The sequence below is a fragment of the Anastrepha ludens genome, chromosome 4 (genome assembly GCF_028408465.1).
Source record: "Anastrepha ludens isolate Willacy chromosome 4, idAnaLude1.1, whole genome shotgun sequence".
NCBI lineage: Eukaryota > Metazoa > Arthropoda > Insecta > Diptera > Tephritidae > Anastrepha > Anastrepha ludens.
In genome coordinates this window covers 114,388,427-114,449,374 of record NC_071500.1, presented here as the reverse complement: position 1 = coordinate 114,449,374, position 60,948 = coordinate 114,388,427, and the positions used below count along the sequence as shown (strand labels likewise).

Here is a 60,948-nt window from a genome sequence, read left to right as displayed (position 1 = left end):
TAAAAATATGGTTCATATAACAACAAGAACTTTATAACGCAAAGTTTCAAACTTTGTAAAAAATAATATATACTAAAATTCGACAAATCTTGATCAAAATTTTAAACTTTTTACTCAGAATATTTGGATAAAATCTGGGTACACAGTTTTACAGCTCATTAAATTTTAGTATAACAAAGTGTAAGGTAGCTCAAAAATCGCATTGATTTTTGACAATTTTTTCTGCTGACGGTGTTCAGTGTTTTCTCCTATATAAAAAATGTGGAGTACGCGTTAAATGGAGAAAATGCACTAGACCGCAACCTGAAAAAATTCTCAAAAATCAGTGTGATTTTTGACCTATGTACTTGCATTTTACTATACCAACATTTTAATGAGCTATAAAATGACATACTTCAAACATTTTGTGCAGAAAGTTTGAAGTTTCGATGAAAATTAGTCGAATTCTGATCAATTTTGTACAAAGTGTAAAACTTTGCTTTATTACGTTCTTGTTGTAGTTAGTATGAATTGTGAACTTTTTATAAAAGAATAATTGAAATTAAAAAGTAAATTAATAAATAATGGGACTTATCAATAAGTGGTGTATACTTTCTGTTGACGCTGACTGTACATCGTGTTTTTGCTGGAAACTGAACATGGTTGGTTGGTCCAGACTCAATTAGCACAAAAGGTACCATTTTGGTACACCACTAGTAGAACCACTGCCGTTATTTAGTCAAAACATCTTTATATGACTATAAATCCGCCAATGTCATTTATTTTCTTTCTTGTAATTTCTATCAAGTAGTTCACTGAGAATCCCCCCATCATTGTACGTCGTAGGGCACCCAGACTTGGTCACTCAGAGTGGGCACATTCCAAAACCAAACTAAATGTCGAGAAAATCGATTTTAAAGATTCCAATTTTCTATATCTCGCTTAGTAAAAATTAACGCAATTTTCTTCCAACATACGGTTCATAGATACCGCTATGATTTTTAAAAACACGTCCGAAAGCAGTTGGCATACAAAAATTTCAAATTTAGCTTCAATTGTTTTTAACAAAGAAAAGTTGTAAAGGAATAACAAAAACAAACAATATAATTTTGTTTTACTAAAGTTTTTTGTTATTTTCTTAACAACCATTTCAGTCTTACAGTTTCAGATATAAACGAAATAATAATAAAATCTAATGTATGATAAAATATGCGTGCAACAGACTTTGCTAAAACATAGAGAAAGGAATTTACTATCCAACTTATAACATACAATGGACACCATGTTTTGTTTTATAAAATTTTGAATATATCTTTATTTTTTTCTATAAATTGTTTACTGGCGTTTTATTGCATTTTAAATTCTAACAAAATAAAATTATTTTTTTATGGCAACATATTCGACATTTTTACTCGCTCTTTCAATCAACGTTTACATGTACATACAGTTATAATTAGGTTCTAAAATTAGTATTTACAAAAATATCCTTCTCAGTTTATGTGTATGTATATCTGACAAACTTATTCAATAAATCTTTTACAAAAATGTTTTTGCACAATTTTCGCTTAGAAAATAAAGGCATACGATATATAAATGTCAATCCGATAGTAAACAGTTATCATAATAGTTATATGTGTAAAAATAGTATACATGTATGTGTGCAGGTAATATTGCCAGTTTATATAAAAAACAGAATCGCACACATAAAATATCCCATTGAGACAGCCTTGCGGCGCCACCATAGGTGCTTAAGTCGAGTGTAAAAATAAATCACAAATAAAAAGATTTCGAAAACATATTTTTTGTCACGAAGTACTACAGTCTTCTCACACACTAACTGCTTCGCAAAGCAATTAAAAATAAAAAAAAAACGAGTCATAAAAAATTAAATGGATGTGGCTTGGCATTGCAAGACATGTTGGATTGGGAAGAAATTAATTTCGGTTTAATTTGGCGCAAATACATAATTGCCATCTACATAATTTATTGCATACAAAATGAGTTTTTTCAAATTAAAAATTACTCTCTCGCCAATCCAAACAATTCAAACAAAAAACATGTTTTCAACTGTTGTCTCTACGAAACATGAAAACAAAATATAAAAACTAGTATTAAAAAATTGTATGCATAAAATAGTCAAAAGACTTACAAATTAAAACCCACAAAAAATCATTTAAAAATCACACAAACTCCACGGACTTATCTCCCAACATTTGCAGCTTAAAACTAGTTTATAAATCTAGAGTAAGTTCTTCTTTTTAATTTTTTAATTACAGTAAAATATAATATATAAAAAGTTATAAACATTTTCCATTATGAATTTAGTTATATATATATTTACGTAGATATTTTGTATGTTCTATGTGCGTTGTTTTTGATTTAAGAATCTTCTCACATTTTTAGTTGCATAGTTTTTTGCTTTATAGTTTCAAGTAGTTCCTGTAAGATTGTACTAACTTCCTTCACTCTAATCCAACGCTAAACTCTGCTGTGGCCCCACCTTTCACTTTTACTTTGTCTGTTCACGTAGCATAAAGAACACAGTCTTTTCAACGGCTTTAGCATATGTATGTATATATGAGCATGTGTGTGTGTATGTATGTATGCACGCATATGTGCAGAGTTTGCGTTCGAGTTCTAAATAGTCTCATAGTGTTTACATTTTACCGCACTCTTATTGTATTTATTACTTTCTGATTTTCTGCTTGATTTCCAACTTCTAGGCAAGTAAAAATTTTAGTCGTAGCAAACGGTCTGAAGGTGGTTCGACCTGATCGGCTGCTGATTTTGGTAACACGCTTTCAAAGTATGAATTCTACTTACGTGAGCCGCATGCGTCATAGGCCGCTTTTTGATGCGCTAACATGCATTTAGACGCCTTTGATAAGCTTCCACTGCAGTGGATTTTTGTTTGTTTTAGTATTTGTGTAGGAAGTCTATGTTTTACGTAATCGACTGTCTTTGAGAAATCAGCAGTTGGTTTCTGAAACACAGTGCTAATATACGATTTCCAAATTATGCTGAATTTCAGCGCATAAACATCTGATGTTGCTTTAATTGGCATATATGTACACTTTCATTCCTTTCATGCCTCGCGGAGAGGCGCGTCTAGAAGTGCGCACTGCCGCTTTGAGCGTTTACTGGTTGGCCATGAATTGAAACCTGCTCAAATTCATTTAAGTTACGTATTATCGCTGGCCAACTAGTGTGTTTCGCTAGCACCAAAGCGAAGCTTATTCGTGCTTTCTAATATAAATTCTAAAATATGTGTAAAACGCTTAGCTTTCGGCGACATTCGCCTCCTTCAATTGGTTAACTGTCTCTTCGGAGATTTCTCCATGCTCTACTCAGCTTATCGGTCATCTATTTTCTTCAGTATTCATTCCCCATCTATCGCTTGTATGTATTGTATACTCAGTCAACGAGATAATATCACTGCTCATTCTAAAAGCTAAATGTCTCTAATATCAATGCCTACAAGATTTAAACGTTTGCAGGGGCCACCAAATCAGTTTTCTAAGTTAAAGCTTTTGCAAAGTGTTCTCATATATGTAGGTTTCTTCGCTCTTCACTTCGCAGTTTTCATAAATATTATATGTGCTGGCTAAATTCTGGCGGCCCAAAGCTGCGATTTTCCTATTTAAGAACCATTATTTTTTCGTCCGGCTTTTTCTACCACTTTTTGGTTGTTTGATAGATGTTGTTTTTGTTTCCTATTTAACAAATTGTTCTTAAATGATTGGTGTATTGGGTTTTTAGCCTGATATGCATAGCACTGGGTACCATAAATAAAATGTTGCTTTCTTGGCATACTTCTGCGTCAGCATACCTTAATAATGGTCTTGTCCTTCTGGGGTTTCTTTCATTTGTTAGAGTTTTCAATTTTTTTGTTATTGTTTTCTGTTCTTTTGTTCTTGTTGTAATTGTTCGATACGACTGATTTACTTGTTCTATATTGGCATTTTGTAATATTCTTGCTTGTAGGGTTGATTGCGCGCCGACGCGCAACCCAGGCCGCTAACGCGTTTGGGTTCGCGTCCTATTAACATATTTCTTCACCAATATTTCTCCTCGACCCGTTTTTGTTGCCTGTTGAATTTGAGGAAATTTTCCTTGTTTAGCTTCACTGTTCATTCAAGTTTTCTCACCAACAGCTTTACTGTCTTGTAAGTAATGACATTTACCAGTAGGGTCCCGACTCCTGACTCCAATTGTTTTGGGCTTGATTTCCTTTGGAATTGGCCAAAGCTTCTGAAAGTGCTGATGTCACATGACCACGGCAAGTGTTGCGAGAGGTATTCTTGTCATAGGGCGAGAGAGCATTGTAGTAGAAGGGTGAACGCTTCGTTATGGTATAGTTCTTGCCCTGAGAGTATATATATAAAATAGGGACAGAGAGAGAGAGAGAGAGAGGAATAAGTGAGTATTATTGTTATTGGCGTTTAACGGTTAAGCGTGATTTACCTCTCTATTGTCCCAGTATTCCTGACATTTGGCACGATAGCAAATACAGAATTCTAAGCGTTTCGAGGATGGTGGCAATGTGATTTTGAAGGAGAACGTATCGAATACGACGTGAGCAAAGGTTGCCGGTCCATATGCCTGTAAGAAAAATGTTAAAGCCAACGGTTATCGTACTTTAGCCAGCAGCTCGTTTTGTACTAACCCGTGCAAATGTGCAGAATATGTCCTGTTGACTCTTCCAGTCATCCCATGTGACGCGCACGATCACTTCTTTCTCAAAAGAAATATTTTTCACTTTTACTGTTCCCACCACAATGGATTCCTCATCCTTGACAATCACATTTTCAAGTGAGACAAAGTCACGGTCGATCTTCTGCCTGTAATGGAAAAATGCAGATTGGTATGTTTATCGGAAAATCATAGCAATTCTATAATTTTTCATACTAATTAAATTTAGATTTCTATCGTGTTTCAGTCACATGCTTCAGTGATTTTTCAAACTCACCTGAATGATAAATAATCTGAAGCTGGTTGCTTGAAGTCGACGGTCCATTGATCGGCCGGATGTGGACTAACTAGGCCCTGTGTAATTTGTTCCAAGAATTTCGTGCTCCACAATGGGGGCACATTCGACGGTTCTGACATGACGCGCACCTCGGTTAGCGGTTGACCCTCATCGTCCGCGAAGATAACTCGCTTGCGGCAGCGGCTATAAAGAGAGAGATAGAGAGAGAGAGAACGGGTTTTATTGAAGTAAAGAACAAAAGGAAAATAAATTTCCAGTTAATTTAATTTTTGTTTGCACAATAGTCATGCCTTAATTATTATAAGTATAATTTGTGGCAGTCAAAAAAGTGGCTATATCGGAAAGTCAACGACTACAAAATTCTTCTTCTTCTTGCATATATTTGATTTTGTAAGCGCTAGAACAACGTAAAAGTAAAAACATGCCAATAAAAAAAGGCTCGATCACCGTCAGCAAATCATCCGATCAAAACATCAGACAATCATTTTTTGTAAAAAAATCGGTTAAATCACAACACGCTATTAAAATGAAACAATGAACCCAAGCTGGTGGCCGTATTGCTGCCAAAAAATAGTTCAGCCAAAATTGCATTGCGCGATTTGATGTCGCCAAAGAATCAAGAATTCTTATCAACCTCAGCATTTGAATTGCTATAGTCTCATAGACCTATATATGAGCATATGTATGTATATGTATAATAGGTATACATATGTGCAAGAGTACACAGGTGAAGGTGTTTTTAAGGTTTTCTATAATTATTGGTTTTCGTGTTAAATGTTATTTTTACTTTGCCTTCACAGCTGGCCTATTTGAAAATTAGTTGTGATGGTTGTTTTCTTGCTTCCATTGATAAATGAACATAGTTACATATTTATAAAGGGTCTTTCAAAAGTGACGGCCGAGATGTCAGTAGTGAATAATGTGAAACTGAAAGAATCTAAATTTTTACATGTTTTATTTTAGACAACATCTAGGCGGCTTTTAAAAGACCCTCTACACACTTGTCATTTGTAACACAAAGTACGTTAACCAAGAAAATAAATATGCACATTCGTATGTACGTAAGGTGTGAAGCAATATTGCTGAGGGGTGGGGTAGCCACGACTGACCCAAAAATTTGCTTTTGGAAGTGAGTATTTCTCATACATTTATCCCATAAAATGTAATCATTAAACAACTTTATCGCTCTGATTTCGGCGAATTCGGTGGAGTTTTTATTCTTTATTAGAGTTGGAAAAAAATGGAAAAAGCGTTATTTAATTATAATTTCCGGAAAACTTTTGAGTATGCAGTTTTGTAGTCCATTGAATTTTGATACAATAAAGCGCAAGTTTCAAGCGGGTAAAAAATTCGCATTGATTTTTGAGATGTTTTTTCGGCGGTGTTCTTCTCTATTCAACGCATGCTCGACATTTTTTTATATGGAGAAAAACAGCGAACACAGTCAACAAAAAAAAAAAATGTTAAAAATAAAAGCGGTTCTTTGATTTGAAAATACCTCCAAAAATCGAGTTTTGAATAAATAAAATTGAAAAATTGAAATTTTAAGAAATGTTTACCAATATATTAGAAGAGTTTAAACTTAAAAAGTTTGCATACAATTTTTTTAAATTTTTATATTTTTCTTCGCCTGCGTATCCATGCTAGAACTGCGCAATTATATACAAACGTCGTTTTAAATTTCATCAAATTAGATTTTATCAACGAAATCTAAATGAGATTTTCGGAGTTACTTTGAAATCAGCATCGCTAATGTAAATATTAATATTTCCTTTGAAAGATGTTGGTGAAAGTCTTAGAATGTAATAAATTTTATAATTGATGAAAAGACAGTACCGATTTTTTGTGTGTACACTACAAATTTTATACAACTGCTTGTATAATGCTATTTATCGGTGATCATTTCCTCTAAAATCTCAATTACAACCTCATCTAAGAAAATAATATTTAAAATAAAAGTTATTATTTTGTTTTTATGTGCCTTTCTGTGGTCACATATGCCGTTAATATGAAGCAATAAGTTTCAAACATCAACACCCAGCAATTAGAACCAATTACGGGAGAAGACAACCAAAACTTTTGCACTTCATTTCTCGACTCTCGACGCGCATGCATATACACATACATGCGTACATGTGTGTATGTACGTTCAATAAATACAGTGGCATCGAACAATTATGTGATCGCCAACATTCGAAATCGAATTGGCAAATGAAAAAGAAGAGCAATCGCATTGCATTTAAAATATTTTTAAAAAGTCTGATTACTGAACGATTAAGCTCAAACTCGAAAACACAACAGTTTAATACAACGGCTATTATTTGATATTAATATGCATGTATGCATATGTATGTATGTAAATCGGATATCAGGTTGAAATCGTTTAAGGGGTTAGGGGTAGTCAGAATTTTCAAAAAATCGATTTTTTTTTTGCATTTTCTTAAAGTATAATATTTTAAAAATATTGTGTAAAAATTTGAAGTGAATCCGACAAATACTTTTCAAGTTATTCAACAATTAACAAAGGGCGCTCGGCCGCTCCGGAGCCGATAGCAAAACTTTAAATGCGTTTTTCTCAAAACTATGTTTTTCAAACTGGTGAACACTGTTACTTTAAAAACCGCTACGTAGATTTCAATAAAATTTATACAGCTTTTGAAAAACATAAAAAACTTGTGCCTGATCGAAGGATTTTTTTTTTTTTCAAAAATTTCGATTTTTTTTTAACAATTAACTGTTGGTTTTTTCCCGAAAATCTGAAAAATATTTCCTGAGGCCGCCATTTTGTTCATTTGGAAAAAAAAAAAGCTTCGATCCGGCTCGAGATTATCTATCAATAAAAATAATTTTTCTCATCCGATTGGTTTTAGATGAATCTGCAAGGACTTGTGATGTTCACCGCAAGGGACTTCTGGAGAAACGGGCTTCACACAAACAGCGATAACTTTTGCAATTATAAATTTTTTTTTTTGAAATTTTGGTGAAGTCAAGTTAAAATATGATGTTTTTATGCTATGTTTTTATTTTTGTTAAATAAATTAATTAAGTAGCAAAAAAAAATTCGTGAAAATCATCATTTTTTCGGGCCTCTGACTACCCCTAACCCCTTAAGCTGTTGTACGTTGTCGAAAATAAAATTGAACTGGTTTTGATTGTAGCTAGTGACACAGTGGCGCTTAATTTTCGCTTATAACATACATACATATATACCAGCATGTGGTTCCTTGGACGGTTGGTTAGCAGAATTTTATTGACTGGTGTTGTTTGAATTGCCCTATGATAATTCAAGTTCTTATCGGTCATAAATATTGAGTTAGCCGACATATCAAAACTATCGAGATAGCAAAATAATCGCTAGACATAAACAACTGGCGTAGGGAGAGCTCTCTTTGTGCGCAACTATCATTCGGTTGGTCACAGGTTCGATGCTTATTCTGTAAATGAAACTTCAAAATAGCGGCAATGGCAAGTCTCCGCGAGCATTTCAGCCAAAAATAGCTTCTCCTCAAAACATATGACTAACGGAATCGGTAGGCTCATCCATTTGTAGGACAACATTACTATACATGTCTCAAAAAGGGGGAGAAGGCCAATAGCTCGATAAAAGATGTATGCGAAATTATATGTGCATGTGTGTGAATACGCACACACACTATGGTGAGTGATAATGTTTGACTGCGCAAAGTTGGACATTTCTTTGAGCTCGATTCGTGGCTGAACGCGCCTACACACCGCTTGGAAGCTGATGGCTGTTAGAGCAGAAAGTTTGCACCTGCTTCCAGCTTCATTTTGACTCTGTAGTGTTTATCTTTTATGCACCCGTATGTATGCTTGCCTGGGAAAGTGTTTATTCACATTTATTGATACAACAGGATTTCGATTTCACTTTTATCCGGGTTTGACATATTTTTGAAAGGCGGTGGGTGTATTTAGTTACATATTTGCATTCGACATGGTGCATTTGATATCTTTCTGTGTGTTAACAGCTCTACTGGTAGCAAGCATTTCATGGCACTCAAAGATACTGCAGATACATTTATTTATAACAATCCTAAACAGATATAAATTTATATCAATTTGTATAACATATTCGGGCACGTTCTGCAATCAATTTCCAAGTGAATTTCAGTGCAATTGCCATATATTAACTCCTTTTTTTAACAGAAACCACATATATAAAACGCAAATTACATAATTTAAACTCAAATACTTTCATTAAGCCACTCTTCGCCTTTCTATGTTTATTTATAGCTTTTCATTGGCAATGAGGTCAGTGGCTTGTGCGAAGACCAAACGCCTATCAGTGATTGACCTGAATTCTCGTTTTCCTTTATTTATTAGGTCGATCAGTCGCACGATCAGTTTCGCTCCCCTCCAACTCATTTATACCGATTACTGCACTGTAAACCCAAAAGGGATCCGGTCAATATGTCCGCGCCAGTCAGTCGATCGGTCAGCCAGCCAGCCTACTGCAAGCAAGTCATCAATCGCTGCATGCGTGCATTAATGCGAATTATATTCGATGTGAGAAATAAATAAACTGGAAGCAATCGAGAAAGTCGAGAAGAAACAGAATTCACACTAACAGATGTGCAGCTGCGTTACTCGCAACGACAAGTGTAAACGATCGATCGGTCGGCCGATTGTTGGCAGAGGCTGAGCAGGCGGTAGGTGGCGCTCTCTGCAAATTATTACAAGCACTTGTGTACTACACAGACACATACATATACATGAAGACAAGTATTCGAGTTGGAATGTCAACTGATGTTGGGCTCTTGGGCTATGGGCTCTGGGCTGTGGACAGCGTCGCTCAAGCGGAAAGGAAATGTATTGATTTTTATTTATAAACGTGCATTGTGCAGCGTATGTATGTGTGTGTATGTGTGTATGCACTTTTAGTTTGAGAGCTTGTCTGCCTGCTTTTTCTTGCTTTATTGTCGCGGTTGCGCTGCATTGCAACGCTTTTCTACCACGTTGGCGTCTTTTTTCCTTCAAAGATCATGCGGCCAACGCATGATAAACGCTTGATCAGCAGTTGCTGGTGGGTGCCCGTATGTAGGTGCATATGGTATGTATGAAGTTGTCTGGCTTGTGGTGTTGGCGCAAGCAGTTGGCGATAGCAGCAGAAGAACAACGTAAAATGGTTCGAGGCAACTCCTTTTAGCATTAAATTATTCAATTCACACGCAACAGGTTTACACTTCTTGTTTGACTTGATTGTAAAAATTAGCGGTGTCTTCCCTATCGGCGACCAAAGCGGTCAACGAATCGCAGATAGTTGCCCACGCGCGAAGCATACGGCGGCATTGATAAGCTTTACCGGCGTTTGCTTATTAAATTTCTTTAGAAATTTGGGTTGCATGTTTATACTCTTTCTCTGATTGGTTTTTATTCTTTTTTTATTCCTCTGGCTTTAAATTGTAATTGAGCTTCTGCGGGCTCAATTAGCTGCGATCATAACAACGGTCGAATTTTGCCTACCCATAACAGCGCCTGCGTGAAGGTACTTGTTTATTACAACCTGTAAGGCAGTCACTTCGGGTTTTACGCAAAAAGCGTTGCAGCGGTAATATGCAAGTCATGCGTATGTGCGCCTCACGTCGAAGCCGGTTTGGCTGTTCCGTGTGCTGCATGCTTTTTAGGGATTTTTGCGGACTTCGTTTTTGTTTTTCTGCAGCGCCCAACTACTTATTTTGCTGTTTCGAAATATGCACCTCATTTATTAAACGCTTGTAAAAATACTTTTAGTTGGTTTTGACTTCATGTGACGTCAGCAAAATATATGGCGTTGCATTTGGGTTGTTCAGCAAGCCTGACTTTTCGTCGTTAAACATATTTTTAAGACAACTTTTTACGTTTACTGTTATGCATTGAAGCAAAGACAATAACAACTATTTGGTAATTGAAAAATTACAATGCAGCACTACGCTGAAACTGGTCATTTTAATTGGATATTTAGAAATTGTAATTTCTCCCTAACAAAAGCGCATTAAAACCATCTAATAACGGAGTTTGTGTGCAATATCGGAAAATATTCAAAAAAAGTAAAATTGAATAAATTAATAGTGAAGAGCTGTCAAATTTTTTAAAAAATTACCATGAAGCAATAATAGTAAAGTTCAGGAAGCGCCAAAATTGCAGACGTTTATAAAATTTTAATAAAAAATATTTACAAGTAACGGGTGATTTGTTAAGAGCTTGGTAACACAGAACAGAAATATTGTAGGAATGATTTTTTTTATAATATGGTAGATAATTTCATGGGACTTATTTTTTGAATATGTTATTCGGCATATACCGTCAAGTTATGCCGTCTCATTGGAGCCAAATGTCGTCGATGTATAGCTGATTAATTTTTGGAACTAGACGACGACCCTGGCAGCCAGTGCTTTAGATTTGAGTGTAGTAAGAATTATTTCTCTTTAAATAAATAAATAAATAATTTTGGAAACCAAGATTCAGGCAGCATGGCTCGGCAGCGCTCGCCATTCAACGTAACAGCCGCTCGGTCAAATTCGCGAACAGATTTATTTTTTATTTTTATTTTTGTCCAAGTAAATTTCCACAATTTACCGTTAAACGATTCATGGTTACTTGCCAAACCTTACCGAACAGAAATGTCGACAAACTGCTCAGCTGTCAAATCATAGTTATCGACATAGATAGTTCTCATTCCCACGACAGTCGGTTCTACGTTTCCGGAATGACCCGGAACAGAACAGAAATATTGGCCAAGGACTTGTTACTCTATTGCCTGTACATACATGGGGAATTGTTATACTGTTACAACAACAACAAAAACCTACCCATAGTTCTCATGCAGCTAAAAAAACACCCGATACATACAACGTTAAGTGCAATCACCCAACGAAGCTGGATAGAGAAAAAGAAAACAATTGCACGGGGTTAAGAAAAAACTTATAAGGATTTAAATGAAATATTTTGTAGGCAAATAAATTTACAATTAGAGACTTTCGGGTGCAATTTTTCCGAATGTAAGCAAAATCAGTAAAATTGATTTGGCGAAAGTATGAAAATTGCACGACAATAGTCAAACGACGACACTTCAATCAACTGAATGTACACCCAATGCGCTCGCAACAAGATTATCAAATAGTCAATGGCAATGGCAAATGCCCACTTGAAATACTTTCTGTGCATTTTACGGCTAATAGACTAGCACAGAAATAATGCATTAACAACCATGGGAAATGGGAATCAACCATGAATTTTATAGGTGGAGTTTTTCCAAAAGCCTAAAGCACTTGCAGCACATGAATTTTATTTATAAATATTTACATATGCATACATATACGTATTGCAGGAAACGTTTATTGACGCACATGATTGGTGCACTCAATAATTTTCAATGACACAACCAGCAACAAAGCACTGATTCAGTTTGTAAAATATGGCAGAAAACCAAATATCTGCCCACTTTCGGTCACATGTTTTTCCGTATTTATTATTAGGCATTAGCGAGCTTTTTAATTACTCATTAAGGCTGTTGCATGCCACAAAGTGCGATGATGTTTTCGAATTAAATAATTTTATAGGTTTCTTAAGATTCTTGAAGACTGACACAGTTTTGGCGTTAAATAATGGACAATTTATGAGGCTCTTCGATTTTTTTGTTTTTAATTTTTCGAGCTTTTACAGAATGCTTCAGATACAAGTACATTTTTAGTGGGCTCAGACAAAACAGCCTAAGGGGAAAAATACGCTTTCGAAAAAATGCATTCAATGCATCTGTTTATGATAAGAAATCAAATGTTTCATAGTATAAATAAATTTTTAAAAACCATTGTTAGCGATTACGATTACAGAACTTAGTGCCCCAGATACCGTTTGTTTGAGAGGTGTGTCACACCGCAAAATATCGTTCAAGTTTATGTATCCAATTTGAGAAAATTTTCTCAACACCCGACAGAAATGACACTTAGAGAGACAATAATGTATGTACCTACATACATATATTTTGATCAACCTGTGTTCAGTTCCATCCACATTACCATATATTTATCTAGTTTATTTCCTTACCGTGAGCCAGTGAAAAGAAAATTTTAAGATTAATTTTCACTTTTCTAAACAAAAATGGAATCTGTTACTGACGGTAGTGATTTTTTTTAATAAATTTTAATGTATTAATGTATATATATATGTATATAGCACAGGCATAGCATACTCTAACTAGGACACTTGGTTACTCCCTCCACCACTTCCTCACTTGAAGCTCCTTCACTCTTCATTGTTGAACAAAAATAAATATAATTTATTCAAGATTTTCAAATGAAATATTTTGATTTGGTTTCAAAAATAACTCAACAACATTCGTAGAAAGCGATGAGTGGGCGCTTCAAAATGTGCTAAAGAGCGGAGGCACAACAAAATTTGAGTTAATGGTAAAACAAGGAATAAAAAATAAATAAAGCGTAGATATTTGAACAAGCATATTTTTAAAATAAACAATTGATTTTATTTATACTCGTATGCATGTATGTTGCTGCTAAAATGAAAATATTCAAAATTTAAAATGTAAATAATTAAATTTCAATATCTGTCGGCAAAAAGCACTTTATAAAGTATAAAGTTGCCCGTGAAAAATCATCATTTTATTGATATAAAAGTAAGACGCTTCAAGTTATGTAGTTTACTTCGCCAAAATCCCGCAAAAATGATCATCATAGAAAATTGAGTCGTTTGCATGAATACTCCACGCACGTATATTAAAATTTACATTATTCCCACTCTTCTAATTCCTAGAGTCTGGTTGCCTGCCTGCATATTCCTTCCTCTTAAAAGTCTTTATTTTTATGCTACAGTGTATCGAAATGAAAACTTTTCGCCTGGCTAATACTAGCGGCAACGCAACTGTTTAATGCGTGCTGCGTATTTTAATTTAATTTTAGTTTGCTAATTTATTTTCATGAAGCGTCGCACCAGTATTGCGGTGTATTTTTGGGTGACACGCAGTCGTCGATGCCAGACGCTTGGCGGGCGCACGAACGCTTCACGTGATTCACCCATGATTACTTGTCAGAGAGGAGAGGCAATGTAATGTGAGCATATTTATATACGTACGTGTGTGTGTGCACAAAGTGATCTTCATAGTTTTTTCTTATATTGCTGCTTTTTGTCTTAATTTGTATTACAAGTACAACTGAGTGTTTGTTGTTAAATAATGTTGTTGTTATTTTGTTTTGTTACATGAAGTAGAATGCTTTCCCGTGTTTTTTCTGTGTCCTCTGCGAGTATAAGTTTATATATGTATAAGCATTTAACCGGCACACAAAGCGCTTTAAAATTTACTTTTCTTATTTAGATATCATACATACATACATGTACTATATATAAGTATGAATTCTCGTACAAGTAGGCACACATACATTTGTAGTGCTAGCATAAAATTGGCGTCTAACCTTAAGCTGTAACGGTAGTGTGTCCCTCGCTGCTAAAGAAATGGCGAGATACTTTCAGATCTACTAAAAACTTATAGCTAATTAAGTTTTTTCAAATAAGTGGCAATAAAATTTAGTTTTATTAGCTATAAACTTTTATATGTAATTTTAGTTGAAAGCAGTGGCTTTTGTTAGAAACAAGCATTTTGGGCCCTACCGTAGTGTCACTGTAAATTAGAAAGCATGCAAATACATTTCATTTTATATCTCCGAGCTACAATATGCCGTCACAGATGTGATTACAATTAGTCTTGTCAAGTCTTTAAATCTTAACAAAAGCGAATTTGCGAGAAGTGTTGAACGAGTTGTAAAGAATTTTCACATCAGCGGCTCCGTTTGGGTGAGCTACAGCGCATACATTGAGAGTAGCCTGAAGAGAATTATGGGTAATCTATGCATATGGTTTGTAGACTCTAAGGGCCGTTGATATTTTGCTTGTCGCATATCGCGTAGTTGGTTGGGAAGCTCCGGCTACTGTTGGTAGGACGCAGTTTAGATTTAAAAGCGTAACTGAATTTTCAAATCATTTAGTCTGCTGAGAAGTATTGGCGGTTGTATAAGCCAGTAATTCATAGCGCAGTTCGGTCAAATATATGCGCACAAAATATAATTAATTGGGGGGCAGCTACAATGCAAAAAAAAAAAACCTATTTCGACTAAAAATACGAAAAAGTAGTTTTTTTTTATATTTTGAAAATGAAAATTAATTAGAGGCACAAAAATCATTCATGGCAAATAAATTTGGCACGTACTGACGCAAATTGAGTTTTATGCCAAAACAGAAATTCGCCGAAATCAATTTATCTTTATCCATGGCAAATGCAAAAGCAATCCATTAATTAATAAAATGGTATTAATAGCCATCTAGTTGTTTGGTATGATAGCCACATTTTATAGCGCACTATATTCGCATGTAATTTGTGATGCCTTTCATAGACTTCGACTGAGTTGTAATCAGTGATAATCACAGTGAATTCAAGTTATCAGCGAGTCACTTAGAATCAAAATTGATTAAGCTGATAACGGCATTACGAAGCTATAACCAGCTTAACAGCAACAAAAGCATGCAACTGTGATTAAAGAGCAAGCAAAATTTCCGTCAATCACACACACATACATATGTAATGCGCTGTTTTGACTATATAGGAACCTTTTCTGACATTTCAACAACAGGCGCGGAAGGTAAGGGCGTCGGCAAACGTGCACAAATATTGCAGTGCTGAGCGCTTAGACAGGAGGCCAAAGTTTATGCAATCAGCATAAATTATTGTTTGTTTGCATGCATTTTATAATTAAATGAATGCTTTTTTTGGCACTTGTTGACTATTCGAAATACTTTGTTTCAGTATTTAATGCTAAATGCGAATTTTATTCACTTTTTGTGGCGCACTCTTATTATATATTTCTATTTTTTTTATAGACATACGCATTGCGGCTTATTTTCAGAGTTGCTAATCTTAGCAATTAACCGCCTTAAATGTATTTGATCCGGTGTTAATGCACGCGATCATTAACAAATCATGTCATTGATATAAAAGTGACCGCAACTTTGAATGAATTCGATAATGAGGGTGTGCACATACATACTAACTAGAGGTGGAGAACTATCGATAGGGGGCGCCATCGATATTCGACGATAGTTAATTTTGAACCATCGATAGTGTCGATAGCGCCATCGATAGTATAGCCCGACAAACAAATTTATTTTAAATGAATACAAGAAAATTATAGTTTATTTTAACCAAAAGTTACGGTTCAAAAATAAAAGAAAGTTAACATTTTTTTCTTTGAGTCGGGTTCGCCTCTCTGAAATAATTTAGCCCGCCTTGCTGAAAGTTCTTTCGGATTCTACGGACGTAGCGGGAATGCAAAGATATTTGCAAAACAGCCTTTCAATAGAGGGAAATACAGTTTGATTCACCTGGAAAAAAAGTAATATATTTAATTATATAGAACTTATAATTCGTTGAGCGGCAATTGCCCTCTCCAGATATTGCCTTTTAGTCAGGATTGCATCCACTCGTGAGTTTCCAACTTTGTTCATCGATCGCTCACCCAAAAAATCAAACAAAGAGTCTTGGGAACTTGTATCCGGTGCGACGGGCAGATTAATTAGGGACTCTTTGACGGGGTATTTTGCTAGTTCATTTTCAAAAAATGTTGCTGCTAGTTCAGCGTTTGAGCTGTGTTGAAATCCATTTTTTTTAAAGCGTGGATCCAATAGCGTAGCCATCATGCAGACTGTCCTTTGCTCGTATATGGAAAGGCGTTTCTTTATTAACTCCATTAATATTTTTGTCATAGTTTTTCCTTGCAAAGTTTGTAGCAGAGGTGAAACACTATCCATTTTGCGGAAAAGTCCATATGCCATGGGTATAATTAGCGATATGGTTACATACTTTCCACCAGAAATTTTCTCACTTGCTTGCTGAAAGAAAGCCAATACCTTTTCAATATCTTTTAGCGCAAGTATTTCCTCAGCAGTAAATGGCTGCGGTGCATTTGTCGTTGATAATAAGACTTTGGCAATGGCATCGTTCGTTTCTAAAATACGCTCAATCATGAAATAGAAACTATTCCATCTAGTGGGTGTTTGTTGCAACAAAGTATACGCCGAGACTTCTTGAGCTAATTTAAATTTTTCATTCGCTATAGTGCTTTTTTTAAAGAATCGAACAATTGATTTACACTTAGTAAATAAATCTTGAAGTACTACGTCATCAACTTTTAAAGCATCTTGCACCGCCAGATGAATAGTGTGCGCAAAGCATGGCAAATTACTAATTTGCAATATTTCACATGCTTTAAGCATGGAGCTGGCATTATCTGTTACAATGCATACCGTTTTATTGAGGATGTTCCAATCAATAAATATTTCTCGCAATGTATCTGCAATGTTTTGCGAACAGTGATTAGTTGTGCTTAACAGTTTTTTCGTAGCCAATGATGCTGTTTTTAATTCGTGATTATAAACAAAATGACCCGTCACAGTCAAAAAACTAGCATTGGCACTTGATGTCCACAAGTCACATGTAATAGCTATATCCGAAACATTTTGAAGTATTACTGATAACTTGGCAGAGGTTTCCTTGAAATAATTAAACATAAGCACATCTCGTAAGTGTGTCTTGCTCGGTAGTTTGTATCTAGGATCCAATACCTGAGTGTATTGTACAAACCCTTCATTTTCTACAATATTGTAGGGCTGCACATCTTTGGCAACCATCTCAGTTAAGGCTTTGTCAATGTCCGTCTTTCGCTTAGAATTCGAATCGTACAAGAGGGCTCTTTTGAAGTAGGACTCTACAGAGTTCATACTCGATCTGCAACTGCTGCTTGTAGACGCAGTGTCGTTCCTTTCAGCACCTACAGCTCGTGTGCTAGAGTCTGTTTTTTTAATTTCCAAGCCTGAATGAAACCTTTTCAAGTGGTCGTGCAGGTTTGACGTATTGCCGCTTGTCTTGTATTCTTTGCCGCAGTCAAGACATTTTGCAAATTTTTGTCGTCGGACCTCTTGAAATACTTCCAGACATAGGAAATTTTCCTTTTTTTTTGTAATACTCTGTCTATCTGGTTCAGAGTCATTGCTATTGCACTCGCAGTTTTGCTTGTCGATAGTTGAGGGGGACACTCGACGTTTACCTTAAATTCCACACATTGTCGATCAAAATACTTATGTATAATATATTAAACATACCTATTTTTAAAAAGCGCTCCATATCTATCTATTTTTTCTTCTTGGAAATTGCTGATACAGAGCAAGCGCGAACAATTTTTTTTGGCGATGTGAGACGCCTGCTATCGATGGCACCATCGATAGTGGATGGCCCACTATCGCAAGTGTCTGCTGCTATCGATTGTGGCTCGATAGCGCCCAACCATCGATAGTTTTCCACCTCTAATACTAACACACTTATGCATGCATGTAGGCCAATAAAAGCAAAATTATACAACATTTAGCGAAATATATCCATTGCTGCAAGCAGTATTTGTGTATGTATGTATGTATGCGCACATGTGTTGACGTTAATAATAATTCCTTGCATATTTGCAAATATTTGTTTGTTTGTTTTTATTTGAACTCGGGGGTTATCTAAATGCCGTGAGCGCTTGATTGATAGCAACGTTAGATACGTAGACATGTGTGTACATACGTTCATATATACATATATAATGCTATGCAGCAGCTTTTATTAAGGCATTTTACTAAGCTGGCTAAATGCAAATTTACATAGCATTTAAAGAATTTTTTAATCAGCCTGAATTCTAAACAAAGCCGCTGAGTAGCCGTAATTTTCTATGGCTGAGCAGCCATAATTCTTTGCATACTGGGACATATTTCGAGTGAGTCGCTATTTATTTAAAAACGCTACAGAATGAAGATCTTAACTATCACCAACCATGGCGTATAAGCTGTGCCTTTGTTCTTTGATTATCTTTATAAATTCCATTAGCGCTGGAGGTCTCTGCTTATTAGTGATAATAATACTGTACAGCCAGCAACTCAAAAGCTGCTATAAGGCTTTCAGTTTCGCTGCAGTTCTTAGCCATATGTCCTACAGACCTGCGTGTGCAATAAGGCTTAAGTGGCAAAGCAATTTTCAGAGCCTGCTTGGCTTATCATGAATAGTCTATACCCGCTTGAGGCTGTCTACTAAATCAGTACTTCATACAACAATATTTTATTATTATTATTATTTAACACATGCATATTGTACACATGTAAATATGGCGTGTTTTTTAGCTGCATACGAACTATCGATATCGATAACTTGGTTTGATGGCAAACTATGTTGACATTTCTGTTCAGTAAGGTTTGGCAAGTGATCATCAATCGTTTAACACCAGAACAACGCTTCTAAATTGTGGAAATTTACTTTGAAATATTAAATAAGTCTGTTCGCTAAGTTCATAGAGCACTGGCCGCACCAACGGCCCTTATTTCTTTTGAAATGAGGAAAGGAGCCATCGAGCCATGCTGACTGAATTTTTGGACAACAATAGATTTATTGCGATATTCAAGTCACCATTGACGCCATACGGCTAAATTTGTTGGTAAAAGTAGTTAAAAATTGGTCTCATCGAATGCACACCATGAACTCGTAGACGCGGCGAATATATGCCGGACATGATATTCAAAAAATAAGTCCCATGCAATTATCTACCCATAAAAAAAAGAAAATCATTGCAAAAATATTTATGTTCTGTATAATCATTTCAAGTTCTCAAGCTTTTAAAAAACACCCGATACATATGTATGTATGCATATTAATATGTATGCCCCTAGTAATTTTAAGTTCTAACAGATTTCAAGAATTTTTATAGCACAAATTTTATAAAAGTCGACATATACACGACAGACAACATTGGGTAGGAAGGTTGCATGAAAATTAATGTCTATAAATAGCCACAACACATCCGCTACAATGACCAAAATGTACAATAATACAAAAATAACAAATTCAGGCATTTTCATGTGCATATTTTCAGAAAGGCGTTTTGACTCATCATACACAATTCAAGTGAAAGAGAAATCATTGAAAATTATGAGCTGAGAAAATGCCATTTGAGTGAGTGAAAGCAGCCTGTTCGTATCGCAGCAATCGCGCCACCCCTGACATATTTTCATATCAATATTATATATAGTATATATGAAGCGCCATGTTCTTCCTCATATTTTTCAGTAGGTTTTTTTTGGTGGCTGACAGCTGCTAATGGCACCACAAACGATTTTGTTCAATGAAGTCTATACGCACTGATTAAATATTTAATGCCAACTTTTAAATTCTTAAGTAAATAATTAAAACGAGAGCCAACTTTTACTATGAAAGATTGCTTTGCTTTGACTTAAAACATATCATTGCGAAAAATATCAAAGCAAAAAGATGCAGAGTAGGCGGGTTCGTATAAATCTAATACCTATAATGTCGCGATTTTAATAATTTTTCAGTTTGCGGGAAACGCCATAACGTGATCAGTCTCAACGTTGGGATTTACGTCAAACTATGAACCGCACGTTAGGCAAACATTTGGGTTTACATTTATACATTTATTGTGGTGAGCGTCATCACCGACACCCAAACGCTTATACATCAATATTTAAGCGCCTATTGTGTAAAAATAGCGAAAATGATTTATATAGTCGTGCGCATATTGAAGGCACATTTGTCTGTTTGTCTATTTGTCGAATGGAACAGCGCCAAGTCGGTGTCACATTTCCGCTATTGCAAATCTGTCGACTCGGCGACTGGCAAATCTAAATAAACCAGGCTGCACTAGTAAACCACTGCGAATGCACATACAAGCGTCCAAATGGCACGAACAAACTAAATCAGCGCCGTTAAATGGAATGTAATGCATACGCTTGCTTGTGGCCCAACGTGGCGTATGAGTAACCGTCTAAAACAAAAAAAAAATAGATTCATACTGCAACTCTCAATTCGCTATCATCTCACATCTCACAAAAGACAAAATAGAAATAGAAACAAACACAAAATCCTAAATAGTAGGCAATATTTATTGGTCCACTCACCTTTGTTCGCTGCATTTACAGCTCACACACTCCGTTTCCGTGCCCGCCGCGTCACTGTTGCGACTGTCGTTGCTATTGTTCGCCATTGCTGAACGGTGCAGACAGAATTTGCGACTGAGGCAAGACTTCGGCTGCATTTGGATGACTGGTGCGGAGAGTGTGCGCGGTAAACCGCAATGGGCACGCCCCTCTTGGCCGTTGAGACAGCCAGCGGTGACGGTGATAGGCACCCGCTGCATTTGCTGTTGCTGTTGCTGGTGCTGCTGGTGCAGTTGATGGCTGGCGAAAACAGCGGCCGCACTATTGGCCATGGCCTTCGATGCGAGTGTGATCACTTGGGGGCGACAATAGCGCGACGCTCGGTTTGTTTCGTCATTGTAACTGGAAATAAGAGAAGTGAAACGTTGAAGGGGAAATTAGTTGAGATTTATGAATGCGCCCTATATTTAAAGAAAGATAAATATTTAAAGAACAACAAATATCAATAAGAATATATATATACATATATTCTCCACTGTTTCCAAATTTTCTACGACTGCAGTTGTTAATAAACTGCACTTTGTTTATACCGAAAAATTTTACTAAAAGGATTTATGATTGCCATAATAAGTAAACGCGCTGTACGAATATCAGTAAACTTTTGATGTGTAGTTTTATAAATTATGACCCTCGTGAAACTAAAAAGAAAAATTTTTAATTCAATTTTTCAGCTAATATAAAACAATGTTTTTTAAAATCCTCGTGTATTTTGCTTCGCAGATGGAAAATATATAGTGGAAGCGGACAATTTTTGAACAGTGCGCAGATAACTGCATATTCCTTTACATGTTTTCAGAATAATGAATTCCAAAAGTTGCTTCCTCAATAAAACTCAAAAACAATTCGGACCTTAATGCACTCACAAAAATTATTGCGCGAATATTTTCTTAAAATGTTTTTTTTTTTTTGAAATTCAGATACAAATGTCTACATTGTAAGAAAATTTTGCAAGTCATAAAAGTTTTACGCATTTGGCACAAATTAGCTAAAAAGCGCGGCACGAACTGGGCAACTGTCACCAAATTTCCGACAGCTCCATCGAACCATGTGGCATGCCATAATAAAAAAAATTTTGAAACGAAAGCAAAAGCTATGGAAGAAAAATAGAAAAAAGCAAGCTGCTGCAAAACACTGCTTCTTAAACAAGAATTTCCAAAAACAAAAAGCTAAAATTCTGACTTTTTTATGCACGCACATTTTCCTTCATACGTAGCAGCATCATAAATTTGCAGCGCGTGTTGTCATTAACCGACATAACCCCCGCATTACTGTCTCCACACAATTAATAGCACACAACTAAATATAATTGCATACATTTTGAAGATAAAAAACACACAAAAAATGAAAGCAACAAAAATTAATTTAGGAATGAAAGTAAGTTCGAAGAGCGAAGGAGTAGCAGAACAATAACAAATATTCGGAGGCACGTAGCCAAGAGAAAAAAATGCACTGGCTAGGAATGACGTATTTATGTCTGAAAATTAACTGTATATCAGCAGTGGGAGCTGGGCGAAAGAATGTTTATTGGTGCGCTCATAAATGAAGCAACGAAAAATATAAAAGTGAAAAAAAGTGATACGGCGAATAACTAATGAATAGTTGTTGTTTGGCAGAATTGTTTGAAGAGACGCCGAATCGGCACCAAATAACTACAATACTACGTAGTTTTAGGCTTTTTTTATTTGACGTAAATAAACGAATTAGTGGACGAAAACGCGCGGAAAAATTTTTCGATTCCATGACGTTTTGGCACTATCAGCAGCAGCTAGCATGGAAAAATTTGCTAAAAAAGGCTATTTTTTCAATGAAATTGACCTTACGTGATACAAAAAATCAAGTCCCAGCAGTTTTTTCTAATCGCTTACTACCAATGGTGCAAACATACATACATATGTATGTGTGTATATAAAAAAATGTTTCCAAAAAGTAAAAAAGTATCAGAATTTTTCAAATAACCACCCAGTTTGTTTTCAAATTTCATAATACGTCTGGTAAATCAGAACACTCTGTATATGTATGTATTTAAAACAATGTTATATATATATGTGCATACATGTACATATATATACTATTTTTGTATATTTTGTGCAAGGTCGGCCTGAGAATAATTAATATTATGCTGTTTTTTTTTTTGCTACAATGAGTAACGACTTTCATTATTCAGATGGGCGGGTATACACTTTTTTTGTTTTTGCAATAAAAGAGATATCATTTTTGAGCGCGGTGGCACCTCATTTAAAAGAAATTTGTGTAGAAAATTTCACTTGTTTATTTTCAATTTTTGGTGTATCTTTGCTGTTAGCGCACCTCTGTTGTGAAATTATTTCTACAGGTCCTTTTTGAAAGACACTATGGAATCTATGTACATTATGAATTGACAAGTGGCCATCGATTTGTGGTCAAATTTTGTCGATTCTAAGATGAGAATTAAAAATAAATAATTGGTTATTGACTCATTCAACCGTATGTTGCCTAGCAGATCATCAGTGTTTGACCACAACTTTGCTTTAACTTTATATTTTTTATTAGAAGAGATAAGTTTGTTTTGGTTGCGCCTTGAATTGCTGTTGATGACGAAAATTACCGCTGATGTGCTAATTTTGATTTTTGTCTGTTGAAACTTGAGGGGTGAGTCGCTCATCTAACTCAACTTGTACATCCATTTTTGAAGTACGTAAAATAATGTCAAGTGGCAGCAATGACACAAACAATTATCACATCACAAATGAAAGAAAAAAACAAAACTTTTGTTTTCAAAATGTGGAAATTGCTTTTGTGTAAACAATTTTCTTTAAATTTTTATGTATATTTTAACACCCAAACCAATACACTTAGATGCGGCTAATTACTTACAATTTCTCTTTTCTTGAAATAAGTTGACATACATACATCTACTGGCAATTGTAAGTTTGTATGCTTAATAATAAAAAATAAATATTCCATGAATCTTTACAAAATATTTTCTAAACAAACCAAGCAATTGCATTCATTTCTTTTAATATTCGATTGAAATAATTCTTTACTTGATTATAACGGGTGGCTGATGAAAGCCGCTACCAAAAAAAAATTGAATAACTTTTTTTCTTTTTAAGTTATCTGTTCCATTTTTGTTTTAATTTGCAGATTGATCTTCAAAATTTATTAAAATGGGTAACTGGGACACGCAAACAAGAATTTGGATAGTCCGCCGCTATCACGCACTGGAGTCCGTAGTTTTGGTACAGAGAGAGTACAGGCGGATGTTTGGCGGCGATCCCCCGAGCAGATGGACCATAATGAGACTGGTGAATAATTTTGCTGAGCAAGGAACAGTCGCAAGAAGGCCTTATCATCGAAACCCACCAGTTCGGACGGAGGAAACGATCGCTGCTGTAGCTGCAGCTATACAAAGCAATCCAAGGGTTTCAACAAGAAGCTTATCTGCTCAACTTGGTGTCAGCCGACAGTCTTTGCAAACAATAATGCACAAAGATTTTGACTTATTTCCCTACAAAATTCAAATGGTTAACAAACTGAATGCAGCAGACTTGCTGATTCGCTTGGAATTTTGCCAGAAGATCCTGCAAATGGTGGAAGAAGACCAAAACATGTTAAACTGCCTTTTCATGTCTGATGAGGCCCATTTCGATTTAAACGGCAATGTGAACAAACAAAATTGTCGAATATGGAGTAACCCACAGATACTCTACGAGACGGAATTGCATCCTCTTCGCGTGACAGTGTGGTGTGCGGTTTCTTCACGCTGTATTGTCGGGCCTTATTTTTTTGAAGAAAATGGTCACACCGTTACGGTTACTGGAGACCGTTATTTGAAAATGCTGAAAGAATTTTTCTATCCAGAACTACGCCGAAAGAGAATTCCTTTCAACTCTGTGTGGTTTCAACAAGATGGGGCAACGTCTCACATAGCCCAGACTGTTATGACATAGTTGCGACGAAAATTTCCCAATAAACTGATTTCAAGAAACTCCGAATATCGTTGGCCCCCCAGGTCGCCTGACCTTACTGCACCTGACTTTTTCTTGTAGGGTTTATGTAAACAAGAAGACTATAAAACAAAGCCAACAAATTTGGATGAACTAAAACAATCCATTCGGGCAACAATTGCGGCTATTCCTGTCGCAACTCTCAAAGCAGCAATGACCACTTTTTACTAAGATGCCGCACTTGGGTCAACGAGCATGGGGGGCATTTAAATTCAATTATTTTTAAAACTAGTTAAGCTACATTTAATAAATTTAATAAAATTTAATGACCTTGAACTTGAAAAAAAATAAATGAATTCCATACACTAAAAAAAAAGTTATTTGAGTTTCTTAATGTAGCAAAATTCATCAGCCACCCTGTATTAGAATTATAAGGGGATTTAAATTATTGCCTTATCTTTAAATTATATTCAGTAATGAGATGATATAATATTTAAGATATGGAGTATTATCAGTGTTATCATGAAAGCGCTATTAAAAAAATAAAAATATACTTAATTACTTACTTTATAATTATTGAAATATGCGACTTAGTACGCACGTCCAACTGGGGGTACACAAAGTGTCTACGTGACTCCCAGTATCTCCAGAAAGAGGGTAATCAAAGGAATTTAGTAGTTATTTATTTTATGATTTAGCACTTGCTCATAGAGAACCATGCCTGTGTATTGTTAATCGAACGCATGCACGTCATCATCGATTGTGAAAATTCCAGTACTTAGCATTGACCATAGATAAGAGCAGTGTTACCTTCTTTAATTCAACTGTATTATAATAAACTATGAATGGAGATTAAAAGTGTGCTTTTTTCTATCTATAAACAAACAATGTACAATCTTCTTCAAATTGATTTGTTTAACCATTAAGTAATAATATTAATAATCATTATTAAATATTACTTTTATTTACTCAACGACAACGGGAGAGACTAGTAACAGAAATGAAAACAGAAGTAGCAATAGAAAGTAACAGAGGAACAACGAATTCTGTGACACATTCTCAAGTTAGGCGGTGCTATGTTAAGGGAGCGACTAAGGACTGTCTCCAAACATTTATAGGGAATGCTTATGCTGTTATAACATAACCACAACGACCAGATGTAACAGAGGGTGCGATAAATACATAACTATTAGGCAACATAAGCAGTACAAAAACAGCACCGGGAACTGGGAATGATTATGCTGTTATAACACAACCACCAAAACAACAGTTATTGATAGGGTGTAACAGAGAGTGCGATAAATACATAACATAACAACATAAGCTGTTCAAAACAGAATCGAGAACTGGGAATGATTATGCTGTTAAAACACAACCACAAAAACAACCGTCATTAACACGGTGTAACAGAGGGTGCGATGAATACATAACTGTTAGGCAACATAAGCTGTTTAAAAACAGAACAGAGTAGTTGAAGTTGAACTGTTTCTGTTTAAGTAATACCATATATGTATGTATGTACATGCATGCATGTTAACTGGTAGACACGCATTCATGACATGTTGTCGGTATGTAGTTTATTTTATTAGTCTACAATTTCAATGCCTTCTAAGCCATAAAATCCAATACAGGAAATCCTTTCAAATTTTTAAATCATTAATGTCAGCATACACAAAATTTTCCTTAACTATTAACTTTCAGCTAACTGATAAAGTTGGTACCCGTTGGCATGACACGAGTCGCCGCATAATCGGCGTAATTTCAATTAATTTATAGCCGCACATCCCGCAAAGTACTTTTACTTTATCAGAAATTTTTTAAAGCCGAGTCTGTGTGTAAGTTATTTTTCTATTGTTAGCAACACAATAAAAAGTATACAAAGCAATTTTAAATGAAAGTGAAAATACATAACAAGTTCATGTCGTTGCAAGTGTTGGCACAAAGCACAAACAAGTTCGAGAGTTGAGTAGCTATTCGAGCACTTGAAGATATAAGGGAAAAAACGATCAATTTGTTTTCAAAGGCACATATTCACACGAAGTTATGATTAAAGAAACACATTTTTTTAATTGTGCTTTTGTTTTGGGACATAACTTGTATGGTAAAACGCGATCTTTTTGTTTTCTTCATAAATTCTTATCGAATAAATTTTATGATATAATTTCGCTACTGAGGCAGTTATAAGATTTGTTTTTAACTCGAAACTTAGAACAAGCTCACGTACATGTGTGTGCAGACCGAAACAACTGTTTTTCGTTACTGCTAATTAAATTTATCTCTTTACTAAATTAAGTAGATCTATATTTTAGTACAAACTATGTCCTCTCCCCTCCATAATAATCCAATTATACTTTGCTATTGTAAAAACAATTTTTTAGTTTACAATTTTTAACAATAAATGAATTGAAAAGTTAACAAGGGTGATTTTAAAAAACTAGAAAAAAGTGTGAAAAATCCCCATTGTAGCTCATTTGCGCGAACTATCAACGTATGCCACCAAGTATATTATGTATGATATGTATATATGTGAACATATTGTACATACATATTTCTACTTTCCACATTGACTTCCCTCCCCACTATCAATTCAAGTGAGAAGGCATCGTAATACTACATTTTAAAAGCTTCCAAATCAGGCAAGCCGGCGACTAGACCGGCTAGTAGCTAGCAGCCGGCTTGAGGTTGTCAGTAAGCCAGGCAACAAGGCTGCTACCACGCCACAGTCGCGTGCTTATCACCATACTTGTACAAATGTCAGTATGTATGTATTTTTCGCGACTTGTGACAATACGAGTTCAAGTGGGCAAGATTATTAAATAGTGATTATGCACTTATAACTATTTACATACATACATAAGTAGTTGAGTAGATTTTTCAAGTTGCCATGATCTATTTTCGAGGTAAACAATGGAGTAAATGATATTTACCGGCTATTTTATTAAAATTCCCTTAGTTTTATGATTATGAAATAAAACTGTTATTAAAACAATGAAAGAAAACTAGCGATTCATGTTTGATTCTTTGTTTATATTAAACATATTTTAGAATAATCTATGTATGTTACTCGAGGAAGAATTTAAAGAATTTTAGTAAATTTAATTTTAATAAATAAATTATTTTGAAACACTTTAAGAATACGCCAGTCTCTTATCTGCGAGTATCGAACTAAGAAATATTACTTGGAAATAATGAGAAATGACATTGAAAATGATAAAAATAAATTTCCCAAAAACAGAAATCTGACGTAATTATCAAATATTATGCTCAATTACGTGCATCTATTTAGGTGAAATTTGCTTGCAAGCAAATGCGCTGGTACTTATTTCACACACACACACACATTGTACAGCTTTCGTATTTAACAGGGAGTGCCAGCATGTGTACACCTATGTGAAAATTAATGCTGAAGGTCTGTGGCTTGTCAAGAATACTAAATTGAAATATCCAATCAAAACTGAGAAAAAAGTGTTAAAAAATTTCAGAAAGCTGCACTTCTACTGGGAAAAATTTTCTAAATATTTCATTTAAATAAATAATTTTATTAAGTTTAAGCAAATGGTTACCTAATTTTACCGGTATACACCTATCGTACTTAATAGGGAGTGCCAACATGAAACTGTAAACTTACACCTATGTGGAAAGAATGCTAAAAGTCAATGTGAAGTGGCTTCTTTCTCAAGTATACTAAATTGTAACATCCAATCATAATGGAGCATTTTTTTTTTTAATTCCAGACAGTTGAACGTCTACTGGGATGCAAATTCTTTAACATTTTTCTTATTACCTAGCACAACGTATTCCATTCTTGCTATTCCTAAAATATGAATTGCTATTATATTAATATTAAATTTGCTTAAAAAAATATTTTTGGCCTAATTTTACTTAGCTGCTCTCATCTATTAGTCACAGATCAAGCATGCTAATAGATCAATCTGCGTGCTAGTAAAAGCTATTGCCGGGTCTAGTTATTTTAGCAAATACTTCCGTCAGTCCTACACACGAATGTAGGTATATATAAGTACATACAGGCATTGCATTGGGCATATTCACTTCTGCTGAATACCTGGATCAAAAGTTTGACAATAATATTATTTTTATTTTTTTATTTAGAAATATATTCTAATGAGTATCCAACGCTTTGAACTTGAACGCTCTTAGCAAGACATGGCCTTCATGACTGTCAAGAGCAGCTGCCCCAAAAAATAAAAATAAAAGAACACAAACAAAAAATAGAGAGAATATCAAAGATGTCAATGGTTGGCTGTTGACAAATATGCTAAAAGAAAAAATATTGCTAACTACATATTTTTTGTATTCATACATCTTTCAGATGTGCGTACGCTGCTGAAGAAATAAATCCTTGTGCTATTCAAAACCTCTGGCATTCGAATTTTTGGGCGTGCTCGGCAACAGAAGAAGCCATGGAAATAATACCTATGTATGTAGGTATACTCGCCTGTGCACAAAGTAACAGGCTGTGTTATATTGGAAAGTTTTAACAGTTTTTATAAAAAAAAAAACAGTTCATTCTACAACTGATAATAACTTCTGATAATTTTTTTGCAAATGGAGCTGGACATTTTCTACAATATAAAAAATAGTTCGGCTTAAATAGTATCTCGGCTTAGCACTTTTTCTGTCAATCAATAAATTAAAGTAAATATAAAGTTTGCCTATAAAAGTTAACAGATATACGTATATATATACAGACATATATGCTATGCATACAAATTTGAATTCACGCAATTCACGTTTGCTACAAAGTTATAAACATCCTAACTGGATGAACGGCGTGTTTTCATAAATTTGACCCACACACACAACAGCTATTTCAAATAGTTTGCTTCAATAACTGAATATATCTTGCATAAAATGTTTGATTACATTATTGCTTAGCAATTTCGAATAATGAAAGTGAAAGAAGATAAAAGTAAAAATTAGAAAAAAATCGAGGAATTTTAATTCGAAAGTATTTACCCAGCTCAGTGGCCAATGATGAATCAGAATATTCTATTTTGGTGTGATCAAAATTTTGTACTTTGCTTAAAATTTAAATCGCAATTGATTCGGAATAATCTGATATGTGATTATAATACAATAATTATTTTTAAACTTTAAGTAAACTATACATCTGCATTTGATCGGTTGAACTGATTCTCAGATCGCCTTTTAATTTAATGTGACGCATTTGTAAGTTATTATAGCGTGTTAAAAAACACAGGATTTCGAACTACTCTGTTAAACTACACGGTTAATTTTCTTTACGCAATCGATGCTCTTCATTCGAATTTCACCCTTATACGAGTATCCTTAGATTTATTCTATGTTTTACAACATCATTAAACTCCAAAAATGTTTTCGCGCTCTCTAGGCAAGGACATGCAAATATTTTTCTAAAAACACGAACATTTTTTCTAAGTTCTACGAGGTCCCATTTCTACCTGCTGACTGAATTAACAATCACTTTGAAGATCACTTTAATATCAACTTTTTTGTGTAGGTGTAAAAACAACAAAGAGGTCTAGGCTGCCGTTATAAAAATATTCGCTGTAAAAAGGCTTAATTTAATCGCAGTCAAAACATTCGCTGTTATTCAGCAGCTATTATCACAAACACTATTAAAATCTTTCACTCAATTTAGGATTTGTAATCCTGCTTCAGCACTGGCATTCAATAATTTGTTTAACGTTCACAATTCGATCACTCACCGATGATTGTTCATGTAGTCCGATAGGAAACTAACTGGCGGACTATGGCTGAAGATGGGTGGACTATGTGAAATCATGTTGTTGGCTGCGACTTTAATTATGGTTGTTGCTTTAATGGCCGATGTTGTTTTAGTTTGCAGTGGATTATTATTGGCCGTCTGCTGATATGATTAGCGGTGGCAAACCTTGATTGACAACGAAGATGCTAAACCTTGTTGCTTTCTCCTCGCACAATCGGTTGGTTGGTCAGCTGTTGTGATAGTGCGGATTGCCTGGACTATTTACAGATAGCTGTTATCGCTTCAGAAATAATTTGTGTGCTGCAAGTAGATTAAAACAAAAATGCATAAGTTTTATAAACGATTATGCGCTCGTACAAATTGTAATACTAAATCTGACTCATTATCAGGGATCAGACACTTTCGAGGCAACTTACTACGAGAAACGCAGTTACGAACAAAATAGCTGCAGTGAAATGGCGTAAAACAACAAATAATAACTAAATGTAAGCAAATAATATTTTGTTATGCCTTTGATATTTATTTGCTCTTAATTAAGCGTAGCTACAAAATTAAACAATTCGTAGACTCCTCTTGTATTCGCTAGCATGAATGAGAATCTCGTTCAGTGTGTAATTGGCGTAACGTACCAGGCCAGGTTTGGTGTAAGCAACTGATTCTTGTGCTGTGTAATTGGCGTGAATGGCAAATTCTACTTTTGCTTTCCGACTGCTTAAGCTTTATTAAGAATAGTTTTTGATTTTTATTGTTATTTTTATGGCCTGATAATTTAAAAATGAAAGAAATCTGATGGTGCGATGTGGTGATTTTCGATATAGGCGCCATAACTCTCAACTCTTTACACAACTAATGTTTTTCCAATTATTCAACAAATATAATAATTTGACCTTGATAATGTGGTCAATTTGTCAGTAGTTCGTTTTGTTTTGCTTTGTTTCGAGGTTCTGTTATGCAGAGAGGCATTTCACTCAATACTTGAGAGACTTTTGCTGATCTGCAGTGTTGCCAGAAAAATTTTGCTTAAAACTTGTAAAGTGAAGATATATAAAATATTAAAAAAAAAAACACAAGTAAACAACAAAAATTAAATATTTACTAAAAATGAGCGAGTCTCGTAAATGGTATCTTTAAAGCAATCTTTTTTTATGTGTAGAAAGAAATGCCCATTTTAGTCAAACTTAAAATATTTTTTCTTTTTTTTATTTATTAGACGCAATACCTCCAGTCAACATTTTTAATGCTTTCATATTGAAAAGTGGGAAAATATTTTAAAACGTACCTTTTCAGTATTTTCTTATTAAAACTTTTCTTTTTAGTAAATTAGAAATAGTATTAATAGCACAGCCAAACCACTAAACTTATACCTATTTTGCCAATATACCATTAACGTACTTCTATTGTTGAGGGATGTTTAGGGATTCTATTTATAGTGCATCAGTTACTATGCAATTTTTGTTATTTTTATTCTGGACCATAATTATAGCTATAAAAAATAAACACCCAACGGGATTATGCGTTGAAAGTTTGCAACAAGTTGCAACAACGAGTGCACGACTACAAGTGGACTTTTTGCTAGATCGACTCAAGCTAATATACGCTTGAGCTCACATAATTAAGTCACTTTATGATTTAACAATATCCGCAATACATATTTTGTTTTGTTTATTTTTTATAAAATTATATAAAATTAATTGTGTAACAAAAACCTTACAAATCAAAATTCCCTACTTTGTAAAAAATTCGGAAAAATGTAACAAATTTCAAAAAATAGTCATTCAATTTTTCAACTCTTAAATGAGAGTATTAAGAAAACATCAGGGTAGCCCAGAGATAGTTTTGAGACATAGAAGTTGAAAAATATAGTACACCACTCTATGGCACCCCCCTTGACGTCGAACTTGACAGGGAGCTTACGGTGAACCAGAGCTTAGGTGAAGTTAGGCGGTCACGCTCGTTTGCTAAAATAGTTGCTTCCGCTAGGGAATTAATTTTTTTGAGTTTTCCAACGGGTATGATGCACGCCGCAGTAGAAGCAGACCTTGGGGTAAGCGCGTCGGCTTAGGCACACTTTAGTAACTCGGAATGAGTCGGGTTTTTCCCAACCCAGTAAAATATCACGGCTTAGTGCGTTGAACCTCACGCCTCGATGATATGATGATTATGCCTGCTGTTTGTTTTCATTTTACCAATGAATATTTCCAATTAGCTATTAATTCGATATTACTTCACGATCACTCCTGATCATTGCCAGATCACTTAATATCACCACGCTTTTACACTTTTTTATCATCAATTCACAACAGCAACATATTCATTTTGCATTGCGCTGAAATTAATTTTCCATCTCATCTACATAATTGCTGGCTGGCGTTTCGCATAGATATGTATGTGTGTGTGTATAATATTTAGCTTGATTTGTTGATATCATTAAAATTAAAGTCTCTTGTCCGATCATTTGAGCATTCAATTGTCAGGTTGTTGCAATTTTCATTGAAGCCATAAATTGATCGTTCACCTGTTCAACGTTTATGCGGCCAAACAAGTGCACACATACATAATTAACGTACATACACACATATGGGCTTACAAATTTGCGTTGGAGTATTGATTAGCCGATCGTTTGAACGCATGATCGTTGAGGCCGTGAGCGTGCCGCTTTACAGTTTTCTTATCGTCGGCTGGTTAGCCAAATTGTTAGTGAACTAATCGAATTCGTTACTTCCTCCTCGCTCGCCAACAAAACTTTTGCACTCTTTCCATAGTCCAATATACGCATAAATACATACTTTTATATGATTGTATGTATGTGGTTGTGTTTATTGTATTTGTAAGTAGTTTTCTGTCTGCTCAGCTGATCGATAATGCTTGTAGTTTTACGTTTTTTTATGTTGCTGTTTTTGTGTTTGTGCGTCCATCACAGGTTGTTTATTATTCATAAACCAGGGACAACGATCATCAGCTGTTAATAATTGACTTAATTATGTTTGCTTGCGGTTGTGAAGTGTTCGCTCAGCTGCCTGCGCTGATAATGGCATAAAAAGCGTTTGAAGAGGGGCTGAGTTGAAAGCGTTGCTCGCGTGGCGGCTATTTATAGTTAAGGGGTTTGAGATTTTCAAGTGCTTGTTTGTCTATATTTCTTTGCAATAATATGTTTCTGATTTTTTTGACTTGTAGTGTATATATTTGCATTTTGAGTACACATACACATACAAATATGAATGTATAAGGCACTTAATTTACCAATCAGTGTGCTTTCAAGAAGCCGAGGCCGCTATTACTATCTAAATTCCTGGGTGTGATAGTACTATGTGTCAAAAAGAAATGAGTCATCATGAGGTGTTAACATAATTTTTCTTTAAAGATTAAAGCATTTGGAAAGGACGGGCAGATACTACGGCGTGCTTATGATTTTCGCTCTATTTAGCTCATATATCTTAGCATGTAATAAAAGTTAAATTTCTACATAAATATAATTTTTTTCGAATTTGTTTTGTGTATTTCAAACTATTTTTCATTTACAGTTTTCTTCTATCATACACTTCTCTGCATCAGTTTTTGCTATCTACAACCATTTTTCTAGCTACAACTGTTAACAATAAATTAACGTCGGGACTTTTCTCGCGCCTGTTGTCACACGCGCAGCTAACCGATACTTATAAACTGAATACGTGCAATATTTTCCCAAAATAAGTTTCTTTCACATACATACGTACATACATGCATTGTTAACACAAGGATATAAAAATATATTTTCTACTGAATCAAAATTGTACGCGCCCAAGCGACATGTGCAGAATTCAACGATCACGCTGCTGATTCGTGTTTTAAACTTATAAACGCAAAGAAATATAAGCAATGCGTGTCGTGCCGCTGCGGGCAGGATTCACGCAATTAAAAAAAAAAAAAAAAAATTATAGGCGTATTAGAGTATTTTTTGTTTGTAATCCTTTGAAATAATTTGTTTGTTACAAAAAAATTTTACGTCGCATCAACTTGCAGGATCTGTTTGATTTTCATTCGCTAACACTCTTTTTTTTTCCTTTTTTTAGAAATTCACGCCAAAAGCCTTTACACACGTACCGTATTTTATTGAGTTTCGTTGCTGGTAAATTTTATTTGAGTGCAATATTTTGATTTTATTGGTTTTTTAAGTATTTGATCGCAGCCGATCTTTTGTTTGTCTGATTTTGTTTTGTTTTGATTTGATTTTCAACCGCGCGCGTTTCCTGCACCAGCGTGTACATTCGCTACGGTGTAGAGCAGACGAATGTTCAATTGTTTTGCCGGTGACTCGCCACCAAAACTAACTCAAACGTACAAAATTTACTCGATCGACTAATCAACTCAACAGCCAACCAATACGCACGAACATCCGAGAAACAACTATCGAGCGCCAACAATCGTTCGCTTTTACTCACTGTTGTTGGGTAGCGAACGTTGGGAATATTGACATGCCGTGCACACTCGTTCTCGCTTTCAGGGTGTTGCTAGACTGAGTACTACAAGAGGGCAACAAGCAGCTGCTGCAGTTGTCAAATCATGTTTTGGGGGGCAAGAGGGCTGCCAACAAGTAGTCGAAACCCCAGCAGGCGAGAGAGTCGTGGTCCGCTCTAGCAGAGAATTACGAACACATACACCCAAGTTCAAAATAATAGAAGCGCGACGAACTTTTGACTAATGGTTTTGTATTTAATGTTTTTATTTAGTTAATTAATTAAATTTTTTGCATTTAATTATGTTATGTTATGTATATATAAAATTATAGTTCATTCTATAATAAAAACAATTTAACCGAAAACTTTAACCTTTGTACGAAATTCACAAAAATGTAACAAATATAAAAAAAAAATACATAAAAGTTTCCAACTTCTGCCATATTCTGCCATGAAAAAACACCATTTACATATCTATATATTGTAGAAACGTATAAGTACTTGTTAAAAACGCATACATTTTAATATTGTATATTTTAAATTATTACTTTTTAATTAATTGCATCCATTGTTTTATCCCATCACTACTATCCCTGTTGTAACAAATATTGTTGGTGCTGCTTTATGCAGCTCTGTACATTGAGTAAATTGAGAGAGAGCTCAGAAACTAAATGTATATATGTGTATGTGTAATTATGCTTATTGGTTGCCTGTGTCTCTTTGCATACCTATGAGTGTATATTTGAGCATTCATTTATATGCGAGTGTAGTTAAGAGTACTTGGTGGACTTGAGCGGAGAAAGAATGCAGCCGAGTAGGTATACAACAAATCACATTTTTACAGTTACTCAAAGAGTGATCATGTGCAAACTATACTTTCAAAACGTTGCTTAGGGCCAATTTTCATGTGGTAGTTTAAACGTCCGATTTTGCACTATGCTCGAAGTGTGTAATAATTCACTTCAAACCAATAAACACCAAAGGTTGCTACGCGCTAATAACGACGTTTGCAATGAGTAGCCGGTTTAAGATTCAGATTTTCCATTTGAACACCATCCCATAGGTGCTAAAGATGTTGCTGGCAGCAAGTGATTGGTTTGTTTCATCCTCGAAACTATATCAACAGCAAAATTGAATCAAATGTTCGCTAAAATCTTGATCAATAGTAAATCCATTGCTTAATGTGCAAGATTGAAAGTATTGATTATCAATCTCAAAAAATTTATTGAGTTACTACATTTTAAATTTAAATGCTAGTGATATGCAAACGCTCCGGCCTTGAAAGTATTCGATGCGGTACCAGCTGGTGGTAGCAGAGGAAGAGGAAGGCCTCCTCTGCGTTGGAAAGATCAGGTGGAGAAGGACTTGGCTTCACTTGGTGTGTCCAACTGGCGCCGGTTAGCACGAGAAAGAAACGACTGGCGCGCTTTGTTAAACTCGGCCAAAATCGAGTAAGCGGTTATAGCGCCAATTAAGAAGAAGAAGAAGATATGCAATTTAGAACAGAATTGGTTTAAATAGAATTTAAGTATTAAATTTTTCTCACACACAGGTATATCTGAGCATCATCAACATTCGATCAATACTTTTAGCCACTGTACGTATTTACATGAGTGTGTGAGCGATCGTCAAGCTGCTGGAGAATGCATTGCAGCAGGCCTTACATTTTATTTCACTTTTTGCGTACGTGACCAACTGAGGACTGCCATATCAACGAAAATATAAATGGAAGAGAGTATAGTATATACGCCCTTTTTTCACGTATTGCATTTGGGGTTTGGGGCGATGTAATCGCATGTGGAAATGCCACCGGGAATAAATATCAATAAGAAAATTTTTAGAATGAAACAAATTCATAAACAAGGAATTATGGCTTGTGGCAGCAGTTGGTCGTCTGGAAATTTAGGCTTAACATATAAAAAGTTATATATGTATGTATGTCTGATCCCAATAACGTTTGCAGTGGTGGCCAAATTATATTTAACTTTCTCTGTTATGAAATAATTGGATATTTTTCTAGTTAAATTTTGTAGAATGTTGATTGGAATTGAAATTATTTTAGTTTACTATGGGTACTTTTATTTAATGTTTCTAATTAAACTAAATCAACAATAAAATAAAGGGAAATAAATTACTTTGTTCTTTGCTGTTGGCAGCCCTGTATTTGATATCAACCGAGGAATTAATATCGAGCACGCCGATTTAAGTGGTGGCTGATATGTGCCATTTGCCGGCAATTGTTGTAGTTGTTGCTATTGGTGTTACTTGCCGCTACGCTACGCCACGTCTTGCTGCAGTAATTTATGAACTGCACTGATTATAGACTGTGGTGAGCGTTAACAGTTTACACAAATATACATATGTACATACAATGGGTTATTTTAATTTTACAATTGCATATGAGAGAAACTGTGTTTGCACACACTCATACATATATACACTTATGTGTAGGGAATAAGAGCCGCTACACATTCTCATTACGAGTATTGAGCGACTGTTTCTTCTATTTTTCCTCCAACAAACAGGCAATTCCTACTCCTCAGCCTCGAATAAACAGCTCGTTGGGTGGACCGCGGAGAAACCAACAAATCAAGTCTTCCCCACCGAGGGGTAAGCCAACAACATAGGCAACCGGTGCTGTAAGGCCCATCTATGTATGTACAACTTTGGCGTTGGGCTGGTATTAGCGTTGCTTTGACAACTTAGCAAATAAAATGACTGCAAAAAATTTTGACCCGGGTTAAATTTAAATAAGTACAAATGTAATAAATGCAGTTTTTATTGTAAATAATAAATTTTACTAACTCAGCCATATTTCAGCTTAAAGCTTTTGCCGCCTTTTGAGGGAACTGTAGTTCAGGTTAAACTCCTATTTTTCCTGAATTGACCTCATGTGAAGGTGCCGCGTATGACATTAACCGACACCTATTCACATGTCCCTTTAAACATCTCACTTAACAACCAACAGCATGTTTCTTGGGCGTACCGTTAGACAAGATAGACGATGGCAGACTCAGAGCAGTCGGTTCTACGTTACCGGAACGATCCCGATTTATATCCGACCAAAGACTCTCAGTCCAGCAGAATTCCTCGTGCATGTAAGGGGAATGTCTATGCTGCTACAACAACAACAACATGACGACTGGCGACTATACTTTACCGGCTGGACTTGATGAATTGCTACAACAACAATAACAGAACTCGAGCTTCTAGCGAAGCGAACGCCAAAGCGGCGCAAAGGTTTTCTGTAGATGGGCGTTTAGTTTTGCCCCAAGCTTTGCTTTGGACTGCACCGTGTTGCGCGTTTCAGTCGAAACAACAATCTTAAATATCACGAATTTCAAAACAGTTCCGCCCCACACAAAAAAAAAATAATTACCGAATTTATGAAGTTATATAATTATTGTTATAATTTTGGAAAATGGCGATGTGCCGGCATTACATGGAAGTTAACATGCATTTAGCTGCGCTGCTCCCACGGTTTTAGCACGTCTAGCATCGTATAGTGTAACGGGATACATTTAATTCCATCACATATTGCCAACTGCATTCTATAATGCACCCGGGTGAAATCAAGGCCAAAGCCGGGCTCAGACAACAGGTTGTAAACAGGTTATGCAAGAACTGCGTCATTGCTGGCGAACGAAGGTGGCAAGCAAGCAACGGCCACAATGCAACGGCAGTCGAGTTCGGGACGGGTTGCTGGAAGGAAAGCACAATTAGGTTTAAGACTAAAATTGTAAATAAAGTTTAAGAGTGGATCTTTAATAACTTGTGTGTTCTTTTGGGCGGCTGGCCCATTAATTTTTTTTAGTGTAGGGGATTTGAAACTTGGATGTAAGACACATTTTTATGTGTATCTGATTGAGGGGTATATACATACATACGTAAAATTACATATATTTATATAAGTATGTGCTTATGTAAAAGCAAATTATACATATTCATATTCATAGTCGTATTTCCAAAACTTTTCAAAACTTTCTTTAGTCCGAATGTCTTTTCGGTACAATAGTACTCGATTGGCAAAACTATAACCACCCAGCGCAGTTGATAAAATTGAGTCTACTTGAATTGATTAGCTTCTGTAAAGCTCTGCTCTGCTCTGATGTGTCTTTTATGCCCTTTCACTTCCTTATTAACGCTGAACAGCTGTAGATAAAGTACCGTGAAATATATATTTTATATACAATAAAATATTTCCGAAGTGGTATCTAGACCACGATGCCTAGTAAGAATAAAGAAAGTACCTGCCACGTCTGGCTTACACTAAAAAATCTTCTGATCTCCTTAGGTCACATTACTTATTTTTGTTGTTGTAGCAGTCCATATTGCTATAGTTATGGTTGCTTGGGTTAGTGCTCACCACTTCCTGACTAAAGGGCATCTTCCTTCTGTTATATCACTCTGAAGGAATTTGTTTATAAAAACGCGAAACAAGCAACATCTTTAAAACACTACGCTAAAAATACTATACTGTTTATAATTAAGAAGAAAATTATAATAGCCTCTAATACTTTCCTCGGTCAAATGTTATCTGCGCAGTGCTGAATTAGTTCGTAGGAACTGATTATCAACCTTGCTTGTGACCGAACTCGCTGACTTTGCTCTAATTAGCTAATCAAGCGAATGGTAATAAAACACATAACACTTGGCGATGATCTTAAGAACTTTTGCATATTTAAATATGTACGTACTTTTCTTCTTTTTTGCAGCTCATTCACCAAGTGGGGTTGTGTGCCTCTTAGCACCTCACAGTCCGATGGTCGTAGGTTCAACAACAACGCTTTTGCAGGCGAAAGACGAAAACAATAGCCGTCAGCCTTTTGTAGACGGCGGTAATCTTCAAATAATGTAGGTTTTTCTCAGCAGAAAAACTTCTAACAAAAATCGGATGCAGGCCACGCGTAAAATTGTGGGGCCTACTATTTGTGGGAAGCAAATTAAGAAGTTCGGCCCCAACCTGTTGGAGTTGTAGTCTACAAATATTGCATTATTAATAAAGTCAACGAACTAATGGGACATTTTTTGTAATATTGTTTTTTAATTTTCATATTTTAACCATCGGTATTTATTACGAACTAAGGACACTTCAAACAGATTATATGCAAGCTATATTTGAACATTTGTATGTTTATGTGAATGAGAATAAATAGCTTTCCAAGTTTTAGTGTGGCTTACTGTGTTCGATCAATTAAAAATTCTAATTTTAGTTCGCGTTTTACATGAAAAAAAAAAAAAAATCTTAACAGGAAACAGATACCCGTAAACAATTGATGTTAAAGTGCTTGGAATTGAAGCATACATACTCACTCATATCTTCTATATTCACATATTTAGCTGTGCTTATTGTGGAATATTGCCATGCACAAGCGTGGCGTGATCTATCATAAAAAAGTGGTGTTTCAAAAAATAGTAGGATTAGTAGAATCGCCTTACGAGCATTCAGGGAGAAGTAGTATTAGTAGTATTAAAATTATTTTAACATACACACTTTTTTCATAAAGCATTAAACACAATTAAAATAAAATAGAAACGACTGAAGCGAGCAGAAAATGCAAAATTAATCTGTTTTCAAAACACTTTTTAGGCTGATAACCAAGAAAAAATCTCATTTATTACCGCGCTTCGAATTCAGTCGAGTGTGGAGAGAAAATGCGATTTAACGCCAACACTTCAGCGTGAGGCCGCTCGGCGGCGGCAAAAAATGGGACGATATAAGCCGGTTAAAACATGACACCCTGAGAAAAATAATGTCGCGCCACGAACCAGCAGCCAAATAGACGAGCTGACTTTGCTGTAAATACTTACAGCAAACTGCAGCAACAAGAACCTACAACAAGCACATACAACAGAATGAGTGTTGTCTGCAACAATTGACTTTCATTACTGTGCATGGGCCAATTGGTGTTAAACGCGTAGCTGTTGTTGTAGGTGTAACTGCTGATGCGGAAATCGAGCCAGTTTCGTATTGAAAATAGATGTGGGTATGACGATAACAACAGCCAATTCGACGAATAGGCGAGTTACCACCAACCGAACGCAACAAACAGTCAAGCAACAAATAAATGCCACCAAACATGAAATGAAGTCAAACAACCAACAACCACGAAAACAAAAAACTACTGACAATATAAATGACACTCCAAACACTCCAAATAGCCCGAAATGAACTGGGTTTGTCGCTGCAGTTTAAGTGAATGAAAGAAAAGAGAGAATATAATAAAAAGGAATTGAAAAATCTACATAAATAAATTAAGTATTAAAAAAACAACATAAAAAAATTACTGTCATGCATTTCATTGTATGATTTTCTAAATTTTCTATTGCTATACATTTTATAAGAAAAAAAACAAAAACAATGAAAATATGTTGGCTTTTATTTTATTTCCATAGCGCGTTGCTTTAGCTTTTGCAGTCCAGCCTTTCAGCCAACTCTCGCCGGTGGCATAGTGCAACGGTATGTAAATCAGTGCGTTGTCGTATTTTTAGGTTTTCCGATAAATCTGCCTCCATCTGTCGGGCGTTTCAATGGCGCTGGGGCTGGAAGGGGAGGCTGGAGTGGCGTTGAAAGGCCACGCCGACAAAAACGTGGCTGCAGTAAGCAAAGTTGTTAAAAATATTTTTGTCTTTGGAAATAAAAAGGACTATTTTGGTGTTGTTGTTGCCGCTCTGATTGCCGCTTCTAAACGTGTTGTGCTTGTTTTTGTTGGGTTTTTTCTGTAATAGCCGTTGTTATTGCACGCATGCAGGTAAATTTCGTATGCAACAAGGCATGTCGCTTGTCAACATTTCAGCGCGACAAGATTTCCATACAAAACACACACACATGCACACATGTAGACGTGTGCGCGTATAAACCACATGCATGCATGTACTCGCATTGTTAAACCTACTCACACCTATGCACATCCGTACGTACATGCTTCTATATGCATAAGTGTCAACGCAACTACTTGTACACACATATTATATACAGACATACTCGTACAATTGAATTGATTATTCACTATTGCTCCAGCCACAGAAGACGATATTTGATGCAGCGTGCGACTCAATTTTACGACCAACATACCTAATAATCAAAACTTCAACACTGCAACAGTGTAACAAGAACAATTAACATTGAGCACAAAAACAAAGAATCAACAAAAAGTGTATCTTCACCATTAACTATTTTGGTAATTAAAACCAACGGGATGCGGCAACGAAATTAAAAATACATTCACAAAATGTCACCATTTTCAAATGCATTTAAGTTATATAGCCCTCATTAAAGTGAAGGGTATACTTGTTGTATTTTGAGTGCATACCAGATTTTGTACCTTTGCATAAGTAGCATTTTCTGCAGCCGAAGACAATGACGTCCTCACTGGCTTTGTCGTTGCTTTTGTGTTGCTTAAATTACCTATGAATTTAAAGAGTCTGTACTCATTGTTAATGGAGTGACACTCTAAAGGCCATCAAAGCGCCAATAAGGGTTAAAGCGAGGTGATCTAAAATGCGAAAAGGAAAAAAGTTTGGAAATGTTTCTTGATTAATTCGGTGAATGCATACACATGTACATATATACTCGCAGATGTGGCAAAGACAAAATGTTCTATTTGTCAAGAATTGTGCGGTCACAACAGAAACTCCGATCTAAATTTCAAAGTGTACTTGACTTGACCGTTTTTGGTTCTGCTCGTACCTCAATTGGAATGCTACAATGATCCAATTCTGAAATCAGGTTAGCGCTATAAAAGAAAAACATATCTTTAATGATCTCTGTAATCCTAAAAAAGCAGATTTACTCGTACGTATGTCGGCTCATCTGACAGAAACGTTGGTCCTCAGAAGGCTAAATTATTAGTCAACCTCGATTCCTTGACAACCTTGCCGAATTCCATGAAAGAATTAGGAAAACTGACCGCCGTAATTCGGCTATCCGTAAACACCAACTTTGAATGGCTCGCTGAAGGACCTCGGTCGGTATCTCATGAATTACTAAAAGTCCAAAGGTGTGATATCATACGATCTTGGTGGCCAACCCACAGGTCCGAGACGACAGATAATTGAGCGCCGAAAGGACGACGCAGTAAATCCATTGTTTCCCGGGCTCTATGGCAAGTAGCGTCAAATGTTGTGGTGATCACGGGCTTCAATTTCCGGCATCAAAAAGTCGTATATCATTGCGCAACATTGCGCCATTCTCTGTTACATTGGTTTAACGATTTGCAAACGTTGTTGAAGCGGAAGTCTCATGTCAATGTCAAGTCCACGATAAAATAGCAATGGATACTGGAAAAAAGTCTGAAAAATAGTCATCCACAGTAGTTTGCGGAAATCTTTTTCCCGCCAGCCGTTTTTTCAATTGGGAACTATTAGAAGTACGAGGGAACCAAGGGAGCCAAGTCTGGAGAATAGGGGGATATGAAACGAGTTAGAGCCCTATTTGCGTTAATTTTACGACTACAGTTGCTGAGGCGAGAGCTGGTGCGTTGTCGTGATGGAAAAGAAAAATCACTCGACTTTCTCGATTCAAACGAATGCCAAACACAAGAAATAAAGCGATCTGGCTGAAACTTGGTGTGTGTTCTTGCAAGAGATGCTACTAACTAAAAATAACCTCGATACGCGCCAGTAGTGCCATCTCTGTCTGGTTCGAAAGCCCTAGGCTCAGCAGTTTAAGATCATGGGGATCCAGAGTATACACTACGATATTTTTTATGCCCAGTCGGAAGGTAAACCTAGGGCTTGTATCCTCGTTAGGAATACTATTAATGCGTTTCAGACTTCTCATTTCAGCTCCCCAGATGTGACAGTGGTACGAGTAGAAACATCTAGTGGCCGTTACTACTATTTGGTTTCTGCATACAGGACCCACGAAAATGCAGCGCCTCCTGAGGAAATGGGGTGTTTGGTGGACTCACCTTTATTTAATACAGAGGCCATCCTCGCCGACGGCGACGATAATGCGAGACATACCATTTGGGGAAGCAGCGAGATGAGTCCCTGTTTGATTTCATCATGGCTTTGGCTTTGCACGTACTTTTCAAACGACAGTTGTAAAAGCAATAAAAGGCTTCGTTTAAGCATTTTTGGATTAGAATTCATAGCGAAATTTTTTCCTCAATGCCAAACTTTTTTCTGCTAGTAAACAATTTATGTACTTAATTGCGCATTGCAACATAGCAAAGGTGTGTCGAATAGTTGTTATTTACTTTGGTATAAATCCTTACTATTGACTACTTTAATAGGCGTACATATGAAGTCAAAGCGTACGCAGCCAAGTGGCAAGCAACTATTTGTGCTTGTCAGAAATTTATGTGGAACAACGTTTCCCTCACAATTTAAAAATCTGAAACTTTTCAATGAACATCCCCACCTATGAAATGTGTAGTTATATGGTTGGCTACCATCTTGTGTGTTTGTGTGTAGGCATAAGAGTTTGAGGATGCATGAACCTGCACGTCGGAAAGCATTTCTCATTTTTACTTGTAATTCCACTTCAAGTGACTGAGCTCGACTGCCATGTCGCATGCCGCCTATTCAATGAGGCAGCTTGTTGAGCGCATTCGCTGAGTTGTGATAAAAATGAATGCTCCTCTATGAATAGATCGCATGCATATGAGTATTTTTGTAGGCATTTACTTAAGTGAAAAGCGCTCTTGTAAATGAACACACACACACATGCATCGTACAAGTATGCGCGTATGTATGTATGTTGTCGAGCGTGTATTCATAACGACACTTATGCATATTAATGTGCATGCGCATGTGCTTAATTGAACGCTCGTGTGCTCTTGCATTTCTCAAAAAAAAGTATTAAAAAAATTTCTAGCCGTGATTGCTTTTTTGATTGTTTTTTTCGAGGCTTATCATCGACGGCTTGAAGCGCAGCCACTGCTTTGCAATCCACCCATTTAGTAGATCGTCGCTTTCACGCATGACAGTTGTGTGCGTATGTATATGTGTGCAAGCGCTGGTCAATTGTCTTCAATACGCTGGTGGTGGTCATGCCTCAGGCCACACTACCCTATGCTGCATGGCAAACAACGAAGTCAGCGCCCATTCGGAGCGCTGATGACAATCGAGTTGGAATCAAATGTAATAGCGACAACATTATTAACAAAACATCAACGAAAACAGCAGCAACAATGCAAACACAAAAAACAAAAATCAATGCAGCGTCGCAAGCCGGTTGATAGCAAAAGCCGGTTAGACTGTTGCATCGCAGCAGTACAAACCAGCAAGGCAACAATGCGCCACTAATAGAAGAAAATAAAATAGAGACCATCATGCGGCACAAGAACTATCGCTTAACTAGCGCTGAGCAGCGTACCAAGTGGTCTGGCCCTCTCATTTATAAAATCTCCTAAGACAGGCGCAACGGAGGAGCCACGCAACCAATTCCTTACGTTTTCTGCAGCCAGTTGGTGCTTTGATTTTACACACAAACAAGCACGTAAAAATACCTACAACATAAATATGAAGTGTTTCAGCAATAAAAGAATGTTGCTACAACAACGACTGCTGCAATGCCAATGCAAAATTGACAATAGCAGCAATAGAAGGTTGCCGCGGGCCATTACACCGGCAATGTGACTTCACAAGCAGCAGCAAAAATAGAAATAAATAAACGAACGAAAAAAAGCCAAACCGAAAGAAAGATCACCAACGGTGGCAGCTGCAGCAGCACCAACAATAGTCACTTAACTTCGTCAATGACGTTCATTCGTTGCTTGGCTGCTTGGCTGCTCGCCTCTCCAAATGCCTGGCGCAGTCTTGACTTCGTTCAACACAATCGAAGCTACAAATATACAGTTGCTGGCGCAGCATCTTTTAAAGTTGCGGCTGAAGAGCTTCCGAATGAAGCAGCAATTAAGGCTCGCCAACTGCCTTTTAGTCTTTTTATGCCAATGGATACACAAAAAAATTTACTCCAATCTCGTCTATATTTGTAATGGCACTCGTATATAACCTCAAGCACACATTAATTGGAACAGTCTCAAGAAAGGGTTTTAGTTTTACACCATCCGTTTCTCAACCCCATGCGAACTGGTGCACAAACGAGTGGTTGGTGATTGTACCCAATTCGCTAAATTTACATAAAATATCAACTAATAAATTTATTATTAAAAATATTAAAAAAAAAATAGAAAAACAAAGATTTGAATCTGTCGTCTCGTAAATATTAGGCGAATTAAAAAGCTTCGACTATATACCACTACATGTCTTTAGTGAGCCACATTTCACGAAGCATGGTATACCAGATCATACTGTAGGGCTATTTAAAGCAGACATTACCTTCAAAAAAGTTCGATCCGAGTTTTGTGTTTAGTGAAGCCATTTGCTAGTTACAGCGGTCCAAAGTAGGATTCCAAGAAGAATCTCGATGTATCTGCTTTGGCTTATGATAACTGACGAGGAAAAATGAGTTAGATGTGAAGGAGAACAGCCGAAAGAGATTGATGACCAAGAAGGTTTTGCTGTGTGTTTGATGGAATAGGAAGAAAATCAACCACCAAGAGTTACATTGGACCAAACACTCAATTCGGAGCTCTACTGTCAACAATTAACGGAATCGAAGCTGGCGATCGAACAGAAGTGGTAGCACACACCTTAAATGATATGTCAGAAACTCCGAGATCTTGGATGGGAGGTTCATCCCACATTCGCTGTATAATTCAAATCTGGTGCCTTTTCAAGCATTCACAAAACTTTATTGATGAATAAACCTTGGGAGGCTTATTCTATAGGTCTAGGGACTTCTTCAATCGGAGAATTATAAAACTGCCCTCAAAATTGAACAAAATGTCGCATCTTTCATCTAAAACGAAAAATCCTAATTATGTTGATTCCATCATTAAAATAAAGCGATTAAAACTTTTTACTTGACCTTATAAAATTCTACGCACTCAATGTGGCCTTGTGCGTCTAACAAGGCGGATTGTGATGTTCAAGAAAGAAGAGTTTTTTCAAACTTACCTCTCCTCATTTCTAAGCGCTCTAGTTCTTTGGGTGAGGTGATAAAAAGATGGTATCTAGACAGTTCAGGACCTTGTAGAAATCTTCTCTATAGAAGTATGAGGCGCCATTTTTTGAGTGCTGGCCATTAGCACAGGAAGCGCTATGTTGGGAGCAAGTCCAATTAACTGCAGGGTACATACGCGCATACGAGTATGCTTGCAAGTGTGCAACTTCACGGTTGCCACATCAAGTCACATTTTTCTATTCATGTGTCGGCGTAAGTGTTTGCTTTACGAGCGCATGCTCGCCTTTTCGGAGTAAAATTTGTACAAGCACAATGCAGTTTTTTCTTGGCCTGAGTATACTCGTAGATATTGTAAATTCAAGTGCAGTTGGAGTGCTTCCATTTGAGCACGTTTCAGCCCATCCACTTGTGGTATTTTTCTCAATCCACTCAAAACTGCGCATGCGCCGGCTGTTAGCTTTCCATTCAGTTTTTTGTTTACTTTTCCAACTCTTCTCGTTACTTTTTACATTACAAGTAGATACCGATTTTCTTCGTACTTGAATACTTTCAATGGCTGCTGCAGTCATGACTTGGTGATTATTATGATTATAAAGTGAACGTGAAATTGTAAATCGTACGATCATCAAATGATCTGCCAAGGTTAGAATTGTGCATAGTTTGTTGTGATCGCAAGCGATGAAAGTTTAATCAATAAAATTATTAAATAATTTAATAATAACTTAAAGCGTTGATTCAGGGTATTTATGCAGTCTCGGTAGGTTACTAACAAGTCGCTCATTGGCTGCAAGAATTTCATAACTCAAAAAAAAATGTCGTTTTTTGTAGTAACTATGCAGAAATAACCACCAGCTCTTCTTTTATTTTAAGTAAAAAATAGATGACGATATCTATTAAAAGTATCCTATTAGAAGAAAATGGGCGGCCGTCGTAGCCGAATGGGTTGGTGCGTGACTACCATTCGGAATTCAGAGAGAACGTAGGTTCAAATCTCGGTGAAACACCGAAATGAAGAAAAAGTTTTTTCTGCCCCACGGCAGGCAATGGCAAACCTCCTAGTGTATTTCTGCAATAAAAAAGGTCCTCTTAAAAAAATATCTGCCGTTCGGAGTCAGCTTGAAACTGTAGGCCCTTCCTTTTGTGGAAAACTATCAAGACGCACGCCACAAATAGGAGGAGGTGCTCGGCCAAACACCCAAAAAGCATGTAAGCTCCAATTATATATATGATATATTAGAAGAATATGAAAACTGAGGGAGGCAAGTAATTCGAAAAATTGTTTGGCCGTTTTTCTCGTGTTTTTCTTTTTGTTATCTTTTGACTTATGATGCTTTTCCAGTAAACGAGCGAATTGTAATTATTTTTCAATTTATTTTCCTTTCGGCGTTTCCCCTTCAGTCAGGAAAAATCCTCTTATAAAACCATCTGCATATCAAAGCCTGCTTAAAAATGTTTGATTTCCAGTTGCAGGACCAAATCAAGATAGACGCCACGCACATTGAAGAAGAAACTCGGCCTGACGTTTCAAAGTTCAACGAGTCGTTGGCGCTTTTTATAATGCCGGGACTAAAAAGTAAAACCATAACAAAGTATGTTGATAACGGCTTTCAAAATACCAAAACTGAAGAATGGAAATTATAAATACTTTGCTTATCGCTAGTAAAAAATCTTTTAAAAATGTCGAAATGCAGCGTGCGCGAGTGTGTGTAAGCGATTACTTTTAAGGGGGGAAGCTGGTCTAGAATTTTGAAAAAATCGAAAAAATTTTTTTTGTCTTAAAAGGTGCTTTAGGGTCTTAGAAATAATATACCAAATGAGGGATGCCAGCAAAAATGTCTAAATGCCCAAATTTTTCATTCGACGGCAGTGCCTCGCAGGTATGCCCCGAACGCTACTTACAACTTTAAACGCGTTTTTCTCGAAATCACTTTTTTTAAACTGGCCGAAGACATAACTCGAACAAATCTTTACCGATTCTTACGAAATTTTGACGATACATTCGAAATACCTTTCTCCGGAGACGTACGTAGGATTTTTTATTTATATTACATAGTTTTTTTTTTAATCAACATTTTTATGTCGTTCTTTATAGTGAAAATTGTAACTTTTTGTTCAAACGTGCACCATTTCGCAAAAAAACAAAATATCGAAAAAATCCTACGTACGTCTCTTTCTGTTGTTATATAGAAACTAAAAAAATTTTATTTTTTGATCCAGGACAAAAATTAAGGAGTTTACGTCTTCGGCAATGGACCCACTAGAAAAAAAGGCGCCTTAGGAGAACTGCTGGACAGCGGCCATTTTGAAATTAATTCAGACGAAAAATTTTGTATTTGTACCATGAAAGCTATATTATTAAACCTATTTCACAGATTTTCGATTGATTCCTTTGTTGAGTCAAAATAAATTCATAAAATATGCCCATTTTTTGCGCTCTAGACCAGCTTCCCCCCTTAATGAAAAGGATGTGTGTTAATTACTTGGTGTTCACTGATAAATATCTGCATTTATCTGCAATATCTGCATTTCACGTGACGCGCAGTATTGATTACTTTTATGTACTAAATTTTTCAATTGCTTATGGCGATACGTTTCATGTATTTATCGCCAGCTCAAAATTTTCAATATCTCTCTGTTGGCTTACTTAAATTATAGACAATGCTCTGGGAATATTTTTCCACTTTAATGTGCGTAGCCTTGCCTCTGCCGTTGGTAACGCTCTGTAAGTGCACCAAATCACGAGAAGAGTTTCCACTGCACATCAGCAGTATTCCCTAGACATTTATGAGGAATATTTACATTTATGTTGCTGTTATAACAACAACAACGATAAGTGTTGCTGCAGCTCTTTTTAATTGACATTGATCCCTATAGTTGATCCTTTCCCATAATGTTTTATCTTAATCTTTAAGATCTCTAAGAGATAAAGACGCTCATCTCAAATTGTTATCAGTACACCGCCCTCTTCCGCCAACAACGATCCACAGCCACATCTTTTAAGACTTTCAATTAAGACTTGCATTTCTAGCTCTCTCTTTCCGATTTTTTTTTCAATTAAACAATTTTTTTTTCGGTCGCTGCTTTTTTCCCCTTTTACCTTGCCTGGAATGGCGCATTGCACGTTGCTTTGTGGTGCTTTAATTGCTACGTCTGTATAAATTTTCATTGTGGGTTGCAATGTGATCGCGCTCAATGGTCGTGCGTTGCCAACTAGCCAGCAGACAGCAACAAAAACTCTGCAGTGGAATTGGTTGCAGTCTGGTGCATTTGCGTAGATGCGTGTCTCCGGATTTCCTCTTGAATTTTAATTTAATTGAAAGATTTTTCTTGCATTGAAAGCAATTCGTGTATGTTTGTATGTGTGTATTTGTATGTGCATGTGGTTTTCAAACTTGTGCTGATTGTGGTTGGTAGATTTAAAATTTTTGCAGCGCCATAAATGAAATGGGTTTTATTGATATTTTTATTTGCGATTACATTTAGCAAAAATTCAATAATAGACTGAGTCTTTCGTATGTGGATGTAAGTGTGTTTGCGCATGCACATTCCTGCAGGCTTATGAGTTGTTTATTTAGCTACTGCTCGCGCATGTTGGTCATATAGTACTTAATTTTCGTTTTATCATCTGACTTTATGCAAATTGAGTGCTATTTTGAAATTGCGCTGGTTATTTCAAACTAAGCAGCAGCAAAGAGTTGCCGATCGTCAATTGTATTGTACAACTTTTCGTACAACTTTTTTATTTTAACCACTACATTTCCAATACTCACTTTCATGCAATAAAACATATATTTTACGGCGTTAAGTAGCCCACTAATCCACATAGTTAGTTCAAAATAAAGCCTTAAAGTAAATTACAAAATACTCTTGTCATCCTCACTGATTTCTTTTGTAGACTTTCTCAGCCTCCAAACAACTAAAATTCAAGTATTTGCATTTTACATAATTAATTAAAAAAAGGTAGGCGACATACATTTATCATTAAATTAATTTCCATAAATTAAACAATTTTTTTTTTTTTCTATTTCAAGTAACTCTATAAACGAACTCTATTGAATGGCACACAGATTTTAAAAGCGATAAGCGCAGCAGAGACTGATGAAAAGTGGTTATCAAATATTTGTTTTCATTTGGTTATCGATGAGCTGCTCCGTGTTTTATGAGCGCGCCTTTATGATACATATTAACGTATGCGAACCAACCTTGCAGTAAAAGTAGGATTGTCGTAACTAATGAGTAATTTATACTGATTATTCCCTTAGCCCCTTCAAACTGGTTCCAAAAAGAGCTGTTGTTTAAAAATACTACAGCCCTACCGTGGACTGAGTAGCGGATTCGAGGTAAATAACGAGCACATCAGTGGTCTGACGACTAGTTCGTGTAACCAAAAGTTCGAGAGAAGATTCAGAAAATCAGCTGTTAGTGAAATATGTAAAGAAATCCTCTTCGCAAACGGTGGGTTTCTTGTAGAAATGCTTTGCATATCATAAACAGGATATTTAAGGGTTTGGTAATTTGGATTAATCGAAAAATTTGGGGATTTATCTGTACCCTTTTCATGCGAATTTCGTTTGGGTTCCACAAAAATATATTCTTTTACTGGACGAAATGTGATTTGATTCTTTTTATATTAGCTTGCTTTTTAAAAATCAAAATCGGGCAATAACTACGCGTTTAATTCACGGTAAGTCGCCACATCGCACAACTATAAGGCGCCAATTGAGTTGAATCGTTGAGTAAGTAATAACATTCATAATTATTAGTGAATACGTAACAGAGTCGCAAAGCAAAATTAGGAAAACTCTCAGAATTAGCTCCAGCCTAAATTTTTGCTGTTTTTAAATAAAAAATGAAAAATAAATAATGGATCTCAGACTAATGTTAAGAAGAAGTAAACAGAGAGGAGGTAATTGTTGTTGCAGCAGCATACAAATTCCTCACACATGTACAGCGAGTGCTGCTGGAGAGACAGCCCTTGGCCGGATACAAACTTTTTAGTTTGAATTTATAGATACTTCTTGGTTGGCGCATTGAGTTTTGCGTGTTGTTGTAGCAGCATAAACATTACCCACATATGTACCGGCTCGTTCTGGTAACGTAGAACTGCCTGTCGAGGAAGCGGAGAGGAGGTAGTTCTTGTGGCTTAGTTCTGAACCACAAATCAATTCTTTCATAATTCGCGGCAAGGGAAAACATCTAAAGTTGCTAATCGGCTGTCGTAGCAACAAACTTTAATCAGGGCATGAAGTGCTTTTAACATTTTCCGAGCACATATACATATGTACATACATATACACACAACAGGCAGAGGAGAAAGCGAACTTGCTTTTACGATAGCGGATACATTTTGACAAGTTCAGATATCGTCCTAAATCCCTATGCAGCGCTGTAGACATATGCTAGAGCGTGCGCCGCTTGAAAGTAATAGTACCAACAGACAGAAAACTTTCTTTGCCTGCAAATGCCGTTTTAAAGCGAGGCTTCTATTTTCCAGTCGTAGTGGTACATCTGCTCTTTGTCGTTGGCGAGATTAGAAACAGATTTAATTTGGCGACGTCGATAATTGTAATCCTGTAGTCAAAACGTCTGCAGTCGTGAACGTTAACGATGCCTTATCGGTTAATATTAATCAAATTTCAAATAGTCCATATGGAACCAAAGCTACATTTTGCATTATTTTCTAATAGCACAATTTGTATCACTGAAAACTGCGTACTCAATTTCGGTTCTTGGTTTCGGCGATAATAATATAAAATTATTTATAAAAATTCTATTATTAAAATTTTTAATTTGGTATCCCATCAAAAGAATTAAAATATTTAATTGATTATCAAGCTATTTTTGGATGTTTTTTTTATTTTTTTACTTTTTCTCATAGCGAAACCTAAATAAATAGAAGATTTTTGAAAAAGAAACTGTTTACCATTCTAATGCACGTCGAAGAGCAACCATTTGCATATTTGCAGTTCTTATTTGTTTGATAAAAATATTAAATTTAAAAATAAACTGGTTTTGGCAAACAATTTTAATCTTTTTTTCATTTTCCTAGCGCGTTTCGGGTTCATTTTTTAATAAATAGCATAAATGCGCCATTCAAATCTTTTTTTAAACTCTGAATGCTAAATGTAGATATTATAAAAATATTTGACACCCTATATTTTGTACACAATTTCACTATCGCAAAGATGATTTTCTAAATTTATAAACATAAATAATAAATAAATAATTTGAACTGACTATCCGGTTTTAATGCGGTACATTTGGGATTTTTGATATATTATATGTACATAAATAAGGACTGCATCTCATCTTAAACTCCAAAGAAATGGTGCAAGGAAATTTATAAGAAAAGGATCATTTCCCTTATGAAAAAAAGGGATTTATATAAAAGCGAACTGAATATATGTATGTATGTATATACATACATGTTTTCAAAAGATTCTTCGCATCGTGTTTTATAAGAAAAGTAGGCAAAAGTTTTAGTCCAGAATAACACATGGGTTGAAGAGTTCCGGGCCAGTTTTTTTTGCAATCATTCCTGCGTTGCTGTAATATTTCAACACCACTTTTGTAGAACGATTTACATATCTTTCGCCTCAAAATATGCCTCAGCGATAATCTCTTTATTCGAGCGAAATTTCTTACCGACGAGCATTTTTTTAGGTCTGCGAACAGCCAGTAGTCGCTGGGAGCCAAATCTGGCGAATACGGTGGATATGGGAGCAACTTGGAGTCCAATGCATGTAGTTTTGCCATTGTTTTGCCCATCATCAACACGTTCAAAAAACAAAAAACATTTGGAGCGTTAGCGCTCAATAAATTAACACAAATGTAACCAAGAAAAACTATAAATATGTGTGTACATGCATACCCAATATCTCCTCTCAAAAAACCAGTCCCCGCTTTCCCTGACAATCGCAAATGTTTTATCTCGATGGAAAGTTTAATAATCGTTTAATATTTATAAGCTTAATGATAATTGGTAACTTGAAAAAATTCCACGTCACTAAAACTCTGCTCCTGTTTCCACCTTATAATTTTATGTGTACAAGAAGTAAGCATTTAAATATATGTATGTATGTACAAACACGAGGAATATAAAGTTATTAATAAACATCTGTTTGAGCTGATGGAATATGAATGCGAGTTATCACAAGAAAGAAGCGTGGACGGCGAAGGCGCCACGCATGATTGTGAGGGTGATTCTTCAGTTTAGATTCTCTGTATTTAATTTAGGCGGAACTTGACGTATGCACGTGTGTGCGTTGTTATACAAAAATACCAATTATCTGCAACATGAGTTTTGTTGCCAAACTTGCGTAGATCTATTAGTTAAGCGAATTGAAAGTAAGAAATAATAGAGTATTGATGTATGTACATATGTATGTATGTGAACAGAATTTTCCGCTGTCGTAGATGAGTGTATTTGGATGTGACACACCCGCCGTAAGTCACGGACTCTATATCCACGACGAACATTAAGTATAATTATAGTTTTTTAATAGCAGCTGTTCCTCGGCTACCAATTGAAACTTGCGCTAGTTTTTTGGCTTCCAACTAAAAAGTTCTTAATCGTTTTTGTGTAACTTAGGCGCTTAAGTTAGGTGAACAACCATGCATACGCTAAGTGATTAAATGCATAAATAGACAAGCGAATAAAAGATCAGTGTCTCATTTATAACTTTTAATAAAACCGCCAATCATGAGTGATACGGATATGCAAATAATATATACAGCTATGGACATAGAAATAGGGCACTTCCCCACAATAACATAGAATGATGATTACGTTTACTGGGTGACCTAGTAAAACAGTAATGTATTTTTGCCCAAAAATCTATTCTTTTACTTTAGGTTACGTTGGGTTAGGCAGCCGCATAGCACATAGAGACAACGATGCCACTTAGTCCAAGAAATCGGACCGTTGTGAGCCGCGGGGCTGGGCTACACTTTCTTTTCCATATTGAACCTGACCTTTTGACAACCTTTTAGTTGATACTTAAAGTGTATAGATTATCTATATTTGTTAAGTAGCAGGATCTTAAATATCGGTTCCTGCTCCTGGCTAGAGCATGTGCAAAAAAGGTGTTGAATTGTTTCCAACTGCTCCTCGTTTCTGCAGCTACGACAGAAATCATGCGTGTAAACGCCTAATCTCCTTGCATGGTTTCCTATGAGGCAATGTCTTGTGAGAGCCCCTACTAAGGCCCTAATTTGAAGTGTACTCAATTTTATAATACTCTTGGACAGACGTAGATTTAGCCTTGACCATATGTTTGCCTAGCAATTTCACAGGTATTAACACTAATCCATCTTTGATTTGCAGAACTGATTAGAGCGTTCTTAATAAGACGCATACAAGTTGCGAGAGGCACCTCCATACAATTACTTATGTTTGGCATACAGGTACCTTCTCTTGCAAGTTGGATTCTTTTACTTCACTATTATCAAAAAAAAACCATACAAAATAAAAAACTAGCACTGGTTTATGCAGGTTCTGCTGTGATGAAGAGGAGTCCATCGAGCACTTAAGTTGTGAAGCATTAGACCACAGTAGACTAGTATCTACTAGAGGATGAAGACTTACAAGTGCCCCCTCCTAGGGAGCTGGTTCGATTCCTCGCAATACTAAATAATTAAAATTAAGCATTTAGGGGCGCACATTAGATCAATCTGGTCGCAGTCCCTAAAGGCCTTAGCCCAACTCGTACAACCATTATCAGCCATTATTTTTTAAAATTGCGTCACACCTGCGCTGTAAACTTTTTATTAACTTTTGGCGTCTTTTCAAAGGCATATAGTTCATTGCTTCCAGTAGCTCTTGCCATAGTTCATTGGTATTTAATTTTTTTAATTTAACCTTAATATAGTTCTACGAATATTCAATTTGATTAATTCAATTTTTCAAGTTTTCAATTTTTTCTTTAGAAAGCCAATTTTTCACCATTTTTGGTATATGCTTGGGGCCGTTATCATCATAAATAATCAGTTTAGTGGAAATGACGAGAAGGAATATGGTTCCATTGTATCTTTGAGAATATTAAGATAAGCAAACTTATCCATGATGCAATTTATTCTCACTATTGGCCAACTACATATGTACATTTCGAGAAAATTATCATATTGAACTATTGGTTTTTTTAACGATGAACAAAAGCCTTCTCCTCAGGAACAATCATATTAATTTTAGTTTTGTGCACAAAAAGTATTATTTTCCAGAATTTTATGCCTTTGTTCCTGTGGGCATTTGCGAAAGACAAATGTGCCTTGATAAGGTTTTTTAAAGATAAAGGTTTTTTTTCTGTTGGCACACCCATAAAACTCATCAATTCTGCATTATTTGTTTGTTTTGCACCATATTCGTAAATACCCCAAATAATGCTCTTCTGTTTAGGCAGTAAAGTCTTCTTCCCATTTACATGCCCAACAACGATTTTAAAGAAAACAATTATATTTTTGATTGTAACAAGAATTTACTGAAAAAATTAGCTTTAATTATCTGCGCTAATTCGTTGCTCCACGCAATAAAATGCATTTCGAATGAAATATTGCAAAAAGAAACATTAAAAAAGTTAGCGGGACTTATCGCTCGATATGAGAGAGAAGTGATTCACAGCATAACATCGAATATCAGTTAATCTTCTAAGATATGTATAACGAATCGTCTAGAGGACACTCGCTCTTTCTCTGTCCGTAGCTGTATGTAACTGATAATTTACATGCATACATACATAACTATCTCTAGGCTAGCTATGTACATACTTATATATGGAGATATGTATGCATGTATATATTACATTAATAACGACTTTTCTACAATCGCTTGAGCGTTGCCAAAGTGTTTAAGGCGCCAATCATTTAGCCTATGCTACACGACACTATCATCACACTGTCAGCGCGTGCCCACACACTCTATGTCTGTATTTTTGTATGTAGGGGCTAATTATAAAATTGTGTAATAAAAATATTAATCTTTGAATATAGATCATTACAAACGAACTACCGCAACTCTCCCGTAAATCTGTATTAATTAAATTAACATTTTTTTACACATATGGGACAGTTAGTAAGTGTGTTTAGGTATATTTTTGTGTGTACGTATGTATTTAAATGCACTTACAAATAAACAAATAATATTGTTTAGTAAATATTCCGAAAAATTAAGAAATAATTCCAACTGTCTCTAGGACATTTACTGTATGTGATTTGCAGTGCAGTTCAAGCGAGGTTTGAGTGACGTCAATGAAATGGAAAATTTTCACGCTGCTTTGTACACAACACACAAAAGCCCATGCATCATTGAGTGCCTTTGTGTATGGAATGGTGGTTGGAGAGACATGCTTCGGTGGTGGGTTCAATGGGGCCTTTTCAGGCAAGAAGACCAGTGCAGCAGCATTTTTGGAATATAATAACGACGCCATAATCCTTGAGGTAGTGGAATAACTTATAGGTCTAGCGGAATCCAGATTTTTTAAATGTAGTTTATGGTTAATGCAAGTATTTTTATTATTGTAATTAATAATTTGCAACTTTTATGCTTTCTGTAAGTAGCGCTCAAATTATCTGACAAATATTTTCTTGGCATAGTTTATGGCTTAAGTATGAATTTGATCCATAAAAGGACAAGCTAGCGGTTATATGATACATACTATACGTACATATGTACATATGTATGTTCTATAAAAATAATTGTTTTTTTCAAACAAACTTTGGCAATACGATTTTTGGCAGTCATCAACTTGTAACACTGTTTTCGCTAATTAGAAATATAGGTTGTCAAAAAAGTCTTGCGGTATTTCCGCAAGCTTGTCTTTGCAAGCGCGTAGTTCTAGTTGTATTCGTCGCATCGGTTCACGCTAGAGCTTTTTGGAAAGCTCTTTTCACGTGCTAACACGTGTTTGATTAATTGTTGTTTGCTTTTAGTCGTTCGTGAACATGGAGCAAAATAAAGAGAAAATACGGCATATTTTACAGTACTACTACGATAAAGGCAAAAAAGCATCACATGCTGCCAATAAAATTTGTGCAGTTGATGGACCCGATACAGTTTCCATTTCCACCGCACAACCATGGTTTCAACGTTTTCGTTCTGGTGCAGAGGTGATCGAAGATGCGCCACGGTCCGGAAGGCCTGTCGTCGAAGATTGCGATAAAATCGCTGAATTGATCGAAAGAGACCGGCATAGTAGCAGCCGTAGCAGCGGCCAAGAGCTGGGCATGAGTCATCAAACCGTTATAAACCATTTGAAGAAGCTTGGATTCGAAAAGAAGCTCGATGTATGGGTGCCACACGACTTGACGCAAAAAAACATTTTTGCCCGTATGGATGCATGCGAATCGCTTCTGAATCGCAACATAATCGACCCGTTTTTGAAGCGGATGGTGACTGGCGATGAAAAGTGGGTCACTTACGACGTGAAGCGCAAACGGTCGTGGTCGAAAAGCGTTGAAGCTGCCCAGACGGTGGCCAAGCCTGGATTGACGGCCAGGAAGGTTCTTATGTGTGTTTGGAGGGGAATCATCCACTATGAGCTGCTCCCCTATGGTCAAACGCTCAATTCGGACCTGTACTGCCAACAACTGGACCGCTTGAATGCAGCACTCATGCAGAAGAGGCCACCTTTGATCAACAGAGGCCGAATTGTCTTCCATCAGGACAACGCCAGGCCACACACATCTTTGGTGACGCGCCAGAAGCTCCGGGAGCTCGGATGGGAGGTTCTTTTGCATCCACCGTATAGTCCGGATCTCGCACCAAGTGATTACCACCTATTTCTGTCCATGGCGAACGAGCTTGGTAGTCGGAAGTTGTCCACAAGAGAGTCCTGTGAAAATTGGCTTTCCGAGTTTTTTGACAATAGGGAAGCGAGCTTCTACAAGAGGGGCATTATGAAGTTGGCATCTCGTTGGGAACTCGTCATGGAACAAAACGGCGCATATTTGACTTAAATCGCATTATTATAACCAATTTTATGAACAATTGAAAATTCAATAAAAATACCACAAGACTTTTTTGACAACCTATATAAATTTTGGCCCACTGTAAAAAATAAAACTTCAATTGGTAAGGCCGGAGTGGCTTGTATTCTGTGCAAGCAGGCTCACATACGCTGGCTGTGTTACAACTGAAGGGGGCGCTAGAGGCTCTTTTAGCTTTACTTAAAGTCGATTCATTCAGTTTTCAAAAAGTTATGCATACTTTATAAATCCATAATTCTTAAGCAGAAGAAACTGTTTCAATGACAAGGCAGATTGGCCAGATGCAGTGAACTTTTTTTAAACAGAGGCATGACTGCTTACGATACGTTTTCTATAATTAGGGAGTTTTATTTTCAAACAGTTGGGATCAAAAATTTATAAATTGACCATAAATAAGATAAGAAAATTCAAAACGATATACATAAATGACAAAGAAAGTATTCCAATAAAATAACAATTCCAATAACAAAGAAATTATTCCACAAAAATGAGATATTCTACATACATACGTACCTATGCATGTATGTATGTAAGTAGTTTTCGCTCTTGAAAAATGCTTTGATATCGGCAAAGAAAACTTTTGTTATGGCCGATCCGAGCAGCATAGAATTTCTTCTCATGTGAAAGACGACATATGTATGTAGAAGTGTATGTGTGTTTGTATATATGTATGTAAAAGATTTTGCCAACTAAGCGAGAGTAAATTAAAATAAATACACACGCATCTAAATTTATTCAAAACTTGATTAGATTTATTTTTTTCTGTAGCTATTTGGTGCCCTATGCCACGCAGACACGCGCCGTCCACGAGCTGTTCAGAAAAGAAAAAAAATCGCTATTTCATGGCTTATAATTGCTAAAATAAAATAAAACAATTGTTGGTGAACCAAGAGCAAAACGTAAGTATGTTAAGCTAACGGGTGAGGCAGGCGCCAATTATTTAATTCAATTCTGCTACCCAGTCGCGCTATTTACTCACGCCACTTAGCCACCCGCAAATGTACCTTAAATGCAGTGTTGCCGTGAGCGAAAAATTAAGTTTACTCAAATTAAAAAAAAAATTTATTTTATGGCAGGCAGAAAATTTAATTAAACTTCGTTGCTGTTAGAATGAAAACAGAGGAGAAGAAAATTAATAAAATTTGTTTTAAAACCTATGTGCGTATAATGGACCGCAAAATGTGTGGCATACGTACATTCATATGTAGGTATGTATGTATGTATGTACATATGTATACGCTTAAAATGAGATCAACAATTTAGTTTATAATAAATCTTTCGACGTCTGCCTGAAATTCATGAGGCGATACTGGATGCTTCGCTTTTTGACACAAATAGTAAATATGTACATAAATTGGTGCTTATACCATAGCCAATAGCTAAAGTAAAATTTGATATGTTTATTTTTATCTAATCATTAACGAACAAATATTTATCCACGAGGACTTAAAACAAAATGAAAATTTCACTTTTAGACGAGCCAAATTTGGCAAATAAAACGTCCAAGCCAAGCGACGATGCTTTTGCATGAGGAAAGTGTCAAAAAAGTCGGCGTTTGTAAACAAAAATAAATAGTTAAGCAAAAACGGCAATACAAACGAGAATAGCTACTTGTTGTTGTTGGAAAACCAAAACTAGAAAAAAAAAATTTACAATCTTCAGCTTAACAGCTGAATCCATGAAGAATACGATTCTCTCAACTCAGAGCGTTGCCAACTGTATGGAAGTAAACAGTTGCTGCCGTTTTAATCGAATTTGAACACTAAGTAATTTCAACTTTTTAGACAAAGATATAATTAATAAAAATGCCGATAACTTTGGTTCTAAATCGTTGAAGTAAATAAATTATTGTAAATAAATTATTGTCTTAGTACGCAGCTAATTTTCCGGTTTTGAGACATACATAG

General features: G+C 35.9%; 1 protein-coding gene across 2 annotated transcripts; it reads right to left on the bottom strand.

The window, feature by feature from the left end:
* Positions 1-1,083: 1,083 nt before the first annotated feature.
* Positions 1,084-35,126, bottom strand: LOC128860677 (protein phosphatase 1 regulatory subunit 3C). Of its 2 annotated transcripts, none has more exons than XM_054098335.1 (8): positions 34,733-35,126; positions 30,633-30,952; positions 20,960-21,340; positions 4,949-5,152; positions 4,646-4,820; positions 4,444-4,581; positions 4,164-4,345; positions 1,084-4,068 (listed from the first exon to the last, which is right to left on the bottom strand). In XM_054098335.1, the coding sequence occupies exons 2-8, from the start codon at positions 30,707-30,709 to the stop codon at positions 4,035-4,037; spliced, it is 1,191 nt and encodes a 396-aa protein (XP_053954310.1). In that variant the 5' UTR covers positions 30,710-30,952; positions 34,733-35,126; the 3' UTR covers positions 1,084-4,034. The 2 variants fall into 2 exon arrangements, with proteins under 2 accessions (XP_053954310.1, XP_053954309.1); XM_054098334.1 differs by lacking the exon at positions 34,733-35,126 and adding an exon at positions 31,069-31,536.
* Positions 35,127-60,948: the final 25,822 nt, after the last annotated feature.

Coding starts and splice junctions, on each gene's coding strand:
- LOC128860677 (XM_054098335.1), bottom strand. CDS start 30,709: ATGATTTCACATAGTCCACCCATCTTCAGCCATAGTCCGCCAGTTAGT. Junction 21,341..30,632: donor GACTACATGAACAATCATCG/GTGAGTGATCGA, acceptor TCTTATTTCCAG/TTACAATGACGAAACAAACC. Junction 4,821..4,948: donor TCAGATTATTTATCATTCAG/GTGAGTTTGAAA, acceptor TTTCCATTACAG/GCAGAAGATCGACCGTGACT.